General features: G+C 49.9%; 1 protein-coding gene across 1 annotated transcript; it reads right to left on the bottom strand.

Moving 5' to 3' along the window:
- Nucleotides 1-39,966: 39,966 nt before the first annotated feature.
- Nucleotides 39,967-48,628, bottom strand: LOC147710836 (uncharacterized). Its single transcript, XM_086919394.1, has 2 exons — nt 48,505-48,628; nt 39,967-40,799 (listed from the first exon to the last, which is right to left on the bottom strand). The coding sequence occupies exons 1-2, from the start codon at nt 48,626-48,628 to the stop codon at nt 39,967-39,969; spliced, it is 957 nt and encodes a 318-aa protein (XP_086775520.1).
- Nucleotides 48,629-72,089: the final 23,461 nt, after the last annotated feature.

Below are 72,089 nucleotides of genomic sequence, written 5' to 3'. Positions count from 1 at the left end.
ATTAAACCCAGATCAGTTGACTGGGGGCGGGTGTCTGATTTGCTCAAACGCTCCATCCATTATCCCCTTTGGTATCACTTTGTTCACCCTAAGTTGGCAGGGTATGCCCAGACGTGGGTCCCTTGCTCATTTTGCCACTGGATTCAAGATAGCCTGGTTGATGAGTGTTATTAACCCGAAACCGGTCCCAGGATGCTTGTTTCCGATCCAGGGAAGACATGGCTTGGCAGTTCGGCTGGACCGTTCCCATGAGGCACAGGGTCAGACTGATTTGCATATGGCCATGTCTGAACTGGGTTGGTGGAGTGAGCTAAAGAATGATGATTGATTAAACCCAGATCAGTTGACTGGGGGTGGGTTTTTAATTTGCTCAAAAGCTCCGTCCATTATCCCCTTTGGTATCCCTTTGTTCATTTTAGGGCTCAGGTATTTTAATACTGTTTAGGACTCGGGGGGGCAGGATAGTTTTTAGGGCTTTGCGATAGTTTTAAGGGATATGGGGAGGGCGGATGAAAAAGTTTCTATAGCGGGGGGGCAGTTTAAAAACTCAGACTGTGAAGTCTTAACCACGGATATGTGTTTACCATACATGTCTTAACAACACATGATTCGTTGTAAAACTATGAGTAGTAAAGGCATATTTGTTGTTAAGAATTTAGTTGTTCAGCCTGCATGGAACCCGCATGCGTGGTAAAAGCATGCATGGTTCCATCCTACAACCCTGGTGGGCCTTCAGCACTGATTGTGCCACTCACTCAGTAGCCCTTTAAACATCGCTCAGGCCTGCCATTGTAGTGCAGTTTTAAACTGCCATTTCGATCCAGGCAAGCACACACACTTGGAGGACAAAGGGTCCCTTTTTCTACATGTAAGTCACCCCTAAGGTCGGCTAAATGCAGCCCCATAGGCAGGGTGCAGTGTATTTAAAAAGGTGGGACATGTACCGGTAGGTTTTACATGTCCTAATAGTGAAATGCTGCAGGTTTTGTTTTCACTATTGCAAGGAGTATCTCTCCCATGGGGTAACATGGGGATTGCCTTTAAATATCATTTACGCATATAATCACCCGGGGTCTCTGAACTCACAATTTAAAAATAGATCTTATGGTGAACTTGTTTTTTAAATAGTGTGTTTGAAAATGTCACTTTTAGAAAGTGTCAGATGAAGGTGCCAACAAGGGATATAAATTTACATTTGTATTTAAATGAAGTTACTTATTACTTCCAAACATTAATGAGATCCAAAAAACAATAAAAACAGAACTGCAGAGTGTGAGTGCGGCTATTGCCTCTTTTAAATGTATCAACACAGACTCCATTGTGTGTTCCTTGTTCAAGGCGACAAATTTTTCAACTCAACTGCAGAAATATTTTGGTTCTCGTACCTAGGGGTCTTGGATCTACTCATGAAACATCTTGTCCTGATGATGGTCTCATAGATTTACTTCAGAAGATGCAGAAACATCAACACCCTGACCCATTTTCCTTTTAGTTTCTGTTAAGATAGAACTTGGGTGACTTTGTTCCTATATCTAGAAAGGTCTCAATACTATTTATTTTGGAAATGATCTTTTGTGCATTCATAACTAGTGAAGTGTCAAGAAACTTTTGAAGTACCGTTTTACTTTTGAACCCCTATTGTGACTTTCATTCTTTAAATAAAATATAATGAATTGGGAAATACAGCAGTTGTACTGATTTATTCTTTTTCCTTAAATTTATACAGATAAATGTGTTTTTATAGATTTTGGATGTCATTAATAGACGTCTGGGAAGTAATTATTAATTCATTTAAACACAACTATAAATATATCCCTTGTTGGCACGCACTTTTAGCTGAGGCTTATTTACCCAAGCCCACAAGTGTCTATTGCATTGCCCATTTCCACATATATACTTTTACAAGTGGACATTTTCTTGCGTAACCATTCTGTGCCTTTGCCTGTCAGTAGAATACATGTCTGGGTTGGCTCACAGTTGAGCTCTTGTGCATTCACTCTGGACCTATGGTAGTCATAGTTAGGCCCGCGGGCCGCCAGCAGTCAGGCATGCCTTCCTTGGCAGCCCACTTGCAGGCAATGTACAGGTGTTTTTTTTTTTTTTAAAAGCATGTTAGCAAATACTATGGAGGTCCGCTGAAGCATGCGCATCAAAAGATTCTATTACACGACTGGAGGCTTCAGATTATGCTTTCTCTTTCTTTACTGTAAAATTTCAGCAGCCAATTAAAACTTTCAACATATACAAACACCAACATTTCCCATAATGCCATTGTGCATATCCACCATTCACAAGCTCTTAGTCCCTATAACTAGGACCTTCCACATGACCATATCCTCTTTCTTTGCTGCTCGCACCTTTATCTTATATTTCTACCTAATGTTGTATGGTTGACCTATGTGATTCACTCGCTGAGCCTGCGTAAAGCTTTATTTATTTATTTTTGCTGTACTTATAGTTATTTTGTAGGAGTACTTTCACTGTTTGGTTGTTGACCTCTAGTTTAAGTCCCCGGACGCGAACAGCGTTGCTGAAAAGGATCGCGAGTCGGTGCCCACTCCTGCAGGTGTCATCCTTTCAAGCAGTGCAGCTCGAGCGGACGCAACCTCCTTGTACCAGCGCGAGCTGGCGTCGCCTCCGGCTGACTTTCGCACTTACTGCCAGTTAAGTGTTGAGTGCAAAGCCTTCCCTGATCGGGCCCGCGCACGGTGCGTAAATGGATAGCAAGTGCACGTAGCGCAGTAAACTACTTTTGTGCTCTTATTGGGCTACACGACGCCCTAGATAGTTTTCTCCTCCTCGTTAAGCGTTCTTTTAACTCAGAACGCATTACGGAGTGTAACTCTCCCTGTGTGGCCCTACGCCTACCTAGGCAGGGAAAATAGGTGCTAGCCCAAGCGGTGTGTAGGCGTTTGAATATATTTAGCTTTCCTGACACCCCTGGGGCTGCAATAATATTTATACAGCTGGGTTGAGGAGCGCAGGAATATTTTTGTGCAGAAAGGGTTGCTCCCCCTAATTGATTCTCAGAATTGACTAGGCCACTTCGACAAGAGATGCTTTAGATGCCCGATTCAACAGTCTGTGAATAGAGCCATCAAGTCAGCCATCCCTCAGACTGTCAACCAGGCATTGGTAGCCGCCCTCAAACCAATAACAGCGCAGTTAGAGAACTTCGATAAGCGCCATGGGTTACAGCCCCAGACGGTTCTGGGTCATTGCCGAGGTCCGCTGAGGGAACTCCGAAGTCCAAAGCCAAGTCATCTACATGGCCTCACACGCAGGTGTTAGCCAAGCTTCCCCAAATGGCTCTAGGGGATCACAAATAATCCGCCCCTTCCGTCCAAGCAGGTGCAGGACGATCGAACTAGAGGGCCACAGATACGGACACAAATACTGATACTGACTCCTCAGATCACATATCTCCAAAGAAAAAGAAGGCGCATCTCAGTCAGCCATCTCTATCGACCAACCAAATCTCTAACCCTTTCGACTTCAACCCTTAAGACATTGTGTACCCAAGGTCTTCGGACTGAGCCCCTGCCCCTGAGGTTGCAGACTATTTACACCAGAACTTATGAAAACATTTCAGAAGGGTTTATACTACTCAGATCAAGTTCCCCTGACAGACGAGGGTTAGAGAGGAGCTCCAGTGGTGGCTAGCTCACGTGGATGCCTGGAACGGCAGCACGATATTCGGGTCTCTTCCGGAGGTAGTGATGGAGTCCGATGCCAGCCGTAGGGGTTGGGGTGCCACAGTTGCGGGGAAGTATTCACAGGGGGCAGATGGTGTCTCCAGGAGTTGTCCCTTCACACCAATTGTCTGGAGCTCCTGGCAGGATCATTTGCGATTCAGATCCTCTCTGAAACTCAGTATCTTGTTGCATCCTTCTTCGATAGACAATATATCAGCAGTGCATTACATCAACAAGCTGGGGGGCATGAGATCCCCAATATTAGTAGAGATCGCAAAGGAATTCTGCCACTACTGCCTCTCACAACTGTTCTCAGTGATAGCGGAGTACTTTCCAGGTCAAACCAACATAGTAGCGGACTGGAATTCCAGTCACTTGAAAGACTTTTGGCAACTCCATCCTGCCTTGTTTCAAATGATTCACTCGATTTGGGGCCCGTGTTTGATAGACCTGTTTGCCTCCAGGCTCAATCGCCAACTAGAGATTTTCTTCAGCAGGAAGCCAGACCCTCTGGCGAAGGCCACGGATGCCTCCTCACAAGACTGGTTGGCGACCTTGACCTTGAACTATCCTCCTTTTGTTATTATTCGGAGGGTGGCAAACCAGGTCTCCCACCAGAAGGCAGAGATCCTTATGGTCACCCCCCTATGGAAAGCTCAACACTGGTTTCTCATGCTATTGGAGTTGGCATGCGATTGTCCTCTCCTTCTTCTGTGGTCTCAGGCGATGCTCCAGGGCCCTCAGGGGGAGTTGCATCCTCTAATACTACCAAGGCAGCTATCCCTGATGGCCTGGAGGCTTTCAGGCAACAATGGACATTGCCAGGAATTTCGCAGCCAGCTTCAGACTTCTTCCAACAGGCCTGGGCTCCTTCTACAAGGAATCAGTACTTGTCAGCGTGGTGAGGATAGTTGTGTTGGTGCTTGGAAAACCATGTGAATCCTGTGGAGGCAGAACTATCTCATGTGATCAATTTTCTCTCTCAAAAAGCCTCAGAAGGGTTAACATACAGGTCTGTGAACAAATTTTGATCGGCTATTTCAGCGGGACAAACACAGGTGGATGGTAGACCTGTGGGGATACATCCATTGATTTGTAAACTACTCAAAGGAATCCGGGTGGCAAAATCACCTAAGGCTTAGTATTCTGTGTGATGGGATGTTTCTAAAGTCCTACACCCGTTTGACAGATGGCTGACCAATTTACAGTTATTCTGCGTTTAAACAGTTCTATTACAAACCTGTGGGTGATATTGCATCTGTTGTTCTTGAGACGTGTTAAACTAGCATAATCCAAAGCCTCCGGTCCTATAATACAATAAAACATTAGCTAGCATTCACACCACGAATTTTCAATTCTATTAAGGACATGGAGGAGAGGATTATACCGCCCAATATGTAATGAATATGCTACTTACCAGTATGCATCTGTTCTTGGCATGTAGGGCTGCTAACATTCATATCTTAGCATTAGATCGCCACCTAGTGTTGGGTCCGGATGATCGCACATTGTTGTCCTGGAAGAGTCTTCGAAGTATCCTGAGATGGGTGGCTCCTCCCCTGGACTACAGTGCACATGGGCATCGGCTCCATCCCCAGATTGTTTTTCGCCATTGTGGCAGAGGATGGAGTGAAAAGTGTAAAGGATGTCCATGCTAATGATTGAATACAATAGTATATCTGCAGCTGCGACAGGCACCGGGGAGGAGGGTGGGCGATATGAATGTTAGCAGCCCTACATGCCAAGAACAGATGCATACTGGTAAGTAGCATATTCAGTTCGAGGCATGTGGGCTGCTAAATTCATATCTTAGCATAGAATACATAGCAGTCCCTCCATCAGCGGCGGTTGCCCGTGCCAGCTGCAGAAACCTGAAAAAGTGTCTTGAGAACAGCCTGCCCTACAGCCGCTTGCTGTTTGGAATGTACATCAACACAGTAGTGTTTTGTAAAGGTATGTGGTGTAATCCACGTGGCTGCTCTGCAAATGTCCTCTAGAGGAATGTTTCCTAGGAAAGCCATGGATGCCCCCAACTTGCGTGTGGAGTGTGCTTTTGGGGGTATTGTTAAAGTGCGCTTGGCTTTATGATAACAGATTTGAATGCACTTAACAATCCATCTGGCTATTCCAGCTTTGGAAATTGGGTTGCCTTTGTGTTGTGGTGAGAAGGCAACAAAGAGTTGTTTCGTCTTCCTAAAGTGTTGTGTCCTGTCTATGTAGTACATCAATGCCCTCCGTACGTCTAACGTATGGAGCATTCTTTCTGCCACCGTTTGTGGGTTCTGGAAGAATGCCGGCAAATCGATAGTTTGGTTGAGATGAAAATGTGACACCACCTTTGGAAGGAATTTGGGGTTAGTACGTAGCACTACCCTATTTGGATGAATCTGAATGAAAGGCTCTTGTATTGTGAGCGCTTGCAGCTCACTAACACGCCTTAGTGACGTAATAGCAATTAGGAAAGCAACTTTCCACGTTAGGAACTGCAGTTCACACGAGTGCATTGGCTCAAATGGTGGTCCCATCAGTCTGGTGAGGACCACATTGAGGTTCCACACCGGAGCTGGCGGTGTTCTTGGGGGAATGACTCGTTTCAGACCTTCAAGAAACGCTTTAATGGCAGGCACCCTGAAGACCGAGAGGTGCTGCCTATTTTGAAGGTAAGCTGCGATGGCGGATAGATGTATCCGAATAGAAGTGAACGCTAGCTTGCACTTATAAAGGTGTAACAGATAGCAAATGATGTTAGGGATAGATGCATCTAGCGGGTTTATGTCATTGTCTGCACAGTAAATGACAAAACGTTTCCATTTTGCGGCATAGCATGCCCTGGTTGACGGCTTCCTCGCCTCCTTGATGATGTTCATGCATTCAGGAGGTAGGTTGAGGTATCCAAACTCTAAGACTTCAGGAGCCAGATCGCTAGGTTGAGCTGTTGCGGATCTGGATGCTGAATTTCTCCATGGTTCTGCGTCAGAAATCTGGGCGTGAGGCGCAGTCTTTGATGCGGCACCACTGAGAGTTCGAGGAACGTGGTGTACCAGGCTTGGCGCGCCCACGTTGGAGCAACTAGGATGAGTGTCATCGAGTGTTGCCTTAGTTTTCTCGCCACCAGTGGTATCAGAGGTGTCGGGGGAAAAGCGTAAGCAAATTTGCCTGACCAGTTCATCCATATCGCATTGCCCTGCGATTGGGGGTGTGGGAACCTGGCGGCGAAGCTTTGGCATTTAGCGTTCTCCCTTGTGGCGAACAGGTCTATGTCTGGACGACCCCACCTTTGGAAGTACGGCTGGAGTACCGATGGATGTATCTCCCACTCGTGCATTTGATGACTGTATCTGCTGAGCAGATCCGCCATCTGATTGTCCTTCCCTGGGAGGTGTTCTGCCATGAGGAAGATGTTCCTCTGAATGGCCCACTTCCACATGCTCTGAGCCAGGTGAGACAGCTGTGGTGAGTGGGTGCCTCCCTGCTTTTGGATGTAGTACATCGCGGTCATGTTGTCCGTCCGGACTAACACCACCTTGTTGCACAGATGTACAATGAAGGACTTGAGTGCCATGAAGATCGCCATCAGTTCTAGATAGTTGATGTGCATCTTCTGTTGCTGCGTCGTCCATAGTCCCTGCACCGTGTAAGTGAGCAGATGAGCTCCCCATCCCTGGAGAGATGCGTCCGTTGTCAGGATAACCTGTGGCACTGGCTCCTGGAACAGTCGGCCCTTGCAAAGGTTGTGTGGAGTCCACCAATGCAGAGAGTTGTATGCCCGACTGGTAACCAACACTAGGTCTGTTAATTGTCCCTGAGCCTGTGTCCACTGATTTGCTAAGCACTCCTGGAGCGGGCGCATATGCAACCGTGCGTGAGGGACTATGAAGATGCAGGAGGCCATCATGCCTATCAACTGCATGAACACTCTTGCTGGAAGTGAGTGTCCCGGTCTGAACTTTTGGATTAAAGACTGTATGCCGTCTATCCTGACCTGGTTTGGTTGCGCCTTGGCCGTCAGGGTATTGATTGTTGCACCCAGAAACTGCCGGACATGTGCCGGCTGAAGGTGTGATTTTGGGTAATTCAACGAGAAACCCAGGTCGTGAAGGAGGTGAATGGTAGTCGACATGTCCGCGGCGCACTGCTGTTCCGACCTGGCTTGAACGAGCCAGTCGTCGAGGTAGGGGTAGACATGGATGTTCTGCCTCCTGAGGTGCGCTGCTACTGTCGCCAGACACTTGGTAAACACCCTTGGGGCAGTTGTGACTCCGAAGGGTAGGACTTTGAACTGATAATGCGTGCCCTGGATAGTGAACCTGAGGTACTTTCTGTGGGACGGATGTAGCGGAATGTGGAAATAAGCATCCTTGAGATCTAAGGTTGCTAAGAAGTCTCCTTTGTTTAACATAGGAAGAATCTGTTGCAGTGTAAGCATGTGGAAATGCTCTGACAGTATGTACAGATTGAGGGGACGGAGATCCAGAATTGGTCTGAGAGATCCGTCCTTTTTTGGAATGAGGAAGTACAGGGAATAAACCCCTGTGCCTTCCTCCCCCACTGGCACGAGCTCGATTGCCCCTTTTTGCAGCATCACCAACACTTCCTGCTGCAATAAGTGCAAGTGCTCTGCGGACATAGGTCTTTGCCTTGGTGGAATGTTGGGTGGAGTGGATTTTAACTCTAGACAATAACCGTACTGGATAAGCTGTCGCACCCACCTGTCTGTGGTGATGTTGATCCAGACGGGCAGGAACTGCTGTATTCTCCCCCCGACAGGTGTTAAGTGGTCGGGGGGCAGTGACAGAGAGTCACTGGCTGCTTGTGGCAGAGGAGCGTGAATTGTTGCCTCCTTTGCCGCGTCCTTTGTTGCTGTTTCCCCTGTAGCCCCTCTTGTTTTGTTTGGGGTACGAGGATTGTGCTCCACCTCTAGGGAACTGTGACTGTTGACCCAACTGTCCTCTGGTGACTCCACGGGCACCTGAGCGACGAAAATTATTGCCACGAAACTGCTGTGATTGTAGGGCCCCCATAGATTTAGCAGTTTCAGTGTCTTTTTTAATTTTTTCCAGGGTGGTGTCAACATCTGGACCAAACAGTCTATCCGGATTGACTGGCTGATTAAGTATGGTTGTTTGAATGTCAGGTTTGAACCCCGATATGCGGAGCCAAGCCTGTCTTCTGAGCATGACACTGGTGTTAATGGCCCTAGCGGCCGTGTCCGCGGCATCAAGTGCACACTTTATGGCCGCGTTGGAGATCAGTTGTCCTTCTTGTATAATCATTTTGGTGCCCTCTTGAAACTGCGGAGGCAGGTGTTCCACAATCTGCTCTAGTGTGTCGTAATGTGATCTATCATAACGTGCCAGTAGTGCCTGTGTATTTGCAATACGCCAGAAATTGGCGGCCTGCGCAGCCACTCTTTTGCCTCCTGCCTCTAGCACTTTGGACTCCTTATCCGGGGGAGGAGCTTCACCCGTTGTTTGGGAGTTGGCCCTTTTGCGTGCGTTTGCTACCACCAGGGAGTCAAGCGGCAACTGTCCTCGAATGTATGCAGGGTCTGCCGGCGCTGGTCTGTACTTTTTTTCAATACGTGGGTTGACCACCCTCGCCCTGGTAGGCTCTTTAAAGATGTCCGCAGCATGCTTGAGGACCCCTTTGAGCATAGGCAGTGTCTTTACAGTTCTTTCCGAAACTGAAAAGGTGTCGAATAGAAAGTCTTCCTCAACTGGGTCAGCATGCATGTCCACATCATGATTAGCAGCTGCCCTCTCAATGAGTGCATGAAAACCTGCAGAATCCTCTGTAGGGGATGCACGTGTACTGAAAGTCTGTGGGTCTTGTCCCACATCTTGGGTGCCTTGGTCCCCAATGGCATCATATGAATCTGGCTGTGCATCAGGTTCATTGACTGGGAACGTGTATTGTTCGTCTTCACCATAGCCCTCACTTTCAGAATGGTCTGGAGACGGTGTTGGGCTCCTTCCCAGAGGAGGCTGAATAGGTTCCATGAGGCCTGAGGCGTCCTGTGGAAACTTTTTCTTCTTTAGGGGGATGACATAGGATTCCACTGGCTGCGAAGTGATTTTCCTTTTGTAAAGGGTTAACTTCCCTGTGTCCGCGTCTATGAAACACTCCGAATCCTCTTCTGGGTCGAGCACCTGACCCGAAGATGCCCCTGCCGTCGAAGATTCCGACTTCTTTGGCGTCGATTTCGATGAAAAGGCCTTCGGCACCACTTTTGGCGGTAGAAGGAAGAGGAGTTTACTAGCGGGCTTGACCGGGACGTCTGCCACCTTCTGCGTCGATGGCGTTGGCGTCGACGAAGAAAAAGCCTTCTCCCTAATTCTTTGTAGTGAAGAAGCAACGAGAGATGCGTCGGTGACCGATGTCTTTGGCACCGACGAGGTGGCCTTGCCTTCGGATGCGACGTTCCGTTGGTCTTTTGGAGGGATGGACGGCGCCGACCCCGAGTCCTTGGAGCGATGCGCAGATGTCCCCGTTGGAGCCGGGGCTGTGTCGCTTGCTTTGGCTGGCTTTGCCGGCGCCGGCGCGCTTGTCTTGTGCGTGCCACCCTTTTTAGAGGATCTCTCCTCCGGCGCCGATTTTGACCCTGTGGAATCGCCGTGTTTCTTCGACTTCTGCGGACCTGAGGTCGACGGAGTCGATGAGGCTGCCGGTTTATTTGTTTTTACTGTTACGACCGCCATCTTAGGGACGATTGAGTCCTTAACTTTCGGTTTCGGGTCGGCCATTTTAGGTGCTGTCGAGACCGTTGCTTTCAGTTTCGGTTTCGAAACCCTCGGCGCAGCAAGTATGTCCGTGGCCGGGCCATCAGGCGGGGCCGTGGCTTGCGCTACAGGGTCTTGGGTAAGGCCGACAGGCGATCCCGCGACCCTCTCCTGATGTCCGTCAACTTCGGGGCATAGCTCGTCCCCTGAGCTATCTTCCGCGGCCCCATAAACCATATCGTCGTCTCCTACCTCGTCGACGTATTCAAGGCCTTGACCCACGACTCCGTCGTCGTCATATTCCGGATCAGCCTCGACCTCCGTCTCAGGCGGGGAGATTTGAAGATGATGGCTCTGGTCCTCCTCTTCTTGGTCGTCGAATATGTTTTCTGGATCCGGGGCCGCCTGTTTGGCCACAAGGCGCACCGCGCGCCGAATCGTGAGAGTCTTCTTCGACCTGAAACTCGCACAGGCCCTGCAACTTCCTTCGTCATGGTCTGGCGAAAGGCATTTATTACAGACCGGGTGCACGTCTATATGTGGGTATTTGGACCCACAGAGCGGACAAAGCTTAAACGGACCCGCTCCATGTTGGGAACTTGGTGTCGAGTCGCGATGAGAAGGCCTCGATGTCCGAAGAGTAGTAAAAACTCCGCTGATTCCGGCTCCGAGAGACGGAAGAACTCGAGACCGTACGCAAACAATACCGACGTAAAGAACCCAAAGCCTTTTGGCCGTTAAGATTGATGTTTATTCGGTTCCGACGGAGAGACGTCGAGACCGCATCCGAACCCAATGGCGGAAAAAAACAATCTGGGGATGGAGCCGATGCCCATGCGCACTGTAGTCCAGGGGAGGAGCCACCCATCTCAGGATACTTCGAAGACTCTTCCAGGACAACAATGTGCGATCATCCGGACCCAACACTAGGTGGCGATCTAATGCTAAGATATGAATTTAGCAGCCCACATGCCTCGAACTTATCATTACAATTGTAATTGACTATCCATCCTTATGTATGCGTATTTTTCCACAGTTATTATGAGTTAATTTTCTGTTTCAGGTGCAGAACAGAAAGGAGAGTGATCTTTCATCACGCTGTTGGTCTAAGTTGACACCTCGTGTCCTGGTTCACTTTTGATTTTCAGTTAAAATCAGTTTGTTTCCTGCAGAGCTGGCGAAGTTGGACGGTTGCAGATGTTACGGACATTACCGTTTGGAGGCAAAGAAAGAGGATATGGTCACGTGGAAGGTTCTAGTTATAGGGAGAGAGAGACTGATTGGTGGATATGCATCATGGCACTATGGGAAATTTATTTTTTTGTATATGTTGAACTTTTTCATTGGCTGCTGAAATTTTATAGTAAAGAATGAGAAAGCATAATCCTCGCCTCAGTGTCCTCAATAGAATTGAAAATTCTTGGTGCAAATTCTAGCACATTTTTTATTCACTACATATGCTCCAGCGGCCCTCTTCTCTGTTTACTGACAGCCTCTGTGACGTCCAACATAGCAGTGGCAGGAACAAATCACAGAGGGCCTAAGCTCGGTGGCGGATTCTATCTTTAATCTTGCAATTGCCTGCACATGACTAATGGGAATGTTCTATGTCTGAAGAGCACGTGACTATGGATTCTACAGAAAAAACAGGAATCAACGAGGTACTTTCTGCTTGTGCAACATTCATGCCTAGCGTTGCATGACTGCTTACAGTGCTAGGTCTATGCGTTTCATTGACATTATACAATTACATGTGAAGGTAATTACGCAATAACAGCCGTGTTCATATTGACAATTCGTAGGAATATCTACCTACAGTTGAATAGTTAGTAGGCTCTCAGAAAAATATTTTATTATACTTCTAGGGAAGTAGATAAATGACAAAAACTATACTGCAGTATTTCGTAAACAATTGTATAAACTGCTGCAGGCAGCTGTGAGCATTCTAGCAAGTAACTGAAGATGCACTAAATTAGTAAGCGCATCCCAATAGTAGACAGTTAAAGGGGGCACACCTCAGCCTGGCTCGGCACCAAAACCCCGCAAACCTTGTGGTTGAAGGGAGATGGGTGGGAAGAGATGAGTACTCACCAAATTATAAATATGCGTAAAACATGTCCAAATGCAGATACCTAGCATTTAGAGGCCTGGGTACCATGCATTTGGAAGCTCTCTGGCAGATGAAGGGGGGTGTGGGAATGGGGTGAGGGCGTGGAGGAAATTGTTTTGTAAAACAGCATACATTGAAATTAACAACAACCATTGAGACAAATCTATATCTGAAACCTTGCAGTTATTATATTGACACATAGGGTTAAGATATGGGAACCTTGTGTGCTCATATAATACCTGCAAGGCTACCTGTTAGCTGGTCAAATATACATTTTTCTCAATTGTTGACTTGAACTACGCACTATCTCAGTGCTCTGGTTGTGCTCTGAAGTATGCATAACAGGTGTCCTTGCAGGTATTATGTGGACACACAAGGTTACAGTACCTGTACCAGTGAACAGGGGTGCATATAGGCATTGTATGGACACACAAAGTTACAGAACCACTTTGATTTGTTTTGAAAAGATTTAGATTTTTTTCTCTCTAGCCCTGTCCCCACAGCCACAAAGCCACACAGTAATGTTGGCCCTTGAGAGAAAGTATGTGAGTACCCATGCTCTAGACAGCCACACAAAGGGAGTGGAGGTGTGCCGTGCATTTCCTGATGGGCCATCACCAGGCTGAAGGGCCTTCCTTAGCTTGAGTGGTGGGAGGAGTTGCCACTCACACAAAGCTGTCTCCTACCCCTGTTGTGGGTCTGGATTTAGGTGAGGCAAAGGCAGGGTCGTGTGCACTACAAAGACTCATTTGAAGTTTGACTACTTCAAAGGCAGAAAGGGTTTATGAGTTTTGGATCCCTGACACTTCCAGAAACAGAACACTTCTGGACTTCTGCCACTCTGCTTGTTGCTTTGTTGTGATGGCCTACTCCTTCTGTCCTTCGGAGGGACAGGACAGGTCTTAAATATTTCTGTATCCTGCTTTCAAGGCTCTCCATGGGCTTGAGTTACGCTTTCGTCCAGTTAAGAAGTCTTAGGGCCATCAAAGAATCACCTGCCAGTTTCTGGGTTTTCTGAGAGTCCAGACTTGCCAAATGGGGCCAAATCCAGTTCCTGGGCCCTTGGAGGTAGAATCTGGTGATCTTAAGGAGAAAATCCATGCATCAAACACAGCCTTTACTGCAGGCCCCAGCTTGCCATCACAGTGCGTCAGAAGAAGAAAAGTGAGAAAACAAAACAAAAAACCAAATTGCTGCAGCGTGAGTTTCAAGCACAGTGTCACAGATGTCCATGAAACCTGCCCAGACTCCGGCTTCGCACCTGTGGAATCGACATAGCGCGTCTGGATTTTTGATGCATCGACCCCGAGCAACGATTCTTCATCAACACCATACCATAGTAAGGAACTGAGGTCCCGTGTCCAGAAACAGATGCCTTACCTCCCCTGTACCTGCTTAGCTTTTGATTTTTGACACATCCAAGATACTTTGTGCTAAAGAAATGCATCCATGGATTGCTATAGATTAAAACTTGCTTAGTCTTCCAAAAGTGATATTTTGACTTGTGTATGTTGCATTTTTGTCCTTTTGGTCTTTTTTCATTCAGCTATATATTCGTTATTTTTCTAAACTGGCATGGACTACTTTTGTAGTGTTGTTATGGTTGTGTGTGTGTGTATATAAATACTTTACACATTGCTTCTGAAATATGCCTGATTGCTTGTGCCAAGCTACCAAGGGGGTGAGCAGGGGTTATCTGAGCTATGCGACTGCCTTACCCAGACTAGAGTGAGGGTCACTCTTGGATAGGGTGTAAACCCGTGTCAACTTGAGACCCCCTATCTACAAAATACCTTTCCTTTACAGAAAGAGATAGAGTAGATTTGTTATAGAGAGCCTACAATTCTCACATACAGCCTAAATGACATCTAAAACTCCCCAACAGTGGTACCATAATATTGGAACTTCGATGCCCGGACATCAAGGACTCCATTTTGGGTATAGCAACCTCCCTGAAGGAATTCCTCCAGATTTATAGAAAAAAGGTTCTCTTCTTTCCAGACTTATGTGTGAAAACGCTGCATAGGCAACAGCAACCCTAGGTGGTGGAGCAGAAGCTTGTTGATATGAGCGTTACGGTGGAGGTCTGGAACCCAGCAAAATTGAGAGTTGGGCTTAATAAAGGACATTTTTTTTTTAATATAAATATGAAGCCTGTTTTAAGGCAGACTTAAAGCCAGCACAGCTGGGTTGCCTTGCTAGCCTGGCTTACAAAAATGGTTTAGACAACTTCATTCCCCCGCAATGTCATGGTAGACAGTGACCCCTGTTTGAGGAAAGGTTGATTGAGAACTTTTACTTTGCACTGTTTGCATTGTAAATGCTAGTATTTCTCACCCTTCCTTGCTCCTTTTCCTATACACCTTTATCTTGATCTAGCCGCCCTCCCTTTTCTATTCAACCCACTTACCTTTATATAGTGGTTGTACATTTGACAGGTTTTATGGGGGGGGGGGCTTAAAATATTAAAATGACTATTGACTCAGCGGTAAAAGTATTAGGAAGAGTGATTTTAAGTAAACTCTCGGATTGGCTAAATGATAGTGGTGTATTAAAATATCTCCAAGAAGGAGGAGCCACGCTAGCAACCAAGATGGCCGCGTAGGCTCCCGGCTCCGTCGACCTCTGCCTCCCGCCGGAATATCCTGTCATTTATCCTGTCTTTGCGCCCATCCGCAATGTGTATGAACCTGCCGTGAGATTCATGGTGCTATCCCGAGATCTCTACTTGCTCGGCTGACGAAGATATGTCGAGTGGAAGTTTGCGGCCTAGATCTGCGCGGAAGCCGGGGTCTCGAGTGCTGGCCCATCCGGGTTTCAGTTAAACAACATCGGCTGTGGTGGTGTGATTGGGTCCGGTCTACCAGAGTGGAAAAAGGAAATTTCTCTTTCGCTTTTTCGGATGCATGCAGACGACGGTTGGCTGCCTTGGTGAGGGTCGGAGTTGGGGTAACAGCCCAAAGCTAGCAGTTGTGGACGGGGGCCCTACCCGGTGACCCGGTAACAGGCCTGCTGGTGTTCGCTGGGTTTGGTTCTCCGACTGCGGTGGCAACCCCAGGATATCATCGAAACAATATTTAAGTCTCCCTCTGCAGTCAACCATTTCCAGTTTGCCCGTTCCCCTCTGAGAGATCGAGCCGCTGGGGGAAGCGATCATGATCGTTACCGATCCAAGAGTGGTTGAACAGACTGTGAGTGAACCGTCGCCGCGAACTGTGTTGGCGGCCATTGGGTCACTTCATGTGCACATTGAAGACCGCATTCAGATGACGATGGAGCGCTTGGTTGAGATGTTACGAATCGGACCGGACCCTACTCCATTACAAGAAACAGCGACAACACAGACACCCAATATGGCCACTCTGATGAAGGAAGTAGACCCCCCATTGTGTGAGGTATCGGAGCCTTTGACCAGTGTTTTGGAAGATGAGCACAAGTTCAATGCCACCAATGAATTGTTAAGCATACGATCGTTGCCGACTATGGAAGGACTAATTGATGTTCCCACTCCAGAAACTTTTGATGAGAATTGTTATTGGAATGACACTGCTTCACTTCCCTATGTATCGGAGCCGCTAAGATGGCGGACTAATCAACGCTGGGAGTTCACAACGGGGAAGGAAGTCTCTGGACCTGATGACGTTCACAGCACTTTCGTTCTAATACTTTGTCTTGCATTGAGTTCTATTATATTTTCCTCGCACTCGCTGAAGAGGTGGTTTATCAGGAGGGGACTCATGTGTCTGATCGGAAGGGGCAAGGATGAGATCGAAAGACTGGGTTTGACTCAAGTATCGATGGGCACGGGATTTGCTAAACTTATGCTATAGTAAGGCTGGGCGGTGTTTGAAGATTCCCTTGTCAAGACACATATTTGCTGTCCGATTGAATTTTTGACTTCAATTTGGGGGTCCTTGGTTCTGGCGGGGGGGGGGGGCGAACGGGAGCCTGTACGAATATGCCCTTCTCCACTTCTGTTCTCTACTTCTGTAGATTTCTTCTTTTAGAACTTAGTTGGGGCGACAGGCACGCTGCTACTGGGGGTTAGGCGATAGCCGTTTGCAGGGGTGCAGGATGGAGGGATGGGTTTATTGTTTTCTTTCTGTTATCGCCCATTTGGTTTTTTCTCTTTTTCAATTTTTTCTCAGTCTTTCCTTTACTCGTAATATTTTCAAAATATCCTGACGTTGATCCTTAACCTCTGGTATCTGGTTGCCATGATTCTCCTGCAGTTTTGATTTTATGGGTGGGAAGGTTTTGAGGGTCCGCAACTAAACGTTAACCGGTTATACTGATGCAATTTTATTTTGTGCTTAATAGTGCGAGCCTCTCGAATATCCTTGCTGTTCCACGACTATCCTGTTTTTATGTACCAAGTCATTATTGGATGTATGTATGGCACCAGATATGTCTGTTTATTTTTTGCTTTAAACAATAAAAAGATTTATATAAAAAAAATACATCTCCAATATGGTTTTAGAAAAGGTAGGAGCACACTAGACCGGTGTTTAAATGTGCACTTACTAGCTGGGAAATATACTGTGGCCAAGGCAGGGACATTACAGTTAGCCTTCATGGATTTATCCTCTGCATTTGATCTAGTAAATAGATTAAAGCTATGGGCAATATTGATTGATATGGGAATGGATCACTGCTTAGTTTATTTCCTGGCTGATCTACATTGGGATCTTTTTTGCGAGGTTGAGAGTTAGTCAAGATGTAAATTGCACAAACACTTTAGCATTGGTACAGGCATCCGAAAGGGCTGCATTTTAGCTCCCATGCTTTTTACCCTTTATATAAACAACCGAGGGCACCTCCCTATGCTCTGCTAGCCCAGACATTCCACATGTAGGGCACAGGGCTATCCCTGCTCTCCTATACGCAGATGACGCAGTATTGTTGACTCGTACAGCTGTAGGGCTACAGAGGCTTTTAGATTCTTTTGGGCCCTTCATGCACGCTTTAAATCTAATTGTCAACATAGCCAAACTGCACATGATGATTATAGGCCAAAGACCAAAAAAACGTAAAATTTTATTGCGAAGGTACAGAGCTTTCTAGGGTGACCTCTTTTACTTATTTGGTGGTCTTTTTCGATGAGAGGGGTACGTGGGTTCCCCAACAGAAAGCAAAAAAAATATGCCATGGCAAGTGGAGTGCAAATAAACGATGGATTTGGGCCCAGATCTTTGGACTGGAGTGAAGGTGTGACACTGATCCACATTCGGTCCATCACCTGTTTTATTTGCATGGCAAGATCCACAGCAGCCGTCCATGGTTTTGCACAACGACTTGAGGCCAAGCCAATCGAAGCCATGCTTAATATCTTTAGGTCCAAATGCATTGCTATAGCGAGGTATGGGTCTGCTATTGGGGGATACAGATTGGCTGAGGGGATTCAGATAGTTGAAAACAAGTTTTTAAGGCTTCTCTTGTCATTTTCAAAGCACATTTTAGTCAGTTAATTGTGACGAAAGACACTGTTTTTACAGAGGTGTGTGAGGCAGGTACAGTCTTGCGCCCTCCTGCGTTGGGATCTATCCCGATATTCAGTGCTGAGGTACTCGCCCTGAGACCCGCCCTGCAGCAAATCAACACCCGGCTGTCCCTACGTGTCAACGAAGCAGAAGCCCCCTCACAGCCTGCCTGGCGGCGATATGTCCTCACACACATTCAGAGACCTCAAAATTGTAAAAGAATACTGGGAACCAGGGCTCTCACGGACACTGGCTCTGCACCACCCACACTAGCTATGCACCCAGCACTACACCAGACATCCACACACACCAGCTGTGCACCCAGCACTACACTAGACACCCGCACACACACCAGCTATGCACCCAGCACTACACCAGACACCCACACACCAGCTGTGCACCCAGCACTACACCGGACACCCACACCAGTTGTGCACCCAGCCTCTCATACAAGCAGCACTACACCAGATACCAGTCCGCCTCCCCCGCTGTGCACCCAGCTTGCACTACACTAAACACCTGCCAAACAAGACTGCCTACACCAGACCAACTCACCCACCCTCCCCAACCCTGCATGTCACTGGCTCTACATCAGACTCACACCCACCCCGGGTCAGCCGTGCAGTCTGTGTGTCATACAGCCTGCTGTACACCAGACACCCACCCAAGGTGTGCACCCAACCTCTCCTTCAAAAGTCTCTACACTAGACACACACACCCCACAGACACGACCCCAGCTTTGGGTCTAGCATTTCACTGGTTCTACACCAGGCACACACACACACACACACACACAGTCACACCCCAGGTTAGCTGTGATTCAAGCAGCCTGCTGTACACAAGACGCCCACTCACTTCAGCTGTGCACCAGTGTGCCAGGCTGTTTTATGGCAGACACCAACCCATCCCAGCTGTGCACCAGTGTGTCAGGCAGCCTGCTGTACACCAGACACCCACGTGCAGCAGGTATTCCCTAGTCCCCAGGCCAGCTTTACGGTGGGCACAAAGTGTCTCAGACACGCACCCCAGCTCTAAGCCGCCACCCGCTACAGCAGCAAGTGTAACAGGTTGGAATCCCAATGCATCCGACTCCTAGAATATCACCCCACAGATCCTGCCCCTCTGACTCTCCTCCCGCAGCTGCCCACCGTTCTCAGTCACCTGCCTCTCCAACCACAACCCGACTCCTCCCCTCACAGACTCCCTCTCTTCCGAGCTTGTCCCTCCATCACAACCCAGCTCCGTCACATGGTAATTGCTTTGCTCTTCTGCCATCACCTCTCCTAACCACTGCTTCGAGTTGCTCTGAACATGTTACCCATTACCTCTGCCATACTAACCGCAACACCTGACCTCTTCCCCTACCATTCCTACTAACCCCCCTTCGATCCTCTCCCGCATCCCACCACCTCTTGTCCAATCTGTATCCCTGCTCCAAAACCACAGCTCCCATTTTCCACTAAAGCGGCTCTCGTCATCTCCTACCTCCGCGTCTCCCCACCACCGAACCCCAAGTTCTACCCTCACCCTCCCAACCTCTCCCGCCACTGCTTCCAACCAACCTACCCACGACCAGCACAGCCACCTCAACAGCACCACAGTCTCCCTTACTGCCCACCTCCTCCCTTCCCCCTCGGAGCCTCTACGCACCTCAACTTGCACCCTCCCCACCAACAGCCCGCAACCAGTGCCATTTCATGCAATACTTATGATGATTTATAAAAAGTCTCAAATTAACGACACGGCCTTTCACCGACCCCATCAAAAGGGCCTCCCCCACCTTCTCCACAGACTCTTATCACGCTCCAGACCGCCCAACATAGCGGCAGCCTAGAAGGTTAAATCAGGCCCCTGCGGCGCGGGATGGGGCCGGCTGAGGAAGGGGCAAACATTAAGAGCCCCCCAACGCATCACACGGCCAATAAATATTGTGAGAAATTGAACATTCAGGGGCCCCTCATCATAGTCAGCAATGGTTGCAACATTTGCTTTACGCCACAGCCCCTCTTAATACCACCAAAATATCTCTCACCACTGCCCCAGTCTTTGTCACCATCTCCACAGCCTCACTCGTCCTAACCCCATCCCCACCCCACTGTGTCTCAGGGTCAATTTTAAAAGCCTTTGTTCCATTTGGAATTTTGAAGAGCGAAACATACACACACGTCCAGAATCTGACCTCTTGGCGCTATGGACCCCAAATAAGAAACAGGGGGGCCAGCGTCGCAGAAATAAGGGTTTAAGTTTGTTCGGAAATCTGAGTTTACACTTTCCTTCTTAAATTTAGACAAATCCCGACAGCCCCTCCCAGTCTGTGGCTACTTTCAGCCACATTCGCCATTTACCGTACTGCTGCTCAGCTTCAGAGTCAGACAAACTCCGACTCCCGCCGTCCTGACTTTCCCAATTCCTGCATCGTCATCAGTAAAGGTAGCCTCTCTCTCCTCCGCCAATCACAACGATGCAATGGCAGCATTGTGATTGGTGAGCCGTATCGGAGAGGGCCCCACAGCTGGGCCATTTTCTCTACAGAAAAAGGGAGAGTGGGCGGTCCTGGCCGACCAAACAGTCAGTATGCACAACAGTGGGCAAGCCACTCCCCCCCTAAATCTAAGACTTTTCTGTAATATATTTGTCTTTTTCCTGCAGCTAAAGTACCTATGCCTACCTCTTAAATACGCCTATAGGCATCCCAAACAATCCCATTCTTACCCTGATCCTCTAAAAAATTCCTTAGTTTCTCCTTTAAAGTCTCAATCGTCTCAGACTCACATAGGATCGTGTGATCCAGCCTCCATCTCTAACTAGTCGTTCCCTCCCCTACCCTCACACATAACTGGATGGCTGAATGATCTGAAAGGTATTCCACAATATGTTTAACCTCTACAACATCATCCTTAATAACACGGTCCACAAGACAATAATCTATCCGAGACTTATGCTTATATTTTTTATTATAATATGTGAAACCCTTTTACATCTCTATATATCACACAAACCCCACTGCACCATCAATAAACACACTAAATCCAACATCTTGGGGTTAACTGCCGCTCTGCTACTTCGAGATCTATCTAATTTATGGTCCAAAACTGTATTAAAGTCGCCTGCCAAAATGATCTGGCCAGTAAAACCCAAAAGTTCATTAGCTAGTTCATCCAAAGGGCCAGTATCATCCTGGTTAGGACCATAATAGCCAACCAATATACTATTCTGCCCATGAATTTTTAACTTAACAATTAACCATCTTCCTGCAGTACTTAAGGCATTACCTTCTAACAAAATACTTGTACTGTGATTTACTAATACTGCTACACCCTTAGTAACTGCAATCTGCCTCGTATAAATTGCATGTGTGACCCACCACTGTGCCTTAAACATCTCCCTACTCTCCTCCTCCGTCAAATGGGTCTCTTGTAAAATAATAATTTGTGCCGAACAATCCTTCAAATACTGCATTATTCTATCTCTCCTTCTCTTCACCCGACGCCCATTCACAGTCCATGACAAAACTTCCAACTCATTATTACTGTTCCCTGTCATCCTCTAAACACCCAGACACAACACCCCCACACTCTGAAAACAAGCCTGTGAAAACAAGACATCTGAGGTAAGTTTTATGTATTTTTTCCCCACACCCCCTCCCTGAGCAACCTGCTCGCCACCCACCCACCCCTGGAAAACTCTTACCATCTTCCCATGGCAATAAGCCCTATGAGTAACCCCTCGGTGTGCGGCTATCAAAGAGAAACAAAACTATATACCCTTAGTACACAATGAACCATAAATTAAACCACCTCTTATCCTAAACTTTTAGGAAAATAGCTCTAAAGCAGAAAAACCAACCATCCACCCTCCTTCCTCGGGCATAATCGCTTACTCATTCCCCGACTCAACCTGCTCAATAAACTTGTCCACTTCCTCGACAAAGCAAAAAGAATGCATCTTATTGTTTAGCATCACTTTGAAAAGAGCTGGAAACTTTTAATTGAACCGAAGCACCTAAATTTCTTAATGACTCCATTATTTTGCCTAGCTCCTATTGCCTATTAGAAGTTACCACCAACAATTCAGATCTTACTTCAATCCTTACACCGTCTACTTCAAGAGGTTTTTTCTTCAGAGCTTAGGCTAAAATCTTCTCTTTCAGAGTATAAGTAAGAAAATGTACTAGAATTCTCCTAGGTTTGGTTCGATTCATGTTTAACCTAAAAGGGTACCTATGTATCCTCTGAATGTTCCAGGCTATTTCTTCTTCCGTTTATTCCAGCTTGAGCTCTCTTAGCATCTGGACCAAGTATACACACACACACAGTTCTCTAACCTTTCAACTCTGTCTTCCTGCTCTCTCTCCTTAGCCCTAAGCCCCTCAATCTCTTTCCTGTTAACCTGCACTTCTTCTCTTAGATCTCTAACTTCTGCTTCAAGTGCGAGTGTTCCCCCACTCAAATCTCTTAAACTACAGGTCCGCATCGAGACACGCGGCTGATATAGCTAACCTCCTACTCACTAATGAACCAGACATTCTAATGCTGACGGAAACATGGCTAAAGGATTCATCTACACCTATCCTCGACATACTAGTAACCCCTAACTACGACATTACTAGACTGGACAGAAATGATAGGCCGGGTGGAGGGATCGCTTGCATATATCAGAGTAATCTAACAGTGACCAACGCCAATGCCCCCGCACCATCCTCCTGTGAATACCTTTGCTTAAACATCTCTAGTAACTATAAACAAATATCTTCACTACGCACATTCTACCACCCGCCAGGCGATAGCATCACATTCATAGAACAACTCATGGACATTTTAGCTACCAATCGCGGCCAACAAAATATGCAAATATTTCTGGGTGACTTCAACCTGCATTGGGGCGACCAGAACGACTCTTGAGGTCAACAGCCTCAAAGCCTTCCTCTCAGACCTTAATCTTAGCCAAATCTGTAACAGTCCCACACAGGATAAAGGCGCAACCTTCGACTTAGTAATCTCCAAGGCTGACGCCACTCAGCTCGACTCGATCCTCCCCTGTGGTTGGTCTGACCATCACATCATTACATTCCAAGTCTTGGTATCAATTAAAAGACTTTCGACACAACCTTTGAGTACAAAGATCTTTAAGAGAAATCTGAAAAATGTTGGCACCAACCTACTAGCATCCTCTAATCCAAACATCCTAAGTTCCCCGGGAGAACTAGGCGATGTTCAAGGTCTGACCAACCACTACTTCCACTCCATGAATAGCCTACTAGACAAAATAGACCCTCTACAATGGAAAAGAACCACCTTAACAGTCTCAAAACCCAGGTATAATGGTAGTTTAAATGAAGACAGACGCTCACTTAGAGTAATTGAACGACGTTGGAGATCTGCACCCTCAGTTGACCACCTCAAGCTATTAAGAACTACCAGAAACTCCTACTTCAGAAAGATCAAAAGGTCCAAAACTGATTTCTTCAGGAATCAACTAGACCAAGCCAAAAACCGTCCCAAGAAACTATTCGATCTAATCAAAGCCCAAACCAAGGGGTCCATTAGGATGTCGGGCGGTGGCACCACCGCGGTGGTGGCGGGGTGGAAAAACAGCTTTTTCCGCTAGCGAGCAGCGGAACTCACGTCCACCACATTAGGACAGGTAAACATAGGTCATTTCCCGTCCGCCGCAAATCTATGCGCACCGTCATCAAAGTGCACCCGCCACTCGAGACTCACCGCCGTGCCGAATGACGTCTGCCCCGCTCGACAAATTAGAATGGCCCAAACAAGCAGACGCACCGCAGCGAAGACACCGTCCCGCCTGAGCAGGCGGAAACTCGACAGCGGAGCAAGATAGCCGATACCCGGTCCTGACCGCCCTCCATATGCGTCCGGTGATGTTCCTCCTACAACACTATCGCCAGATGGGCCGCTGCGGACGCCGCTGCAGGTACGCTAATACACATATGCAACACACAACACACAGGCCCACACAGGGTTCATTCACCACACAGACACCCTGCTGGGGGACCAACACATCCACGCGGGCGACCACACATCACCCACCTCATAACAAGGCACCCCTCAGCATCCGGAACACACATCGACCGCCAACCAGCAGCAACGTCCCGGTCCCGGTCACGTCACCGCCGCGGTCAACACATGCGCACTATGCAGAAGGCAGGGCCACTCCAAGGCATGGGCAGGGCACAAACACCACAGGAACACACAGCACCCAACCACACAGCAACACACTCCATCAACCCACAGGCCAGCTGCCCATCTCGTGCACTCCCATGCACACCAACGAGCACTGCAACAACAAGCACAATACACACTCCCTGCACCACACAACACACAACCAGGGAGACAGCCACTGCATGAGTGGCGGACAAGAAACACACAACACCACTGCCACACACTCAAGGCTCACAATCCTTGCCAGCACACACACACACACACACAAACAAACATACACCCTGGGTGTAGCCACAAACACAACACACACACAGGGATGCCTCAACCGATGCCTGCACAAGAACAACACACAAACATTACAGGAACACATACTGAACTCCAACAGAAACACACATACCCTGTCAGCCAAACTGGGGAAAATCAATGGGAGAACAGACACAACAGGAGAACACAACAACATCACTCAGGAACAAAGCACACACACCATAACACAAATCACACAAGAAGTGCATCTGGACCAACACACACAGCCACATCAAACCCATCACAGATGCACATGAAACCTCAATCAACAAACACCACAAGACATCAGGGGATGCACATCAGGCAATGCCAAGGCCACAAACACACAGCACCGCATGCACGACAAGCATTGTCTGCATAACAGGCATGATTGACACAACTGCATCACACACCACAAATCAGCACTGCACAAATACAAAACCACACCCAGGAACTGAAGCAATACCACACCCTACATCCACACATCCAACACAACAACTACACATGCACCACTCTGGGATACAAGAGCACAGCCACCTCCACCAGAGCACTGACCAGCACACACAGCTGAAGTGTACATGACCACTACAAAATTATCAATAGCACAAGGACAGCACACATAAACCATTGGGGCAATGTCCAGAGTGGAACAACACTTATGGCTCAAGAACTGCACCACAAAGCACAACCCACATATGAAGTGATGGGGAGGCACACACACATGGAAACCAAGGGGAAAGCTGACATCTAAGTTAAACAGCCTGCATGTCAGTAGCACACATGTAAGGGGTGTCCCACACACAACTAGAGGGACGGAACACCCACAATGGCCAGGCACAAGTGGCACACATAGGCGATGGCCTAAAACCACACACACCATGCCATACAGGAGTGCAAAAACCACCATGTGCCTGCAATGCATGACAATTACAAACACAATGCCAGTGTGGAGCAGCAGGGCCACACAGTTCACACAAAAACACCCAAGACACATTGAGGATCAATCAAACACAACACTGATGTGCAACTCACATACTTTGTACACTCCAAACTGACAAACACAACAAGGAGCAGTCACACACAACAACATGGACACACCAACACACACCACAGTGCACAACAAACAGCTCACACAAGTGCATACAATCCTCTACCCAGGGCAAGACAAAACAAACAACAGGGATTCAACTCCTGGGTGACACATGTGTGTCTCACACAATACAGGGGCACACACACATCCACTACAAACTGACACCCTTCACACTGCACACCTCTGCTACACCCAATAACACGCATCTCATGTAGGCCATGGCACCAGGACCAAGGCCCAGCACAAGATGACCATACACATACAAGGCTGGGCACACAGAAAGCAATCCACAAACATACTTCATTACATATCCCAGCCAGCTTTGATACATTTGCACAGCATAACACCCTCTGCTGGCAGTGTCCCCCAACCAGATATGTGAACAGTGTAGGCAACAACTGCAAATCAAGAACAAGATGACTGCATGCCAGGTAAAATAGCCATCATAGATCCCACAATTTTGCAGGCTCAGAATGTTAATGTTATGGAGATTTATATAGCGCACGGCTGCCCCAGCCATGGGGCGTCCCGGCGCTGCGAGCAGACAAAATGCAGAGAGAAGGTAGCACAGATAAATGACAGATTATTGAAAAATATGAGTTTTGACGGCCTTTCTAAAGGCTAAGAGGTCTTGAATCCCCCGGATGGCTTCGGGCAGACTGTTCCATAACTTTGCAGCCAAGAAACTGAAGGATCGGCCGCCTACTCTCGCCAGTCTAGTGCGAGGGATGGTCGCAAGATGTTGCCCCTCTGAGCGGAGCGATCTTCTAGGTGTGTACTCAGACAGGAGGGGGCTCAGCATGGGGGGAGAGGCGGTTTTAAGGATTTTGAAGGCTAAACATAAAGCCTTAAACTGGATCCTTTTGCCCACCGGGAGCCAATGCAATTTTTTCAAGGCTCCAGATACGGAAGAATGGCGAGGGAGACCAACCAGAGCCGTGGCTGCCGCATTCTGGACTCTCTGCAATCTGGTGGTTTCAGCCAGATTCGCTCCCAATAGGAGAGAGCTGGCATAGTCCAGTCTAGAAAGGATCGTCGCCTGAACAATGAGCTGGCGGGTGCGGCAGTCAAAGAACTTCAGAATGGGCCTGATGTTACGTAAAATGCCAAAGCACGTGGCAGCCACTTTCTTAGTGTGGATGGTGAACTTTAAAGCCGAGTCCACCCATACTCCCAGATTTTTGACGCAATCCTTTGGCTTGGGGGGTGGGCCTAAGATGTCAGGCCACCAGTTGTCTCCCCAGGACAAGGTGTTTTTCCCCAGGAGCAGAATCTCAGTTTTTCCGGCGTTTAATTGGAGGAAATTCGCCGTCATCCAGTTGGTGATGTCAGTGAGTGTCTGTTTAAAGTGATGGGCTTCCAGACCACTGTTGTTATTCAGAGCCACCACCAACTAGGTATCGTCTGCATAGGATACCAGTGCAAGTCCATTCCTTCTAGCCACCTCCGCCAAAGGGCGAACATAGACATTGAACAGGGTGGGGCTAAGGGAAGAGCCCTGCGGCACTCCCTGTCCAATGCTATGCTCCTTCGAGATGTAAGGAGGGGTAGAGACTCTAAAGGACCTGTTAGACAGGAAGTCTCTGAACCATCCCAAGGCTACCCCTGTAACTCCAATTTCCTCCAATCTCGTCAAGAGGACCTCGTGTGACACCGTATCGAAGGCAGCACTGAGGTCCAACAGGACCAGTGCTGCTGTACCGCCGGTGTCAAGAATGGAACGGAGGTCCTCAGAGACACTGAGCAAGGCTGTCTCGGTGCTGTGACCAGCTCTAAACCCGTGTTGGGAGTCATCCAGAATGTTGTTGGTAAGGAGGAAGTCGGACAGGATGTTGTTGACGTGTGCCTCGATGATTTTGGCAGGCCAGGGGAGCAAGGAGATGGGCCTGAAGTTCTCCGGAAGTGAAGGGTCTAAGGTGGGTTTTTTTAAGATGGGGGAAACCCAGGCCTGCTTCCATTTGGAAGGAACACTGGCGGTGGAGAGTGACAGATTGATGATGTCTCGGAGGTGTTCTGTGATAAGTTCGTGGGCTTCACAGAAAGTGTCCGGTTTTAAGGGGTCTGCCGGAGATCCAGATTTAATCTTTCTGCAGATTTTTAAAAAACTCTCTCGCTCAAGTGTAGGAAGGGAGGTGAGAGAGGGCCTGGTAGGATCAATGATGACCGATGACTGTGGGCATTTTGGGAAGGTGTCATATATTTTCTTGATCTTATCAGTGAAGAAATTAGCCATGTTATTGCAAAGGTCGGGCGAAGTGATAGTAGTATTGACGTTTTTTTTTGCAGTGAGGTCTTTCAGAACTTTAAATACAGATTTCGAAGTATTGGAGCTATTGCTGATTTCACTGGCATAATATGCTGCTCTTGTTCTGCAGACCTTACGGTGATAAGTTTTTTGGAGCAGGACATAATCCTGTTTAAGGTTGGCGTCATAGTTTTTCCTCCAACACCTCTCTGCCTTTTTACATTCCTTTTTCAGAGTAGCTAGTTCAGAGTTATACCAAGGACTAGCTGTGTGGGTGCGGGCCTTGGTCCATCTGGCAGGAATTAGGATGTCAAGTGCCTGGGTGATCCAGAGGCAGAACTGATCAAAGCCTACATCCAGGTCTTCACTCGGGAGTAGGGGATTTAGTATCAGGAGATCATGTAAGTCTTCAAGGTGAAGTTTTCTCCATGGCCGTTTCTGAACTAGTGGAGTAGGCGCTGCTGCAGGGCTCGAGTTACAGGAGATAGACAGAATTACTAAATGGTGATCTGTCCAGGTCATGGGGATAGGCAGGTCTGGGGGATAGGCAGGTCTGTGGATCCACTGGTGATGTTGGAGAAAATGGGATCAAGAAGGTGTCCTGCTCTATGGGTAGGGCCACTAACAAGTTGATTGAGTTCGAAAGCCGCAAGATCCGCTAAAAAAGTTGCCACTTTAGGCTCAGTGTCCCTATCGAGATGTAAATTAAGATCGCCTATGATCGTGAAGTTAGCCGTTTTGATAACATTAGTGTCCAGATATTGTAGAAGTGAATTAGTGAAGGGGACGTCTGCACCAGGAGGTCTATAAATCAGAAGGCCAGTTGCGCAGAACTGTGGATTAACTTTAATCGAAAAGCGAGCACTTTCGCTGCCTCTAATATCCACTTTGATGAATTGACAATCAAAGTGAGATTTAATTATGAGCGCTAACCCCCCCCCCTCTCGTGCTCCTGTTCACGGTGTGGATAGAATAACCTGTGGGAGTTACCAGGTTGCAGACCGAGTCCATATCGTCAAGGAGCCACGTCTCAGTCATGAACAGGGCATCAAGAGAGTGGTCAGTTATGAGATCGTGGATTTCAGAGTGATGTTTGTACATAGATCTGACGTTAAGGTGACCTAGCCTGAAAGTATGGGCTTGGGGGGCTTTGGATTTACTTTTAATAGTGGAGCACAGTTGGGAAGGGTTTGCGAGGGGATGGCGTATATGGGCAGGGTTGCGTCTAGCGCAAGAGCATGAAGAATGCTGAAGGCCCAACAGCTCAGCTTTAGAGTAGCACATCTTACCGCCTTAGTAGCAGAGTGAGGAGCAGAATGCCTGGCTCCTGGCGCTACCTTAGCGCGGACGGGCGCAGACGGGCAGCTCTTTGGCGGGTCTTCGGTGGGGCTGCGTGCGAACGCTGCGCGCTCGAAATACTGCGAGGGCTAAGTAGCCACAGGAAGTTGGACACTAGAGCGCTCACCGCTCTGCGTGCAGGCCGACCGGAAGTGTCCCAACGAAGAAATGCAGGGAGACGGCTCCAGCAATCAGTTATGGCGTGTGGTGCAGGGGGAAGTGAGTTTTAATAAAAGCACAATTTAGTAAGCACACATTACAATTCCAACAGGATTAAAATGAAGTTTTTAAAATCAAAGCTCTATCTTGCTTACACTGCCCAGGTCAGATCGCAAAGCGGGTCGGGGATACTGCCACTGTCTCCTTCCCGCAATGCGCTGCAGCCCCTGCTCCGCCTAAGTAGCCACAGGAAGTTGGACACTAGAGCGCTAACCGCTCTGCGTGCAGGCCGACCGGAAGTGTCCCAACGAAGAAATGCAGGGAGACGGCTCCAGCAATCAGTTATGGCGTGTGGTGCAGGGGGAAGTGAGTTTTAATAAAAGCACAATTTAGTAAGCACACATTACAATTCCAACAGGATTAAAATGACGTTTTTAAAATCAAAGCGCTATCTTGCTTACACTGCCCAGGTCAGATCGCAAAGCGGGTCGGGGACACTGCCACTGTCTCCTTCCCGCAATGCGCTGCAGCCCCTGCTCCGCCTAAGTAGCCACAGGAAGTTGGACACTAGAGCGCTAACCGCTCTGCGTGCAGGCCGACCGGAAGTGTCGCAACGAAGAAATGCAGGGAGACGGCTCCAGCAATCAGTTATGGCGTGTGGTGCAGGGGGAAGTGAGTTTTAATAAAAGCACAATTTAGTAAGCACACATTACAATTCCAACAGGATTAAAATGAAGTTTTTAAAATCAAAGCGCTATCTTGCTTACACTGCCCAGGTCAGATCGCAAAGCGGGTCGGGGACACTGCCACTGTCTCCTTCCCGCAATGCGCTGCAGCCCCTGCTCCGCCTAAGTAGCCACAGGAAGTTGGACACTAGAGCGCTAACCGCTCTGCGTGCAGGCCGACCGGAAGTGTCCCAACGAAGAAATGCAAGGAGACGGCTCCAGCAATCAGTTATGGCGTGTGGTGCAGGGGGAAGTGAGTTTTAATAAAAGCACAATTTAGTAAGCACACATTACAATTCCAACAGGATTAAAATGAAGTTTTTAAAATCAAAGCGCTATCTTGCTTACACTGCCCAGGTCAGATCGCAAAGCGGGTCGGGGACACTGCCACTGTCTCCTTCCCGCTTAAGACCCTGTCACCCCTGCCCAAAATTATGATGGCTGCAAAGAGCCTTGCAATGTTGAAGTGATACATGGAGCATGGTTCACAGGCAATCAAATGCGAACAGAAACAGAACTTAAATCAGCAAGTACACCGACAAAACACACACCAAAAGTATTTATTCACATATTGCACAGATGCAGCGGTACAACAATAGTAGACAACAGCAAGGCTCAAAATGATGCAAAAATGCTATATAACATGCACAGGTGAAACACAAATATGAAGGTTAGTGTCCATAGCACAGGGGAGAGGCCAACACAGCAGAGCAACAGGGCCCGTGTCAAAGCACAGGTTAGAGCACGACATAGCAGAGCAACATGCCCAGTGTCCAAGGCAGGTGAGCCAGCAAGTACATGAGAGGCTGCACAGGGGAGAGTACAGCACAGCAGAGCAACAGGGCCAGTGTCCAAGGCACAGGTGAGAGCACGACACAGCAGAGCAACAGGCCCAGTGTCCATGGCAGGTGAGCCAGCAAGTACATGAGAGGCCGCACAGGGGAGAGTACAGCACAGCAGAGCAACAGGGCCAGTGTTCAAGGCACAGGTGAGAGGACAACACAGCAGAGTAACAGGCCCAGTGTACATGGCAGGTGAGCCAGCAAGTACATGAGAGGCTGCACAGGGGAGAGTACAGCACAGCAGAACAACAGGGCCAGTGTCCATGGCAGGTGAGCCAGCAAGTACATGAGAGGCTGCATAGGGGAGAGTACAGCACAGCAGAGCAACAGGGCCAGTGTCCATGGCAGGTGAGCCAGCAAGTACATGAGAGGCTGCACAAGGGAGAGCACAGCACAGCAGAGCAACAGGGCCAGTGTCCATGGCAGGTGAGCCAGCAAGTACATGAGAGGCTGCACAGCGGAGAGTACAGCACAGCAGAGCAACAGGGCCAGTGTCCAAGGCACAGGTGAGAGCACGACACAGCAGAGCAACAGGCCCAGTGTCCATGCTACTAAATAATGGTCAGGACTAGCACACCTGTATGAGGCACAGGCGCATGAGGGGGATGTCAACTCACCCCTGGAAGTCATGCAGACTTGGACCTGGCTGTGTGTCGGTGACAGCAGGCACACTTAACTGGGGTGACAGACCCCCAAGTGATGTGGGACTAACCATGGATTGGCAAGCTGGAGGGCTGGGTGGACCAGGTGGCATAGTGGCACGTGGAGGTGGAGTCATGCCGACTTCTGACACATTGTAGGTGGGAGAAGTTGGAGGGGTGTCCTTCCACTTTTTGGGAATATGAATTGGCTTCCCAGTCTTGGGGTTGATGGGAAGTGTTGTTGACCCAACAGGCACACACATCAATTGTCCCACATCAGGTGCAGACACTGGCACTACCTCTGGTGATGTGCTGGATCCTGTGGAACGCTTGGTCTGGCTACGCCTCAGGACCTCCTTCCCCTCTTTGCCTGGTGTACCCCCTACAGTGCCCTGCCTTCCCTTTGTGCCAGGGGTGGTGTCGACAGTGCCCCGCTTTGCTTTTGCCCCAGGGGCGGTGTCTACAGTGCCCTGCTTTGCCTTTTTGCCAGGGGTGGTCTCTACAGTGCCCTGCTTTGCCTTTTTGCCAGGGGTGGTGTCTACAGTGCCGCCCTGCTTTGCCTTTGTGCCAGGGGTGGTCTCTACAGTGCCCTGCTTTGACTTTTTGCCAGGGGTGGTGTCTACAGTGCCCTGCTTTGCCTTTTTGCCAGGGGTGGTCTCTACAGTGCCCTCCTCCACCTGCTTCAATGTACTCAGAATTGGGGTAGATGTGGTGGGTCGATGTGTCCCTGTGCTCTTCCTAGGTGTACCCCTGATATGCAACACCTCCTCAATGGACAAAGACACTGCATGTGTAGGTCTGTGTGAAGTTTCAGTGACAGGAGAGTCTTTTGCCAGAGATGCCTCTGCTGCATGTGAACCTGATGTCTACATCATTGATCGCCTGGCCATGATCTTCCCTGACTGGCTCTTGTCTGTGCATTGTGGGGTGGCCTTGCTCTTCAGTGGGGATGGTGTCTGTGGGCGGGAGTGCCTGGGTTGTGTCTGTTTTGTGCTCCTTGTGCTGTATCTTTCTGGTGACGCAGTCGAACCGTGGTCACTGTCACCTGATGTGGCCACTGACTGGGGGGTGGACAAAGGCACCTGATCAGAAATGGGTGCATGTGCCTGTTGAAGGGCTGACGTCACTGTGGATGACAACACCTGGACTGTACGGTGTAGCCCACCCACATCAGAGTGTATGCCCTCCATGTATGCAACCACCTGGCCTAATTTCTTGTCATGGTCACTGAAGGCATTGAGCAGGGCAGTCTGGCCCACACAGAGCTGGCACAGGAGCTCTACACACTCTGCAGTGAGGGCAGCAGGGGGGACAGGTGCAGGGGCATCGGTGCCAGGTGTGAATGTGACCCGTCCCCTCTTAGTGACACGGATTCGGGCAGCACCAGAATAAGTGGATGGGAGGCTGGGCACTGGCCGCTGGGTGATAGATGATGATGCAGACTCCCCATCCCCTGTGCCTGCCAGCATGGATGCATCCCCGCTGGCATCAGATGAAGTGGTACTCTGTGTCTCAGCCACGGATTCCTCCTGCATACTTCTGTCTCCCTCAGATTCGCTGGTGGGCTCTGTATCACTGGCCTCCGCTGCAGCTGTAGTGCTACTCTCGGCACCACTGGGTTCGGGCTCATGTTCCTCCGTGGTCTCTTGCAAATCTGAATGAGAGAGAGAAACAGGGTTGTGTAAGTGTCATCATCTGGTCACACGAATTCAAGACCATGCACTACAGGAGAGGCCCACATAACCACCACCCCCTGCAATCACTGTGCAGCAACACACAACATACACCACAACAGTGCCTGCAACGCTGAATATCTGCCATGAGTGAGCCATGTTGATGCCAACAGCACTACACCCTGCCCGTATATGAAGTGTACCACACCCACACCTTGGGACATGATGAGGGTACAACACTTGTTACCACTAACAGACCTTCAGGGAACAGGAGGGGACAACATACACACCTATTAGGACATCACAGTCCCCAATGCCACGTAGGCCATAGCAAGCACCATGTGGTAATCTGGGGCACATGATTTGCAGATGTTGGGGCACCAACGATCATGGTGCAGGCAAAGTAGGCATACATAAATTCACACACAGCAAGTGGACACTGCTGTTCACCCCATAATAGATCAACCACACCATCCCAACGCTGAACGACCATGTGGAGCCCAACACATCTAGCAATGGGAGAGTACAGCAGGGAGGAACTGCTCAGTAAGGCAAGGGTGGCACAATACCTGATACAAGCACATATCACAGCAGCCACTCACATGACACAGCACAGCACAGCAACACACGCACATCGCATGGCTCACCTCTCCCACAGGCCCTGTACACATGCATCCACTCCAAGCCAAAGTCACGCTCCCCAGATACTCACCAGCCCTGCCTTGCTTGCCATGCTCCTTCAGACGTGCATCTAGGTCTGGATGAGTCACTGCTAAGATGCGTGCTATCACTGGAGTCATGCTGCGCCGTGCCAAACGCCCTGTGCGTGGTTGCATCCCCAATGTCATCTCAGCCACAGTTTTTGCAAGCCGACTGATGTCGTCCCACCTCTTGTGGCAGTGTGTGCGTTGGCGGTTGGATACCCCCAGGGCTCGCACCTTTGCCGCAATGGCCCTCCACACGGCCTTACGCTGGTTTACCTTGAGCTGCATGTATGAGAGAAAAAAAGGGTTAATGACCAGTTCCACAATGTCAGGTACCAACATCAATCAGTACAGTAGCAAGACCCAGACTCAGGACCTATTGTAACCTCCCTCCCTCCAAAACGGGGGGACCCCTCACAAGGGCACTTAGCCTGGCTCACACAGATGTGATTGCATGCACACATTGGGGCGTAGAGGGTCCAGGATAATCTCACAAATGCAAGATGCATTAACATAATATGCATCGACAGAAGTGTGTAAGTCTGCAATTACACAGGGCACAGATGTGGCATATGTAATATTCAGTGGGAAGGAACTGGTGCAAAGAACATGTAAGTCTGGTGGTGTTTTTCGTTTGTGTGGGCAGCCACTGGTCCGACTCCCTGGGTCACACGGAGTCAGACAACAGGGGCACACAGAAATACTCACACAAGCAATTACTGTCCTATCACCGACATGGCAAACATTTGGTGGCTCTGTATAGCTGACAATGTGACACTCCCCATTCACACATACAGGAGCAGGCATGGCAAAGAGTGACATTGTGACACGCACACTCCCTCGCCCTAGACACAGCTTGTCTGTCAGTGTTTGACACAACCCCACACCCTCAGGCATATACTGCAGCAGCACAACTACACGCCTGACACCCCCTGCCCAATATCTACCTTCATGGTGACATACCATGACATTGGGACCACCAAACAGCCTTGGGTACTGTGCCGGTACAAAAGGGGGTGGTGATGGACGGAGCATCTGAATCAACCAAACACGCACACCCAGTCAAAAGATCTGGGTTTAATCCATCACCGTTCTTTAGCCCACTCTGCCATCCCAGTTCAGTCATGGCTATATGCAAATCAGTCTGACCCTGTGCCTCATGGGAACAGTCCAGCCCGAACTGCCAAGCCATGTCTTCCCTGGACCGGAAACAAGCTTCCGAGAACCGGTTTCTGGCATTCCACCCGTCTTCAGTCCGGCTTGCTTGAATCCAGTGGCAAAGTGAGCAAGGGACTCACATCTGAGCATACCCTGCCACACTTATGGCGGCCAAAAGCGGTACAAAAGGGGGTGGTGATGGACGGAGCATCTGAATCAATCAAACACTCACACCCAGTCAAAAGATCTGGGTTTAATCCATCACCGTTCTTTAGCCCACTCTGCCACCCCAGTTCAGACATGGCTATATGCAAATCAGTCTGATCCTGTGCCTCATGGGAACAGTCCAGCCCGAACTGCCAAGCCATGTCTTCCCTGGACCAGAAACAAGCTTCCGAGGACCGGTTTCTGGCATTCCAGCCGTCTTCAGAACGGCTTGCTTGAATCCAGTGGCAAAGTGAGCAAGGGACTCACGTCTGAGCATACCCTGCCACACTTATGGCGGCCGAAAGCGGTACAAAAGGGGGTGGTGATGGACGGAGCATCTGAATCAATCAAACACTCACACCCAGTCAAATGATATGGGTTTAATCCATCACCGTTCTTTAGCCCACTCTGCCACCCCAGTTCAGACATGGCTATATGCAAATCAGTCTGACCCTGTGCCTAGGTCTAGGAAAGACATGGCTTGGTAGTTCGGGCTGGACTGTTCCCATGAGGCACAGGGCCAAGGCTGATTTGCATATAGCCATTGTCTGACCTAGGGTGGTGTGGAGTGCAAAAAAACGATGGATTTAGGCCCAGTTCTTTGTACTGGGGTGAATGTAAGACATTGTTCTGCATTCTGTCCATCAACTGTGTTTTGTGCAATTTTCACCCAGAGTGGGTTGAGTATGCTCAGACGTGAGTCCCAGGCTCTCCACATCACTGGAGTCAAGCTATCCAGGCTGAAGAAGGCTGATAGCCAGAAACCGGTCCTTGTATGCTTAATTCCGGTCTAGGAAAGACATGGCTTGGTAGTTCGGGCTGGACTGTTCACATGAGGCACAGGGTCAAGGCTGATTTGCATATAGCCATTGTCTGACCTAGGGTGTTGTGGAGTGCAAAAAAACAATGGATTTAGGCCCAGTTCTTTGTACTGGGGTGAATGTAAGACATTGTTCTGCATTCTGTCCATCAACTGTGTTTTTTGCAATTTTCACCCCGAGTGGGCTGGGTATGCTCAGACGTGAGTCCCAGGCTATCCAGATCACTGGAGTCAAGCTATCCAGGCTGAAGAAGGCTGATAGCCAGAAACTGGTCCTTGGATGCTTAATTCCGGTCTAGGAAAGACATGGCTTGGTAGTTCGGGCTGGACTGTTCCCATGAGGCACAGGGTCAAGGCTGATTTGCATATAGCCATTGTCTGACCTAGGGTGGTGTGGAGTGCAAAAAACGATGGATTTAGGCCCAGATCTTTGTACTGGAGTGAATGTAAGACATTGTTCTGCATTCTGTCCATCAACTGTGTTTTTTGGGTACTGTGCCAGCACCTCATCCACAAGGACCTCTAGCTCCTCGCTGGTGGACATGGAACACCTGTGGCGGAAGTGAGTGGCGAGGGGTCCCAGGCAGCAGGCTCAGGAGGCAGCAGCAGTAGAGGGTCCCAGGCAGCAGGCTCAGGATGCAGCAGCAGGAGAGGGTCCCAGGCAGCAGGCTCTGTGAGCAGTGGAAATGTGAGGCTCACTCCCACACACGTATAGCCCCCTGGGGTCGTCTGTAAGCTGCTAAGCAGCACCAATTGGTTGTCCTGGTCTGCCTCTTTCAAAATCCTCCAATGACCACCTACGCGCTGGCAGAGCACACCTTCCGCGTTTTTCAAATGTGCATCATGCCACCGCGATCATCGCTCCCATTGGCTGTAGGCAATGCTCCATGGCGGTGATGCACCGCGGAGGCCCGGGGTGCGCTACCGCGATGGTGCATCATTCAAAATCATCCAATGACCGCCTACGAGCTGGCGGAGCACACCTTCCGCGTTTTTCAAATGTGCATCATGCCACCGCCATCATCGCTCCCATTGGCTGTAGGCAATGCTCCATGGCGGTGATGCACCGCGGGGGCCCGGGGTGCGCTACTGCGATGGTGCATCATTCAAAATCATCCAATGACCGCCTACGCGCTGGCGGAGCATGCCCACCGCCATGTACACATGTCCATATGCCAATGGCTTCCGCACTTGTGAAGGGGGTGGTGCTGGTGTCACACCGCCGGGGACAGGCGGTAGGTACCGCGATTCATCCGGCAGAGCATACCCACCGCCATGTACACCTGTCCATATGCCAATGGCTTCCGCACTTGTGAAGGGGGTGGTGCTGGTGTCACACCGCCGGGGACAGGCGGTAGGTACCGCGATTCATGCGGCGGAGCATGCCCACGCCATGTACACATGTCCATTTGCAAATGGCTTCCGCACTTGTGAATGGGATGGTGCTGGTGTCACACCGCCGGGGACAGGCGGTTGGTACCGCTATTTTCATGATCATTAATGGCTATGTCAATCCGGAACACTGTATCTGTACACAGCAGCAACATGGTTAAGGGCACATCATTGTACACACAATGCCAAACTTCCATGTCATCCAAAGGTGGATGCACGTTCAAGGTGACACACTTTGGTCTGTGGTCCCTGCCATGTTACTTATGCATTTCATGGCTGATGATGCTTGACACTCTTGAGCTGGTGTTCATGATGTGGTACAAATCCATTTGTTGTGGGTCAGTGATCACCTTGACAAGGCTTGTGTCACTGCATTTTATCGTATCAGACTAGTGCATTCACAACAGCTCATGCACACAACTGAATGTTTTCCTGATACTGTGATCATTGTGTTGATGGATGTGTGCAGAGTTTAGATGATGCATTGAGGTGTGACAGGTACAGCAGATGGGTGTGATACAGACATGGTAATTTCCATAACATTGGCCGATGTTGCTGCACCTTGCCTGCACATGTGAATTGTGATCTCCAGTATGTGTGCTTTCACATTCTCTGATGTGCTTGTGGCACTTGTGTATTGATAGTGGAGAGGTGTGCCCTCTGTGTGTATCAAAAGGCCAGCCATGTAACCTGGTGTGCCATGCATCTCTCAGGCAGTCGCTGTTTTTCCTTTCCATCATTGATGGTATGTGCTGTGGCCATCTCATGATGGTTGTCACTGACATTTTCAATTTTACTTCTCAACTAGGAGGAGGCCAAATCTCCTACGTCACCTGACAGTGCTGGAGGACATGGCGAATATTGCAATAATTAGGAAATTCGGCCTGGACAGACATACACTGAAGATCCTGTGTGATCTATTGGAGCCCCACCTGCAGCCTCGCCGTCCCTATCCTACGGCATTCACACCCACATACAAGGTGATGGTAGCACTCCACTTTTTTGCAGCAGGTTCCCTCCAGGAGACCATGGCTAGCGCTGGAGGGATGTCACAGCCCATGTTCAGCATGGTGCTGAGGGATGTTCTAGCTGCCATGATGCTGTATCGGAATCGCTACATCCATTTCCCTAGGGGAGGAGAATTGGCTGCCGTGAAGGGTGACTTCTATCCCCTTGGGCGCATCCCACATGTTGTTGGTGCCATCGATTGCACCCATGTAGGTCTGGTGGCACCACAGGCGGCGGAGCACATATATAGGAACCGCAAACATTATCATTCCATCAATGTGCAGGTGGTGTGCCTTGCAGACATGACCATTTCTCATGTGTGTGCGAAGTATCCTGGCTCGGCGCATGATTCGTATGTCATGAGGAACAGAATGGTGCCCCGGATGATGGAGAATCTTCATCCCGATCGTGCTTGGATTGTGGGTGAGTATGTCTACTGATATGGTGTGCTGTGTGTTACCTGCTGCACTCTGGCTGTGCAACATTGCAATGGGTGTTTGTCATTCACAGGTGACTCTGCATATCCCAGTAGGCCATGGCTGTTGAGCCCCCTCAGGAATCCCAGGACCCCGCCTGACATCCGCTACAATGACGCCCATGGCAGGACCCGACAGGTAAACAAACAGACTTTTGGCCTGCTGAAGTCTAGATTCCGCTGCCTTGACAGGACAGGAGGTGCACTGGCATACTCGCCTGTGAAGGTATGCAAGATCGTTTTGGCATGCTGTTTGCTGCACAACCTGGCCATCCACAAGGGGATCCCCCTGCTCCTGGACGATGGTGAGGAACCAAGGCCACCACCTGCTCAAGGACCTGAGTCTAGTGATGAGGACAGTGGAGAGGATGAAGGAGTAGACCTGCGCCAGCAGCTCATCGAACGCTACTTCACTTGAAGGTGGGTGACGAGGTACAACGTGTACATTGTGTGGTGTGGTTGCTGTTGTTGTGAAGGGCTATGCGCGGATGTAACAGACAGGCACACGTTCAGTCACCTGTGTGTGGTACAAGTGACATTGACATTCCATACGTGAACGTATGCAGGACCCTATTTGGTCACACCTGCAGTCCATTGTCTAGTATGCCTGTAGTGTCTTGTGTATGTTTTGTGTAGTGTTCTGCCTGTGATGCCACATTGAGACCAGTGACTGTTGTTCTGTTGTGTCTCCCTAGGTGCTACAGACGAATCCTGCACTACATACTGTACATCATTTGGACACATCATGGACATTGTCTACATTGTAAATATTGCACTAAAAACGATACAGCACAAAATCTGATGCATCAGGTATTTAATTTTGACAGTGGACATGTGATTTGTGCGGGAATATTTACATGACAGTGGGGAATGAGCAGTGAGTTGACAGTCCTTTTCGCTGAGATGCAACAGTAGAGTCCACATGGATGTGGTGACCCAGTCCAACAGACAGGTGACATTGGCAAGGAAATGTGGGTAAAGACAGTCCAAACAGTCAATGCAGTAGGGAAGAGGGTTGTCATCATGGCTGGCTCCGTGACTGGCGTGTGGCAGGTGCTTTGCCTCCGGAGACTCCCAGACTCTTCTTCGGACGCCCCCTAGGTCTTTTTGGCAGTGGGGGGCCTGCTGAATGGCCAGCGGCGTGAGAGGACTCGTCCCTCTCTGTTGCCGCAGGGGAGGATGGTGCACTGTCATCCTGCGGCACCACAGGAGGGGACGGAGGTGGTGGTTGGGACACAGGCCTGTCCCTCTTCAATGCCACTTGCTGGCCCATGAGGTCCACCATCTGTCCAAGGCGGTTGTCGATGGACCTCATCAGCAGGATGAGCTCCCTTAAAAGTTCATCCGACCGGCCACTTTGTCCCTGGATCTCTTGGTATGCCTCCACTACTCTGGTGAAGTGGTCCAAGGATGGTGTCCACTCCTCCCGAGGTCTGGTGGTGACCCTGGCCCTCCCACCTGCTCTTCTGCCTCTGACCTCTTGCTTCACCACTGTCGGTCCACGCACTTTCTCTCTGGCCTCCACAGTAGTTGCTGTGGGCTGGTCATACCCTGGGACAGGGAGGGTACTGCAGGTGGTACTGGTGGTACTAGTGGTAGTGGCGGTGGCGGTGATGGCTTCGGTGGAGGCAGAGGCCGTGACAGCAGGGGTCTGCTGCGCTGTTGTTGCATTAGACGTGGTGGTGGGGAGGATGGGGGCCTGGGACCTCTGGGTCTGTGGCACACCAGATGGGCCGAGCTGGAGCTCATCGTCCAAACTGTCCTGGGAGTCCACATCTGAGAGTCCATGTGCCGGGGGTGGAGACTGGCTCTGCTGGTCGTTGGTGTGGTCCTCAGCAGTGAGTTTTTCATCACCTGTGGAGTAGATGGGGAATGGTCAGTGTTGGGCACAGTGCAAGTATTGTGTCAGCTGCACATAAATGACTGTCTGTACACAAATATGAAGTCAGCAGTAGTACAATTCATGGCAACACTGTGTGTAATTTCATAGTGCTGAGGAACATCATTTACTCATACATGTTGGATGTCAATGCATTGCATGCAATTGTTGCTGCGTTTCGGGATGCAGGTCTCCCACACACACATCAGGAAGAGTTAAGAAAGCTACCTACCGGTTAAGTGAGGGAGAACAGTGCAATGGCTGCCACTTGCTCCTAGGTAGGGAGGCCTCCATTCTGCTGGAGTGTGGGCCACGGGGCATGCTGGGAGTGGTGAATCAGGGCCTCCCACCCCCAAACTGTGCTCCAATACAAGACAGATACCGACCTGTACGTCTGTTTGTTGTACTGTGCAATGACTGACACATGCTCCTGGGTGGGGAGGCCTCCATGCTGCTGAAGTGTGGGCCAGTGGGCTTGCTAGGAGTGGTGAATCAGGGCCTCCCACCCCCAAACAGTGCTCCAATACAAGATGGATACCGACCTGTAAGTCTGTTTATTGAACTGTGCAATGGCTGACACATGCTCCTGGGTGGGGAGGCCTCCATGCTGCTGGAGTGTGGGCCAGGGGGCTTGCTGGGAGTGGTGAATCAGGGCCTCCCACTCCCAAACTGTACTCCAATACAAGATGGATACCGACCTGAAAGTCTGTTTGTTGAACTGTGCAATGACTGACACATGCTCCTGGGTGGGGAGGCCTCCATGCTGCTGGAGTATGGGCAGGGAATCAGGGCCTCCCACTCCCAAACTGTGCTCCAATACAAGATTGATACCAACCTTTAAGTCTGTTTGTTGAACTGTGCAATGGCTGACACATGCTCCTGGGTGGAGGAGGTCTCTGTGCTGCTGGGGTGTGGGACAGGGGCATACTGGTAGTGGCAGTGCAGGCCTCCCACCCCCAAACATGTCTCCCAGTGAGGATGGCTGCCTACCTGTTAGGTGAGGGTGGACAGTGCAAATGCTGACACATGCTCCTGGGTGGGGGAGGCCTGTATCCTGCTCAGCTGTGGGACAGGGGGCATGTTGGGAGTGGTAGTGCAGCCTCCCTCCCCCATGCAGGCCTCCTAAGCAAGATGGCTAGATACCTGTTGTGTGAGGGTGGACAGTGTGATGGTGTTTTGGTATTGCAAGGAAGTAGTTCTCAGTGTGTTGCTTGGCATTTGTTTGTACTTACCAGCCTCCGCTCCCCCGGCTACTCCTGTGAGACTCTCAGGAAGCAGTATGGCAAGCACCTTCTCCTCCCATGGTGCGAATGTTTTCTGTGGGAGGGGTCGGCCACTGCCAGTCACGTTCACCAGCGTCCAGTTCTTACTCCTCCTCTCCTTGACAACCCTTTTGAGATCATGCCACCGCTTCACGATCTCCTTCTTTGATCTTAGTGTGGTCCCTACTGCATTCACTCTTTGGACTATCCTTTCCCACATTTGTGTCCTCATGGCTAATGGTGTCTGTTGGACCAGGCTACCAAACAGTTGTGGCTCTACTCTTACAATCTCATTGACCATGACTGTCAACTCACTCTCTGTCAATTTGGGCATTTTTTGTGTTGTCATGGTGTGTGGTGGTTGAGGTGTTTGTGGGTGCAGGGGTGTGGGTGCAGGGGTATGGTGTTGAGGTGTGAGGTGTGTTGTGTGCTGTGGGATTATTTGTGCTGGTGTAAAGGTGGTGGTGAAGGTGGTGGTGGATGTGGATGTGTGTGTGTGCTGTGCTCTTTTGCCTCTCCTGTTAGATGTGGTGTATGGCCTTCTATTCTGGAGTGTTGCAAAGGATTGTGGTTTGTGAAGGGGGTGGCTTTATACTCAGCTGTGTGGGTGTGTCCAAGTGGATTTTGGGAGTCAGGTGTGTTGTGGGAGTTGTCCAGGGTTTTTATTTTAATTTTTGCTTTATTTGTTGTATTTGTATGTGTGTTATGTATTTGGGGGGCATGGCTGATTTTCTTTGTTAACTGTTTGGCATCACTGCGGTGTTTTGGCATTGTCCGCCATGTTTTTCATGTCCCGTCCGCTGCGGTGTCTATGCTGCAGCTCTTCCGCTATTTTTCCCATTCTCTCCTGTATGCGACCGTGGCGGTCGGTAACAGCGGTTCCGATCGCGACACCCTCTGGGTTATCATAATTTCCCGTGCGGTGTGTCCGCTGTCCTTGCGGCGGCTTGTAGCTTTTCCGCAGGTTTTCCGACCGCAGCGGTCGGTTTTTGGCCGTCACCACCCGCGTCGGACGGCTTAGCTTGGCCCGCTACCGCTGCGGACGGTCTTTAGTGGCGGTTGATCCTAATGTGACCGCCGGTGTATCCGCGGTGCAGGCGGGCGGTTGGTTTCCGCCTCCATGGCGGTCGGGGTGGTTTTCCGCCCTCCATCCTAATGACCCCCAAGTGTGCACCTAACCACTCCAAGAATATACCTGTCAATCTACCCAATTGTGAGGAATTTGCCTCCTTTTTCACAACAAAATCAGAATCCATAAAGACGGACTTTCACAATGACCTTTTGTCCCTTACGGACATGCAAAAGAATGCCACACTGCCCTTGACAGGTGTCCCAGGTAAATGCTCCACAAAACTAAACCTTACAATCAAGGCAACCTGGCCATACTTCAACATTTACAGTGAAGATACTATACTAAAAACGCTAACCGCCCTGAACCCCTCCAACCACTCCACAGATCGCTCCCCGCTAATTACTTAAAAGACTTCATTTCATTAATACTACTTCTCTGGACCAAAATTATAAATAGCTCCCTCCTTCAAGGAATCATCCCAGAAAGCTTGAAAACAGGGCAGGTATCACCTATCCTAAAGAAACCTACGGCTGACCCAGCAGACTTAACAACTATCGCTTTTCATGGAACCACTCGCCGAAGTTCTCAGTCTCTCCGGGATACATTTCCATATGTACGCAGACGACACCCAACTCTACATCAAGATCCATTCACTTGAGGACATCAAGTCTCCCAACACAACGCTACAAAAAACTCAAACATAGCTGGCTGAAAACCATTTGAAACTAAATTCCCTCAAAACGGAGTTCCTCCTAATCGCCCCCCCCCTAACAGCACTCAAAGGGCAACATCTCTTGTGGAATCAGCAAAATCATTAGGTGTGACACTGGACAGAAACCTAAACATGCAGAAGCATATCAGCATCTCCACAAAAGGAGCACATTTCCACATGAACACCCTGCGAAAACTAAAACCCTTTCTACCAGCTAATGACTTCAAAAAAGCTGTTCAAGCCCTAGTAATCCCAAGAGTGGAATATGGGGAGTAGCCCTAGTCGGCCTCCCCAGGGCAACGACTGCTCCTCTAAAAGCAGCGATCAACTCCGCTGCGCGACTCATCACAGGTTCAAAAAAAACATCTCATATCTCTCCTGACCTTAGAGCACTCAACTGCTACCGTTTGCAGCTAGAATACTCCTGAAGATCGCTTGTATGACGCACAATGCAGTACACTACAATTCCCGAGCTATCTAGCTCAGAAATTGGTACTCTCGGCTGGGAATAGAGCCTCCAGAAGTTCCAAGAATCTTCTGCTGAAACCACAACGTTTTTCCAAGAAAAAAACATACAACCTGTCCTTCTCTGGAAGGGCTCCCAGGATCTGGAATGCTTTGCCTACAGAAACAAGACTGAACCTTTCCACTGCTTCCTTCAAAAAAGAAGTGAAAGCGATTCTCATGGCGAAATTCACGTGAATTATTTACCTATGACTGGACATTGATCACAAGTAGATATTAGTGAGCACTGTATTTAATTACTAGTTTGTAGTATGGAGCACCCTATGTCTGGATAACCTACAATTGTACTTCTTTCTATGCTTATACTTATTGTCCAACATATGACATGTACAGCGCTCTGATACTCGCAAGAGTCTTGTTCGCACTATATAAAACCTTCAAATAAATAATCTTTTTCTCATCCACTTCTCATGCAGACCGAATGTCCTTCTGGTTCAATTCTGATGTCTCAAACCTATCTCGCATTTCTCGAGTAAGGGTGGTAAGGGCCATAAACAGCATACCTATAGAAGGGGCCTCACTCTCAGTGTCTACACCCTGATCTGCCTTAATATGCACCTCAATCTGCTCCTCTTCGCCGAAAAGCCTTCAGCTTGGCAGTAAGTCTTACCGTTACGTAGCTAGAGCTTCTGATGCACATCCTTTGTTTGCATTAATTAAAGTGCAGTGTACGCCATTTTAAAGGTCTCCTTCGCGGTTTCAGTCACTACGTTTCCTGTGGGTTTCTGCAGTGCGACTTTCTATTTCACCACCAGTTCACCTCGAGTCAATGCTTGTGAAATTTGCACATTGCAGGCCGTTATTTTCTGGTTTCTATTTTCTAAGTTTTTCAGCATTTTGTTCAACAACCTCAACAATCATATGTCATTGTTATTTCTTTCTGTATTACAGTGGCCCCTGAAGAACGCATGTAGGTGTCCCGAAATGTATAGGGCATTGTACCACCAAGTGGAACTGACATTAAGATGATGTGGTGTGTAATATACTTTGCACGTGTAATGCTTTGTGTACATCTCTCATCAAAATTTTTTTTCATAAAATAGCTTTTCATGCAATGGAACGTAACTACTGTTTTTGTTAACATGAGTTAATCTTGAAAACTAAAGAATATTTTCAAAACGACACAGTGCTGAATTATTGTTTGTGTTACTTTGATATTGTGTTCAACTGTGTTAGTTTTGGTTTATATCTGATAAAGATAGAATAATATTTCCTCCAGTAGTGCACCTGAATTATGCAAGCTAACAGCTTGTCAGTCAGTCAGTCAAATTTGGCTTTATTTTGATATAAGGCATATCTTTAAAAGCAATACACAAACACAGTAAAAAGATAAAAGAGCCAATCCATATAAAATACAATCGTACAATATGGAGTACGAATGGCAACAATAAATTACATAAAATTGTCAAACATAGAGACTAAAGATTAAGCAATATACATAAGCCTTTTTGATCTGATTAGCCACACCCAGCTTAAAAACTTCGCCATACCATAGACAAATAGGAGCCGTGTATCAGATTTCAGTATTCGCAAAGCTTCACTATAGTGTCTGGTACCCAGCTCTTTACACAAAGGTTTAAGCCACCTATGACAAGGAGCTTTATAGGCAGGGCATTCAAATAAAAAATGGGGGACTGACTCAGTCCTATTTATTTATTTAGTTATTCATTTTTTTATATAGTGCAGGATTCGATCCCCAAGGGGATATCTCCGCGCTTGCGCCTGGGTGCAAATGCTAGACTGATAGTAGAGATGTAAAGCTGCCAGTGAACTTATTGGGTCGAATAAAGGTAGGTTTTAAGTCCCTTCCTAAAGGATTGAAAATTGAAATTATTTTTTAAGGCAAGTGGAAGTGAATTCCAAAAAATGGGGCCTTTGTAGGAGAGGGCACGTCCTCCCTGTCTCACTCTCTTAATCCTGGGGACCTGAAGCAGTTGCAGATTGCTAGAGCGGAGAGAGCGTCCGGGACTATATGGGATGAACTTGTCTGTTAAATATTTGGGGCCTATACCAAAGAGGCATTTATGGATGGTGCAGCAGATTTTATGTTTAAACCGCTGCCGAACCAGCAGCCAATCAAGGCTATCCAGAAGCGGACAGGAAAAGGTTCTGGGCTGGGCATTGAGTACCAGTCTAGGTGCGGTGTTTTGACCACATGCAGACGATTAAGTTGCTCCTCGTTGGCCGAGATGAGCAGGCCATTGCAGTAGTCCAATCTACTGATCACCAACGTCTGGACCAAGGTCTTACGATGGTGGTCAGGCAAGAGTGGAAAAACACGACGCAGAAGTCCGATGGTGTGGAAGCATAGACCGGCAACTTGATTGACATGCTCTTTGAGCACCAGTGCCTGATCCAAACGCACTCCAAGATTTTTAGCGGTAAGTTTAGGGCTTGGCACTGGCCCGAGATCTAGAGGCTACCATTCTGGGGACCACAGAAGCGGGGCCTCTCCAAATAACATCACCTCTGTTTTGCCTACATTGCATTGAAGGCAGTTTGCAGCCATCCAGTTAGAAACCGCCCTCATACCATCCGCAAAGGATTTCTTTATTGCAGGAGTAAGAGAATGGAAAGGAAACAAGAGCTGGGTGTTATCAGCGTAAGACACCGGGGTGAACCCATATTCTCTCACAATGTCAGCCAGGGGTGCCACACACACATTACATAGTGTTGGGCTTAGGCATGAGCCTTGTGGCACTCCCTTGGTGAGCTCCTAGAGATGGATTGATGGGAGCCCAGTCTGACACCTTGCGAGCGGCCTGTGAGAAAACTCTCTACCCAGGACAGTGCCACACCCCCTATACCCATCTCCCGCAGGTGGCCGAGAAGAATCTCACGTGACACCGTGTCGAAGGCCGCGGAAAAAATCTAACAGCACCAGAATCATTGAAACACAGAAAGGACAAAACTTAGTGGTCTGTGCCGGGATCTTCCAGCGAGCGGTCAATTCACCCATGGGAAGCACTCCTATTCTGAATTTAAAATATAGGGCTCTATCTCTAGGTTTTGGAATAGCATCGACATAAGGTTCACATAGGGTTACTTCCTTTACTATTAAAAATTCTATGGTGGTTCTATACAGGTTAGGTTTAGTATTTCTTTTGTTCGTTACCCACTTCCAATAAGCTTTTTTTAAGACTGCCTTAGGGGGTGCGGACATAGACTACCAAGCCTCGTCAAATCCCAATTCTCCAAGAAGATGCTTAACATCCCTTAGCCATCCTATTTTACACCAACCGGACATCGATAAGACCTCCTTTAACCCTTCCGCGTAGCTGGCAAGTTCAGGAACTCTCCATAGGCGAGCCCAAAAAAGAAGGGGTCGTAATCTGGCCTGGTCTTTAATAGGGCGGCAACCCATGTCTAAGAGCAAGGGAAAAGTGGGGGTATTATACGAAAAACCAATTAAGTCCTTCAGGAACTTGTTCTCTGAGCAAGATAACTGGTCCACATTCTGTGCTCCCCAAAGCTCTGCTCCATAAAGCGCCGCACTAACACCTCTCGCCATGTAGATGTCTAGCACCGGGGCGATGGGTTTAAGAGTAGATAGCCGCTGTTCTTTGAGTAGGGCCCCCACCACCCTCTTATGGCTCAATAACATCTTTTGGAGATGGCAGTTCCACTTCATGGTATCAGACAGGCGAATCCCTAGATAATCAAACACCTTGACTCTTTCCAGGGACACCATATTCAGTAAAGGTGGCCGACCATACTTTTTCGGGGGACCTGAAGAACAGTAGTCCCAGCTAGCCCATCCTCCCTAATTCTAGAGTGGAGTTTAATTAGGAATTTTAGGGAGAAAAAGTTGTCAAAGGTGGCCTGCTCAAATCTGTCCAACCGCTCCGTCAGCCCCTTTACTCTCTCTAGGACTGGGAGGAGCAGGGATTTCATTAGATGTTCATTCTGAACAATCGATGGAATCTCAGGGTAGGGGCCTGCAACAGGAGCAGATGTCAAGTCTTCACTCGTCTTCTCACCTGAGACACCAGCAGCGGCTCCCCCTACCAGCTTTTGGAAATGTTTGGCTCCTGCCCCCGAACCCTTGGGGATCAGGCCCCCCCTATTGCCATTCCTCCTCGGTTTCTTGTGAGGTTTAAAATAGCTACCTTTTCGAGGACTAGCAATACGTTTCCTTTTTGTGGGGGCTACTCCATCTACTATCAACGGTGGTGTCACAAGATGAGGAATAAGATCCTCATGACGAGGAGGCGTGGCTTGGCCGTTGGACATGGTGGTTGTGTAGAGCCTGTGCACCGACCAGCCTAATAGTATCCTGCTATTATATCCTTGCCCTGGGCTTCCGCGGGGCTCCTGGACGCAGATCCCTGCTGCTGGACCGGTGTGCTACACTCGGTAGCGGAATCGGCCGAATTGAGGCACTGTAGACGCTGACACTGATCCGGACACGCCGCCGGCCCTGAACGAGCTGGAGGGGCCTACGCAGCTGGGGCCTCGATTTTGGCGACGCCTGGTCCGGGCGCTGCCGTGGGCGGCGCCGCTGAGTGGAGCCGTGTGCCGGAACGCGACCGGAGGTCGGGCTGTCTCCGGGGGGCTCCCATGTGCCAGGTGGAGAGTGTGCTGCTGGCCCCTGAGGCGGAGCCTGGTCCTAAACTTGTTGGACACACATCGGAGGCGCTATCCCTGAGGCGCTGCTGCCATCTTGGGCCGACTGGCGGGTGGTGGAGCCCTCAGCCGGGTGACGGCCGGCGGGGCCTGGCCGTGGTCGATGAGAGCTGGAGGACGCCACTTGGACCTCGTATTGAGGGGACCCTGGACGCTGAGACACTGGACCGGGCCTGCCTGAAGGAGGAGCCGCGTGGTCGCTGGGAGCCGTTATGAGGCGGTGAGTGTGCTTGCATGGGGTCCTGGTGCCTCGGGGGCTAGATCGGGCACCGGTGGAGAGGTCAGGAGGGACCCGGCGCGACTGGGGGCTGCGGGTGCTGGACCCCCTGAGGTGACCCGGAGGTGTCCGCCATTGGCCTGCTGGGAGCGTGCCCCGACATCCACCTGGCGCACACGGCCGGTTGGGGCCGAGCGCCTGTCGTGGCAGCGGTGGAGAGCCTCGGTGGAGAGGGAGGTACCCGCTGATTCCCCGCCGGTGGCCGCCTGAGAGTGGGGATCGGTGGAACCGTGTGTGACTAAGGCCTGGCCCCAGCGGTGAGGGGTGCATGAGCGAAGAGCCCCGGGGCGCCCGACCACATGGCTGGCAGTGGGCTAGGTGTACAACTGACGGTGGTCTTCGGCCCCGTGCCAGTCTGCCGCGGGGTCCTCCGATCTCCTGACCCTGATCTGAAGCGAACAATTGAACCATCAGTGGGACCTATAACCGGTGCGGCACCGCCAGCGAGCCATGACACGAGGAGGAGCCGGTGGTGGGCAAGGTAAGCAGAGGCCTATGGACAAATTTACGAAGGCGGCCGGATCTGGTGGTCCTCGACACCCGCACCCGCACTGGACGCCAAGATAGGGGCTGTCGGGGCGGATGTCACCCTTCTTCGACAGGATCTGAGGAATGTGGTGGAGCGCATAACCAGCGCGGAGACCCGAATATCCGGCGCTGAGGACGATGTATCTGCCCTTAAACGGAAGGTCGCAGCGATGGAAAAGGTACAGAAGGGCCTGGTCCTAAGGGTGGAGGATGCGGAAGGACGGGCCCGGCGCAACAACCTGCGCTTTGTTGGCTTCCCGGAGGGGTGCGAGAAGGGCAGCGCGGAAGCCTTCCTGACGCAGTGGTTGGCAGGTTGGATTCCGGCGGAGACTCTGTCCGGGTGCTTCGTGGTGGAGAGGGCACACCGGACACTGACGCAGAAACCTCCGGTGGGAGAGTGCCCGAGACCGATGATCGCCAAATTCTTGAATTATGCAGATCGGGACACAATTCTGCGCCAGGCGAGACTGAAGGGCACTCTTATGTACGATAACTCTACCATCATGATTTTCCCGGTCTATACGAGACTGGTACAGCAGCAGCGCCAATCCTTCCACGCGGCCAAGGCCAGTCTACGGGACCTGAAGCTTCAGTATGCGCTACTCTTCCCGGCGCGGCTGCGAGTCCTCTATAAGTCCCGCTCCTTGTTCTTTGACACGCCGGAGGAAGTGTTTCAGTGGACAGACGAAACGGTCAAAATTCGGATGAACACTGCCAGGGAGGGGGAGTCGGACTCCTCCTCGAGTGGATTTGCCATGGAGGGCTTACGGAGCCAGCGTCAATGCTATAGAGGATCGCGATCAAGAAGGGGCTCACGCACGGGCTCGGCCAACCCGACACAAGACCAGCAACCTGATGTGCCTTGATGATAAGGGGCAATACTGCTGCTAAATGACTATGGTGTTAGCAGGAACCCAGGTGCACAGTAACTATAGGCTGGAGGCCCGTCCTATTCAACCTGGTAGGGTGGGAGTGATGGCCTAGTTCTTATTGGTAATTGCTTGGGGATCCATTGGAGGATGCGGCGCTTGCTCCCCAGTTGGGAGCCTGGCCGCCATCCGTCCGCGACAGGTACGTCCATGTTTGGGAGGTGTGGGGTGGGGGGAGGTTGGGGGGGAGGGGGAGTTGTGGGAAGTTGGGGAGGGGGTCCTTGCTTGCGTGCGCTATGTTGCCTAATGATTGCCATGTACCATGCCGACTGGATGCTGGTATTGCTAGTCCTAAAATTGTAGTATGGCTCAGATGTCTATTGGTAGGGAGGCGGGGTGGGTAGGCCCTGGGTCACTGCGGGTCATGAGCTGGAATGTGAGAGGAATGCTGGACAAAATCAAGCGGGCGCTATATTCCAGTATGCCGGGAGGGTGGGGGTGGATGTTCTCCTGTTACAGGAAACTCATTTGCTCGGCACCAAAACACTATGTTTGCAGCGCTCAGGCTATACACAGGCATTTCACTCCGGCTTCACGAGGGGCTCTAGGGGGGTCGCGGTCCTTATACACCGCAGAGTGCCATACACTCATACACGCACCTGGACGGACACGCAGGGTAGATACGTGGTGGTGCAGGGGGAGATAAGCGGGGACAGGGTGACTCTTGGGAGTGTGTATGCCCCTCCGCCACTCCAGTGGCCGCTTGTTGAAAGGCTCATGTCCTTATGGGGTGAAATTCCTGACTCCCTGTCCATTGTAGGGGGGGATTGGAACGATGTAGTGGACAGAAGTTTGGACAGGTGGCGGAGTGGGGCGGTTGGCCAGGTTCTGGGAAGTTAGGGCGCTGCTACCAAGCTATCTGCATTGATCACTGGGCTGGACTGGTTGGACACTTGGCGGTACAAACACGGCGCGCGTAGGGAATACACTTATTTCTCGGCGGCACAAGACTCATTCTCCCGGCTGGATTATGTGCTTATCCCCAGGGGGTCAGCTTCTCTTATAGCCTCAGCTGAAATCTTACCGCGTGCCCTGTCAGACCACTCGCCGGTGTTGGTTGTGCTGCGTGTGGGCCAGGCTAAACAGCCGTTCCGGTGGCGGATGTCGACTTGGCACCTGCACCAAGGCAAATATGCAGCGCACCTTACAGTAGAGATCGACCACTATTTGTCTGCAAATAGGGGGTCCGTTGAATCGCCATCCACTCTCTGGGAGGCCTTGAAGCCTACGGTGAGAGGAATAGACATCTCCTGGGGCGCGGCGGAAAAGGAGAAACGTCGGGACTTGGTGCAACGGGAGGCGGACCTGGTAGCCCTGGAACGTAGAGCCCAGGAGGAAGGCGGCGGGCTGGCGCGACGACAGCTGGCCCTGCTGAAGCAGCAGCACGAGTCAGCCTTGCTAGATGAGGCGCGGCAGGCCCGGTTGGCGACCCATAGTCGAGTGTACCAGTGGGGAGATAAGTCCTGCAAAATGCTGCATCGCCTCTGCCAAGGCATCATGCATGCCCAGCCATTGCCCCGGATAACTACCCTGGCAGGGGAACTGATGCTGGACCCTGTGGAGATTGCGGAGTTTCGCCGGATACTACGAGGCCCTCTACGCCCCCAGGGAATGCTTAGAGGCAGACACAGTCCAGCGGTTCATAGATGATCTCCCACCCAAAACGGTCTCAGATGAGTTTTGAGACCTGCTAGATCAGCCCCTGACAGATATAGAACTGGATGCTGCTCTGGGCGAATTGAGCCCGGGCAAGGCGCCGGGTCCGAACGGATTCCCGAGTGAATTCTTTCGAAAATTCTCGACTCAGCTGGGCCCGCTTCTTCGGCCAGTGGTTGAGGAGTCGCGCGAGAGCGGGTCGCTTTCCCCGGATTGGCGCCATGCTGAGGTGGTGGTGTTCCTGAAACCCGGGAGGCCCCCGGAGAGCCACGCGTCCTACCGCCCGATATCGCTCCTAAACACTGAAATCAAAATTCTGGCGAAGGCTCTGCCCACCAGACTCAGGCCGCACGTATCGGATCTGATACATCCGGATCAGGCTGGGTTCATGCCGCAGTGGGCCACCCGCCATAACATCAGACGGGCTCCGGTGTCGGCCTGGAGGGACTTGGGAGAGCCGGCCGCACTGTTCTTGGCTGACATGGACAGGGCCTTTGGACAGGGCCTTTGATTCCCTCAGCTGGACGTACCTCTTCGCCCTGCTGGGCCGCTTAAAACTGGGGCCCGCAATTTCTGGCGTACGTACCCCTGCTAAACACGGGTCTCACGGCTTCGGTGCGTGTTGGGGGCACGACATCTCGCTCGTTCTTGGTCCGGAGGGGAACCCGACAGGGCTGCCCCCTCTCTCCATACCTGTTTGCGCTCGCCATGGAGCCCCTGGCAGCGTGGGTGCGCATAGATGCTCAACTTAGGGGTTTCCGGTGGGCGCCGGGGCTCACTGATAAAATAGCCCTGTACGCTGACGATGTTCTGTTCTTTCTTACCGCTCTGGATCGCTCGGACCCATGACTACTGCGCATCCTACAGATTTTTGGCGAGACCTCTGGCCTATACATGAACCCAGATTACAAGTAACAGGGTCAAACCCAATAAAGTCTAAGGGACCTGGGTAGATATCGTTATAAAGAGAAGGGGTCCCTGACAGAAACACAGATTGTCACATATACTTAGAACATCTGATGAATTCAAAATACAAAATTAATGAATGCAAAAAAAGGGTTTATTCAGATTTGCATGAATACCTATTACTGGTTGAAATTCATATTATACTCAATTTAACACATTTCAAATGGATATTAAATACACGTGCCCACATACACAACGGGGAGGGGGGGGAAAAAAGTGAAGGAAATGTGAAGGGTAGGGTCAAAGGGTATTACAATTCATTCTGTGACAAGTTTAAATCACAATTTCGGAAAGCGAGTAAACGTGGTCCCTATAACCAAAGGGCCACAGTCTGAGGCTCTAATAAAGAGTCCAAAAATTTCCACACCGAACCAAAACTCCGCTTCAGCCGATAGGGTCTTGTTGGGGTAGGAGATTGGTCGTAGTTATATTGTCTTGTCGACGTTTCGACCCGAACTGTGTGTAGGGAAATTGTCCTTACGGGGCGGGTCTTCTTCAGGACAGAAGGGTTGTGGGTGGGCCACCTCCTAGAAGTAATGCGGTCCCTCAAAATTTCTGATAAGTTGATAAAGGTTCGTCTTGATGGTTCATCCCGACACTACTATGCTGTAAGCACCAATATTCATTATTTGAAACTCTTCCATGGGTTGGTTTGAAAACGACCAAGTAAATGGGCGCCCTAGTATGCAGTCATCCTGCAGACCGACTGGAATCGGTTATTTTAATTTGTAGCAAATTCGTATTTTACCACCATTCCTCTGTAATTTTACCAGGGAGCGCGTCAGTCTGATTCGAGCGTCTGCAGTAGGAGGACACGGGAGTATGTCAGTCTGACTCGAGCGCCTTAAATGAGTCCCGTGAAAGGACGAGGGAAATCCTTGGGGAAATGCGTGCAACTCCCAGCGTTGTTGCCGCGTTCACTCCATACTAAGCGATGTGGGGCGCCTGACAGGGAATACAGCAAACGGGACGGAGGAGATCCGTGTGTACACGAGTGCAGCTCAATGCAGTGTCACCCGGTTTACTTCCTGCTCGATACTACGGGGGCGGAGCTCCAGTCGAGTTTGCCATTTAAGGCGCTCGAGTCAGACTGACATACTCCCGTGTCCTCCTACTGCAGACGCTCGAATCAGACTGACGCGCTCCCTGGTAAAATTACAGAGGACTGGTGGTAAAATACGAATTTGCTACAAATTAAAATAACCGATTCCAGTCGGTCTGCAGGATGACTGCATACTAGGGCGCCCATTTACTTGGTCGTTTTCAAACCAACCCATGGAAGAGTTTCAAATAATGAATATTGGTGCTTACAGCATAGTGGTGTCGGGATGAACCATCAAGACGAACCTTTATCAACTTATCAGAAATTTTGAGGGACCGCATTACTTCTAGGAGGTGGCCCACCCACAACCCTTCTGTCCTGAAGAAGACCCGCCCCGTAAGGACAATTTCCCTACACACAGTTCGGGTCGAAACGTCGACAAGACAATATAACTACGACCAATCTCCTACCCCAACAAGACCCTATCGGCTGAAGTGGAGTTTTGGTTCGGTGTGGAAATTTTTGGACTCTTTATTAGAGCCTCAGACTGTGGCCCTTTGGTTATAGGGACCACGTTTACTCGCTTTCCGAAATTGTGATTTAAACTTGTCACAGAATGAATTGTAATACCCTTTGACCCTACCCTTCACATTTCCTTCACTTTTTTCCCCCCCCTCCCCGTTGTGTATGTGGGCACGTGTATTTAATATCCATTTGAAATGTGTTAAATTGAGTATAATATGAATTTCAACCAGTAATAGGTATTCATGCAAATCTGAATAAACCCTTTTTTTGCATTCATTAATTTTGTATTTTGAATTCATCAGATGTTCTAAGTATATGTGACAATCTGTGTTTCTGTCAGGGACCCCTTCTCTTTATAACTATACATGAACCCAGGCAAGTCCACGCTTTGGGTGCTGGGCGACCAGCGGAGCGTTGGAGACTGGGCGTTGGGGCTCTGGCTGGTGACGGATGGTATGAAATACCTGGGAGTCTTTCTATCGGAAGATGCGGATCTGTCCCGGAAGCGCAACATCACCCCGGTGTGGGATCGGGTGCGTGAGGACCTGAAGGTCTGGGTGCGGATGCCGCTGTCTATACATGGACGGTCTGCAATTTTTAAAATGGTGGCACTCCCACGCCTAGTGTACCAACTTCAGAACCACCCACATGTAATTTCCCCTCGCTGGTTTCGGCAGCTTAACTCAGCTCTGAGCGGCTTCCTGTGGGAGGGGGGTGTGGCTCGTGTGGCTCTACGGACGTGCTTTCTGTCAACATACACAGGTGGCCTGGCTACATCAGATGTACTCTTGTACTATCAGGCGGCGCATCTCTTGGTGCTGCACGACTGGTGGTACGGCGACCGGGGGGACCCGGCCTACACCGTCGAACGACACCTAATGGGCTCGGCGTCCGTGCATACGCTGCTGTATGCGGCACCCCTCCGGAGGTCCCTTCCGTCGGCCACGCAAGTGGTCTTCCAGGTGTGGAGGCAGGCGCTGAGGAGGACCGGATGGTGGAACGTCCTTACACGGGAGACGCCCCTTTGGCGAAATGGGCGGCTTCCGCAGTTGGACGCACTGATGGGGTTTAGGGGCTGGGACGCCATCGGCATTTCCACCCTGGGTGACGTGCTGTCCGGCGACACCCTCAAATCCTTTGCGAACTTACAGGAGGACTTTGGGATGCCGCACACCCAATTTTATCAATACCTACAATTCCGCCACGCTCTGGCGCCTTCCTTGGCCGGCCTGGAACAGATTCCCGACAGTCCAATAGAAGCAAAAAATTTTATGGGGGAGCTGCAAGATAAAAAGCTATCGCATATCTACCAGACGTTGGTGCGCCATTGTTCCACAGATCTGAGTGGCCAGGAGCCCACTGGGAACAAGACGTCGGAGAATTGGACGAGGAGGATTGGGTTGAGGCTCTTGAGAGTCCCAGGGGGGCAGCCATATCCACGCGCCTGCGCCTCATTCAGTTTAGATACTTGCACCGCACATACTTCACTAGGCAGTCGCTGTGGAGGGCGGGCATGGTGGTATCTCCCGACTGCCTTTGCTGTGGGTCAGAGGTGGGTACACTATTACACACGGTGTGGGACTGTGTATCGTTGCAGAGGTTTTGGAATGGGGTCCACCGATGCCTGGCTGAAACCTTGGCCTGGAGACTACAGAGGGACCCCAAATTGGCGTTGCTGCATGTAATGGCGGGGTCGCGGGAAACAGGTATAAACGCCACTTGCTGCTGTTGGGATTCACGCTGGCGAAGCGTGATATTGCAAAAGCGTGGAAGGCCCCCCAGGCTCCATCACTTAGAGCTTGGAAGAATGGAATGGACTACTGCATGGGCCTGGAACAGCCGGTATTTCTAGCGAGGGGCTGCCCCCAGAAGCATTTCAAAATTTGGAAACGCTGGGCGGACTATCGGGGTCTGGACCTAGATCCACTGCCCGAGGAGGACTCCCTCCTGATGATCTGAGGTCATGGACTATGGACAGTGGCAATTGGTATGGACTACTCATGGCATACAATGGTTGGTTACCTTATACGTCAGATGGGCGGACTAGCACGCAGGAGGGGCATGGGAGGGGGGATGGGGGGTACACGTTGATTATATTCTGTTGCTCAATCCCAGCGGGGGGGGGGGGTGGGAATTGTTCTAAACTCTTATTTTCTACATGTGACCATAGAACGTTGGTGGTGCATTGATGGTGGCATTTGTCTCTGGATGTCAGGGCGATGCATAACATGTGAGTTCACACAATAATATTTGTTTAAAAAAAAAAAAAGATCCTCATGACGAGGTGAAGTAGGTGGGGAAACTCGGGGAGCAAGAGACTCAGCAGGTCGTGAATCTGGCAAGGAGGTCCCATCCCCACATGACGCTGTAACAGACAGCCTCTCTAACCTATCCAGGCTAGCCCTAATGGCAACTACTCGTGGGTGATCAGTACTAGGAGAGACATTAACCACAGGGTCAACAGGGTGTACTGGAGAGGGAACTAATGCCAAAGGGCCAAAAGATGAACGTTTGTTGGCAAGTGATTCCCGAGAAAGACGACGTTCGGTAATGGCAATTTCTTTCTCAATGACCGAAACAACACGGGTAATAAATTGGTCCATGGTACCACTTACAGAGCTGCCTCCCACCTTAAGCTCTAACCTGAGCGTGTTGACATTGGCATAAGTAATCCCACAAAATAGCAAAGGGCTGATTACTGAACCTAAAAGGACTGTGTAAATGAAAGATACAGCAGTATCTAATACGCATGCTCACCGAGAACTAGACCTCAGGGGGGTGGCCCAGCACGGCCTCTCTTGGCCCCGGATGGCCACAGGCGGCCCGCCCTTTGCCCGGGCTTAGCCCGGCGCACTCCTGCGCGCTCCCGCGTCGCGGGGATGTAAGTGAGTTAAATGGATTACACAAGGGTCAGTGGGCGGGGCAGAGCACGAACGCTGACCAGGTGTTACGGGTCACGCAGGGACTCCTGGTAGATGGAGTCCCTGCAGCGTTCCAACGGACCGCACCGAGTCCTGCACACCACACAACACACCAGCGCCCCCCCCGATGACAGCACCTCCCTCGATGCTCGAAGCGGCACCCGTGGAGCGGGTGCGGCAAGGCGTGATGATAAGGTTCCAGAGTCCTCGCTCCTCCTTGGATAGGCAAACAACAGGTAGGCAAACTCCTCCACCAGCGTCAGCAATAACAGGTATCCCAGGGAAGGAAGCAAAGGTGGGCGATTTAACAGTCTATGGCGGCCGGTGGGCGGGGCAGAGCACGAACGCTGACCAGGTGTTACGGGTCACGCAGGGACTCCTGGTAGATGGAGTTCCTGCAGCGTTCCAACGGCCCGCACCGAGTCCTGCATGCCACACACCAGCGGCCCCACCGATGACAGCACCTCCCTCGATGCTCAAATCGGCAACCACGGAGCGGGTGCGGCAAGGCATGATGATAAGTTTCCAGGGTCCTCGCTCCTCCTTGGATAGGCAAACAACGGGTAGGCAAACTCCTCCACCAGCGTCAGCAATAACAGGTATCCCACTTGTCGTTTTTTATTGTTATGTTGCATATAGGACAGGCAGCCCATAAGTACCGGATAGCACACAATTAGCAGTTTTACCTTGAGAACTTTCTCTTGTAGATATAGTTTCAATATTGTGTATTTTCATTTTATATTCAAGGTGTACAGTACTTACACTTCCTGTTTTTTGACCAATATAAACCTTCTGCCAGGCTTAAACTTTCCTTTCTAATACTTATAAGTCACCCGTAAGGTAGACCCTAAAGAGTTAGAGGGCAGGGTCCATGGTATTTAAAAAGCAGGACATGTGTGTTTATGTTTTACATGTACTAACAGGTACATCTAGAGCCATTTTTCACTATTTCAAGGCCTATCTCTCCCATAGGCCAAAACTGGGTTACCTTTTTTCCATTAATGAGTGCGAACTTCAGATGTGGAGCCAGTAGAGAAATAATGTTTACACTCAAATGTACTATAATTTAAAATCGTCTTTAGTGAGAAACCCGGATTTTAACTTACTACTCTGAAAACACCACTTTTGGTTAGCATCCTCCTGCTCAACATTTCTAAGTTTACAACTGACAGGGGCTGTTAATGTTTCCTCCCATCAAGCATGTGTGTTGGGCCCAGACAGTGAACAACAAGAACTGGGTATAGCTGGGATTCGGTCTTCTTGGCAGGATGACTGAGGATGAGTTGTGCCATCCCCTAATTAAATTTTAAAGGACCTTGCTCACAGCCCACACAAAGGAAAATGATGCCAGGTCTGTCCTTGCCTTTGTCATCATAAACAGTTTGGAGTCAGGACCGGAGGGGGAGGGAGGTGACTGACCAGAACTAGTTTTGGGGGTATGTCGGGAGGATGGGTCCCCACACAAAGGCTGGAATCAGGTATACAAAAGAGACCTTCAGATGCACTTCTCAAAACACTCCTGGAACAGTGGAACATTTAGGACTGCCCAGCTGCTAGAAGAAATGACCTGCTTTTTGACAGACAGCCCTGCTGTCTAAAAAAGGAAGATTGGACCTGTGTGTCTTGATTCCAGGCTACTCAGAGTGACTCCAAGGGTCGGTTGACTGACCTCCTCTTGAGTTACAGGGACACAACAAGCTTCCAGAGGCCTGCCCTGCAACTGTCCAGCATCAACTGGATACACCTGAACCATGCTGCTGGCCCCTGCAGGAGTGAGCCCTAAACCCCAAGAGGTGCTCCCGGGGTCCTGACCTCTTGGCTGGCAGAGAACATTCTTCCCTGCCATGATGAAGGTTCCATCAGATCCGTCCCGTAGCAACTTAGGGAACAGAATAGCTGTGCAGCTCTGAAACAATGGCTTTGCCGGATCCGACGAGGAGTAATGTGAAGCCTCGTAGAGCCATGCTCTGGAGAGTTTGCACAAAAGTGACACCGGATCCAATGCAGAGCTACGCCGAGCCCTGCAGAGCCGTACAGTTCCTACTGAAGTCTTCATCATATCATCCTCGGCCCCCAGCTGAAAGCTCCATTGGAACAAAAAAAGATCGCCGAAAGGCCAGGCAGATTTCACATCAAGGTTGTAAGGTACAATTCCTAGCGGGCTGGGACACCATGTAGCCTCGCATCAGAGGATACAAGTACGATTCCCAGCAGGACAAACTCGGTCCTTAACCCAGCCTGCTCTCCCTTGTGATCAGCCTGAAGTTGTGATTGTATTCTGGTCCCGGGGAACCTGATAACTGCAGCTGGCGCTTTGTGCTTCTTGGTACAATTTTTACCTAAAACTTTAAAAGCTCATACCTCTGATTCTACTGATTGGATTTTTATCTTCCTGGAATCATGTTATTAATTACAATGTACTACATTTTGCTAAGTTGTTGGAATTTTTCTTGGGTTGGTTTTTGCCTTATTACTGTTTGAGTGATGCATAAATACTTTACAGATTGCCTCTAAATTAAGTATTGCTGCTTAATGTCAAGCTACCTGATGAGTCATCACATGTTAACTTGGTAAATTTTGTGGTTCACCCTGAAAAGGATTGTTATGATGCTGGAGTGAGCCTTCCTCCCATCTCAACCAACAACCCAATTTCTTACATAGGAGAATTAAGAGTGTTTTTACTCCTCTGGTCCATTATAACATTTTTCAAGCTTTATGACTTGATGACCCTAGTAAAATTTCAACAAACATGCTAAAATACAATCACAGGTAACAGCCAAGCAACATCTCCATTTAACATAATGAGTTGATAACAAGGTGGCTTATCAACCTGATGGATACCACAATTCTGGTGAATTGCAGAGCAGATTTAAGGATTGAAATATAAAAAGCTTCCCCACGACCATGTCTCCTGTAATATTGCAAACGATTACAAAAAAACAACATGCTATAACAAGAGTATGGCATTTGATAGGCTCACATTACCTCAATGCTGTTTTCTCTTATAAAACATCATTGTTAGTAATCATTATACCCACTTGTGATTTTTGTTGCTTTTCTTAAACAGCAATTTTTGTTAAGACAGGAGTAAGAGTACAAAAATCATTTGAGATTCATCAAAACAAATTATATTTTAACAACTGAACTCAATCATCGTGATCAGACTTTACTATAGCAGGGGAGAAATCAATGGAAGGACTTCTCATGCAAGAAGGGCAGCTTCGAGCAACAATAAGATTTTTTTACTGATTCTGTGTGGACAAATAATGTAATTATTTGATGCCCTTCCTTGAAATGGAAGAAGCCAACTAATTTGCTTAACTCCACAAATTGTACTTTGATTTGACAGCATTCGTGCGCAATCTGTCAGCATGCGAAGGAAATGTATACTGTTGGGTGTATAATTCTAAAATAAAAACAAGATTAAAAATAAAAAAAACGACATAAGAGACAAAGGAGATCACAACTGAGCAAACAATTTATTCTCACATAAACACTTCATTCATTCCCCATACCCTTCAGAAGTAAAGTCTGTGATCAATCCTTGCAGTAACAGCCTAACCTAATACATCATGACCAGTCCGGTTTCATGCCCAAAAGGTTAATAAGATTAAATCTATGCTGAATACATAATTGGCTAGAAGTAGCATGTAACAGAACCGACCCGCACTTAATACTGACGTTGGATGCTGCAAAAGCCTTTGATACGGTACACTGGCTCTTCCTGAAAACACCTCTCCAGAAATTCGGACTCGGCTACATATTCCGGAACTGGATAGCACTCTTGTATGAAAAGCCAGTCGCCTGTGTGCGAGTGAATGGGGTGGTCTCAAGAGAGTTCCCTATTGGTCGTGGCCCTAGACTTGGGGCCCCCTATCCCCACTGCTCTTACCATAGTATTCGAGCCTCTGGTGTGTATACTTTGGACACACCCAGGCATATCTGGCTTTCGAGACAGCAGCGAATATCACTTTATGTGAATTATGTTCTCCTCTACATCACTAACCCTAGAGATACCCACCCATGTATCTTCGAAATATTTGAACTTCATGGAGAGCATGCAGGTTATAAAATTAATTAGGAAAAATCCAGTCTGTACCCAGCAAATCGAAGTTTTAAAACATGTGCAGCTCTCTGGCATCTCAAGGTGGAAAAAGAAGGGGTAAAATACTTGGGTATGTATGTCTCAGCAAACAAATCAGAGAGCCTTTGCCGTAGCATATACAGAGCCATTACAGAATTTAACGCAGATGTCGAGAGATAGAAAACCCTGATCTTAACACTCCCCGAGAAGGCTGCAATGTATAAAATTATAACATTGCCGAAATTATCTTATATGTCCTTCAAAACACAAACCATCCCCTCCCCAAGGAGGTTTTCTCTAGGATTGATGGGACACTAACGGCCAGATTCATCAAGCTTAATTGCGCTCGCAAAGGGCCAGATTCTGAGAATCTGGCCCTTTGCGAGTGCAATTTTTGCATTTGGGATTCATCATCCCAAATGCAAAAATCGCTATTAAAGAATTCGCACATTTGCGAGGAATTGCATTTAAGGAATCTCTATTTGAGATTCCTTAAATGCAATTCATGAACCATTTTAAAATTGCGAAATCGCAATTTTGGGCAGCTATTTACGCGAGGTCAAACCTCGTGGTAAATAGCGAAAACTTAGAAAAATGCATTTAAATGCATTTTTCTAAGTTGCATGTTACACACACACATGTCCTTTGGACATGTGTGTGCGCAACACCAATGTAGATTACATTTCAGGGGTGCTACAGGGTGTCCTTTGGACACCCCTGGCACCCTTGAAATCGCTTCCTTATTTGCGATTAGCTAATTGCTAATCGCAAATAAGGAAGAACTCCAATCGCAAATAAGGAATGACTCCCCATTCATTCCTAGGGGAGTTCTTCCTTATTTGCGATTAGCAATTAGCTAATCGCAAATAAGGAATCAGTGGGAATCGCAAATTCAATTGCGATTCCTACATGAATTCCGTTTTGCGAGTCCTTAATAGCGAATCCTTAAAATTCGCTATTAAGGACTCGCAATTCCTTACCTTGATGAATCTGGCCGTAAGAACGTTCCTATGGAAATGCAGTACTCCTAAGGTGACACTCGAAACCCTGCAGCAAAACCAATATAATGGGGGCATATAACTTGCGGACATTAGGACGTACTAATTGGCAACACATTTAATTGTCATCAATGAGCGGGAACATATGCCGGGAGATCACCCCACATACGTGCTTGAACAAAACAAATTTGAGACATGTCCACAACCCACTACCTATATGGAAGTAATGGCTTTAAACAACAGCCTGCAGCCATACAAGTCACAATAAATGCATGGAAAAGGGCAGAAAGGCGGATGAAATGGAACAACCAAGTAACAAAATAAACACCGCTATGGGAAGGGGCGAGATTTGCTAGAAATTGCTAAATTAAAGGGTTTCAAAAAGTGGAATATGCTGGGCTTCCCAAAAACAGTGGGTATATTAGATGGTAAGTAACTTCCCACCTTCACGACTCAAGCTGCACCAGAACCAACAATACAAATACATAAAAGTGGCACACGCCCAAGGAGTAGATACAGAGAATATCCCATACTATGCTCCACAAGAAGGAAGATTGTTCATGGAGGAAATTTGTGAAAAAGCTGTCTTGTGGACCTATACAACTCTCAGAAATAACAAGCAAGACAATCTCATAAAATTGAGGGCAATGTGGGAAGCAAAGGTGGGAACCATGGGTGACCTTGATTGATGGACAGCACTGATGCATCTATGCGAGGTTGCCATAAAGTCTCGCCTCCGCCTTATATAATTTAAAATACTAGAACGTGTTATGACAGGGCCCGTCTACATAAAATGGGATGGGCTGACACACCTGAAAGCCACAGATGCAAATATGATGAGGGTACCTTTATGTATACACTTTGGGAATGCTCAGAGATACAAGAATATTGGAATACTATAACAAAACAGCGTAGCAAAATACTGGGTAAAACGGTACTCATGGACCCAAAGTTCGTGATACTGGGAATACCCACAGAAATAGACCTCGCCAGAGCCAAGTTACTGCTAGCTAATCTAGGTCGAGTAGTGGCCAAACGAGACGTGGCACGCCACTGGGGGAAGAATGCAAAACCCACACAACATGAATGTAGAGGAGGGATGGACCTATATATGGCGGGGAGAAAAACATATACAAACCCCGTGGATGCCCCAAGAGGTTTAAAAAAATATTGGGTCCCTGGATTCGACACTATGGGCTCCCAGAGGGAGAGATACAAGGGGCAACTCAAACTGAAATGTAAGACACTACAGAGTGGATAGAGGGGTTGGACAGAGTAGGGGAAAATGAGTGGCACCTACATCAATATGCTGCACAAATGAAGAAAATGTAACAATGCCTTCTGTTGAATGCTTTTATGATACATTCACATACAAAGTCAAATGTGTATGCTGTACCTGTAAATAAAATAATAAAAACAGTGTAAAAATGTATCCTTGGGGGCGTGGCCGAGACAGCGATGTGACCTGACGTGTCTCGAGCGAGCTCCGTCGCCCCGCTGCACTAATTAGCCTGTTCCAGCGTAGTTCTTGGGGGGCATCCGCTCCTGGGGACCCCCTGTGCAGTGCTGACCCTACTGGTGCCCTTTCTGGCGGCGATCCGCGGCTACGAGTGCACCCGCGGTCCCTGCTCCGAGCTCCGGGGCTCCTGTGTTCGACTGTTGGCCGCCATCTTGCAGCGGGGCCTTCTGCCGAGCCGCCTGGCCTGCCCGCCACGAGAGGGATCACCGCTGCAGATCGGGTGAGGCTCCGGATCGCCCCTGCCCCTCCGGCGGCTGCGCCCCATGAGCGGAGCCTGACTGACGCCGGCGGAGACGCGCCGGAGCTGCCGGGGTCGGGCAGCCGCCAGCGGGACCCACAACAGCGGCCTGGGCGCCGCGCCTACGCGAGCCCCCGGCTTTGGCGGCGACAACAGGCCCCGACCGGAGGGGTCGCCGGAGACCCCCCTGCCCGCGAGCCTGGACCACGGCTCCCCCGCCCATCGCTGGACACACCCGGTGAGCTGAGGTGCGCCGTCCCCCCTCCCCTGCCGTCTCTCTGAGGGGCCCGGCGACGGCGGGGCCCGACCACTGATCTGCCCGCCATTTTGCCCTTCTGGTGGGGGGCCGGCTCCCGCGCTTTGACGGCCCCTGCTTGAGTGCTCCCTGCTGCCTGGGGCGCGCGGGCGGAGGTCTGGGGAGAGGGCCCGAAGCTGCGTGTGGGTCGGACTAGCACCTTGGAGGGCCCTGACTCTACTGGACTCATCCCCTGGCCACCCCGCCGCTACAGCCCGGTCCTGGTGCGCTGCAGCCTTGACGATACGGCTGAGCGCTCACAAGGACACTGGGGGTCCCCGCCATCTGCCTCCCCTGGCCCTGGGCCCTTCGCTGCTGGACGCCCCGGGGGGGCCCTCCTGGACACGGCCACCTGGACGTCGCGCTGGGGGTGGGTCCTAGCCCAGGCGGGACCGAGAGACTGTGCCAAGCCGCGACTCTTCGGGGGCCCTTCGCCTGTGGAGCCTGAACCCGACCTGCCGTGGAGCACCTGCGGCAATCACCTCCTTGACGCCTCCCCGGCCTACGCGCCACCTTGTCCTCCAGGCTGAGCCGCCTGCCTCCGCTCCAGTGGCCCCATCACGGCCTGGATTACTGCTGGACTACTATTGCTTGAACGCGCCCCGTGCTCTGTCGGCGGGCGCACCGCCAACCCCTGCCCGGTGGTCTTGTGCTCCTGACCGTGGGACCCGGGCTAGATCGCCGAGGTGCCAGCACACCCTCCCCCGGACTATCCTACGCCGCCGACCAGGAGTTGTGCGCAGTGACCGACACAGCCTCCCGCTGCCCTTCGACGCCCTGAGTGGACCATGACTCGCGGCAAGGGGAACAAGCCGGAGCCCCCGCCCACGACGACCAGGGGAACATCGGTGGCCTCCATGTGGGGCGAGGCGGGCTCGCCATCATCCTCCGGGGGCCCCCCATCGACATCCGGGGGGAAACCCCCACCACAGGCTGACTCTCCACCGGTGACGCAGGCCTTCATGTCCTCCTTCATGGCTGATCTGAAAACTGAGATTGGGTCCCTCAGGACGGAGGTCCATACATGCGTCAAAGAACTACGCAGGGAAGTCACCGACCTTGGCGACCGGGTCGACGGCCTGGAAAAAACGGTAGACTCCCGCACCGAGGACCTAGAGCAGATCTGGCAGAGAGTGGCGACCCTTGAAGAGCAGCACATCCAGCTCCAGATCAAGCAGGAGGACTTGGAAAACAGGGGACGCCGCAACAACCTCCGCATTCGGGGTGTGCCACTCGGGGAAGAGGGGACTAATACCATGGCCTACGTGGCCCTACTCCTGCAAGCGGTATGGGGCGAGGAAGACGCCCCCCGCCGCGCCTTGACCGCGCTCACCGAGTCTTTGGAGCGGGAGGGAAAGCGGGCCTCCTTCCCGACATCGTCACCAGACTACATTACTTTACTGAGAAGGAGGCCATTTTGAAGGCGGCTAGAGACAACCCGGATTTGCGGTATGAGGGTCACAAGATCCAGATTTTCCAGGATTTAGCCCCCACCACACTCCACAGGCGGAGGGTCTTCCGTCCGGTCACAGAGAAGCTCCGGACCCTGAACATCTCATACCAGTGGGGCCATCCCTTCGCGCTCATCTTCAGGTGGGAGGGCAAGCGCAGGGCCCTTCGGTCCTACCGAGAAGCGGCACAACTACTAGGCATGCCGGAATCCCCGGACCACAGTCCGACTCGCCCTCCCCGCTCAGAGAAGGCACCTCCACATCCGGAATGGTCCACTGTGCGCAGACGTCGACGATCTCCTCCGGTGGACGCACTCTCTGTCTCGCAGACCAAGCAGGACATCATCGCCCACATCCGCTCCCTTGAGGGCGACCGCGAGGAGCAGACCTCCCAGCCCATCGCCTCCGGCTCGGAGGGTGGGGATCGCCCCTCGACCCCGGACGGCTGCTGACCATTACCGCTGTGACTCAAGCTGCCCTGCATGCACGCTAGCCCTCTGGGCACTTCGAACCGTCCCAATGCACCATGGTGACTCGCCCCACTGTTCTCGGGGATGGGGTCCCCCCCTCTCTCATTGGTGGGGGTCAGAGGGACTGGACAACACCCTTTGCCTCTGCCAGGCCATGTGCCGCATCGCGGAGCCCCAGCGCCATACAGACACTTGCATGGACTAAGTGGACCCCACAGATCGACACACCCCCGGACTACCTGGAGGCAGAGGGGTGTGCGAGCTCCGAGACAACCTGATTCCATTCCTCCTACCCGACTCTCTGCTCCCTCCCTTTGTCCCGTAGGAAGTGACATTCCTGAGTCCATCCAAACCCTCGGGTAGAGGATGTCCGGTACCTGGAACATTGTGCACCGGCCCTGTTGGCCTGTTTTGGTTTTGTTTCTTCTCTGCTCCTCTTCTCTTTTTCCTCTCTTTCCTCTTCCTCCTTCTCTCTCACGCTCTCCTCTCTACCTACTCCCTCCCTGCGCTTGCGGAGGGGTGGCATGGTGGGCCCGGCGGGGATTGGCGCGCCGGCGGCTAGACGAGGCTACCACTGTCCTCCCTGCGGGGGGGTCTGCTGCGCTGGGTGTTGCGCGACTCCCGTCCCCCTTAGTGCTATGACAGCGAACATCCCTACGCCCCTGAAGGTCCTCTCCCTCAACGTCAAAGGGCTCAACTCCCCTAACAAGCGGAGGCAAGTATGGCGCTACCTCCTACATCACTCCCCTGACATTATCTTCCTCCAGGAGACGCACCTTCTCAGGGGGGACACCACACGCATGGCACACCCTAGATACCCCACACAATACTGGGCATCCTCTGACACCAAGACAGCGGGGGTGGCAATCCTTTGCAGGGCTGGCATTAGGCGGGGATCCGTGAAACCCTTCAAGAGTGCGGACGGGCGATTCCTCCGAGCCACGGTACAGATGGGCAGTACACAGTTCACTCTAGGATGTGTGTCTGTCTCCTTCCAAAGTCACAATTGATGGCATTGGAAATTAACCAGTGTTTAAATACACGTTGAGTCTTCTTCCTCCAAGTTAGCATGCTGGAAAGGTGGGCAGGGCTACTCCTTAGCAGGCGTCCAATCAGCAGTGGGCTGAAATGTAAAAGTAGCAATTTGCCCAAACAAGCACCACCCAAATCCCCAACACACATTCAGGCGAACAATACTGCTTGCAGAGAGGAGGAAAAGTGCACAATACTGCAGTCTCCTTCAAGAGTCACAACACATGGCATTGGAAATTAACCTGCTTAAAATATATGTCGGTCCAGGAAAGACATGGCTTGGCAGTTTGGGCTGGACTGTTCCCATGAGGCACAGGGTCAAGGCTGATTTGCATATGGCCATGTCTGAACTGGGGTGGTGTGGAGTGCAAAAAACGATGGATTTAGGCCCAGATCTCTGTACTGGGGTGAATGTAGGATATTGTTCTGCATTCTGTCCATCAATTGTTGTTTTTGCATTTAAAATATATGTTGAGGCCGGTAAGTTAAAATAAGCGAAATATTAATGCAGTAGTACTGTTTCTTCTCCAGATAATTATGTTGCAGCGCACTCTGACAGTAAGTGTTAGCTAAAGGCATACAAGTATAGAGACAGACCGGGACAGCAAGCACATTGACAAAACTTTTACAAGACATGCAAGAACACACACAAACAGAGTGTATGTTCAGACACATGATACACAACAGAAAAACGTGCACAAGAGAAAGTTACAGAAGACATACTAGCAGAACAAATTGCTAAACATATCGATGTAAAATGACCAGGCAAGTTGATGCACTATCCGAAGATGTAAGAAGATATATCAGGTCTGCTGACATACAATTGAAAACTAGTAGAAGAGTTAAAAATATATAAAAGTCAACATTGGGACTGCACTGACTTACAAATTCCCCTCACCCAAGAGTAAATTGATGTGGCTATTCAGGCCATGAACTCTGGGAAAGCCGTGGGCCCAGGTGGATTTGCGGTGGAATACCATTGCTGCTTCCAGACCTTAGCCCGTCGCGTCCTGGAGATGTGCCAGGAAGCAATCAACACAGCACAGTTAACCCAGAATTGGACTTGGCAACCATCGTGGTCTTACCTAAAGCCAACCATCGCTTTGACCGTTGTGCGTTCTACAGACCGCAGACCCCACCGAACTCAAAAACTACCGCCCCATCTCGCTCCTTCCATTCCCGGCTAAAGTCATCGAGAAAGCTGTTAACAACCAACTCGCCGCCTTCCTGGAAACCAACAAATCCCTCTACTCCTCACAGTCCGGCTTCCGAGCCAAACACAGCACAGAGACCGCCCTCATCGCAGCTACAGATGACATTCGAACTCTACTGGACAATGGAGACACAGTCGCCCTCATCCTCCTCGACCTCTCCGCAGCCTTCGACACAGTCTGTCATAGCACCCTGATACAACGCCTCAGAAACATCGGAATCCAGGGAAAAGCACTGGATTGGATCACCTCGTTCCTTGCCGGAAGAACCCAGAGAGTCCGCCTCCCACCATTCAAGTCAGAGGCCACTGAAGTCATTTGCGGCGTCCCACAAGGATCCTCACTCAGCCCCACCCTCTTCAACGTATACATGAGCCCCCTCGCAGCCATCGCACACCAACACAACCTCAACATCATCTCCTATGCTGATGACACTCAACTTATCCTCTCACTCACCAAAGACCCCAACACCGCCAAAACCAATCTACATGAAGGAATGAAAGAAGTAGCCGAGTGGATGAAGCACAGCCGTCTGAAACTGAATTCCGACAAAACAGAAGTCCTTATCTTAGGTACCTCCCCCTCTGCCTGGGACGACTCTTGGTGGCCAGAGTCCCTTGGAAAAGCACCCGTCCCGACAGACCACGCACGGAACCTGGGCGTCATTCTGGACTCCTCACTCTCGATGACCAGACAAGTCAACGCCATTTCTTCATCTTGCTTCAACATTCTTCGCATGCTTAAAAAAACATTTCGCTGGATCCCCAACGAAACTAGAAAAACGGTCACCCGCGCACTGGTTACAAGCCGCCTGGACTACGGAAACACCCTATACGCTGGCACCACCACAAAACTTCAGAAAAAACTCCAACGCATCCAGAACGCATCAGCCAGACTCATACTTGACATCCGCGTAACGACCACATATCTGATCACCTGAAAAACCTCCATTGGCTCCCCGTCAATAAGAGGATAACATTCCGCCTCCTAACCCACGCACACAAAGCACTCTACAAACTTGGACCCGATTGCCTCAACACACGACTTTCCTTCTACACCCCCTCCCGCCAGCTGCGCTCCTCCAACCAAGCCCTTGCTGCTGTACCTCGCATCAACAAAACCACCATGGGAGGAAGATCTTGCTCCTACCTGGCGACTAAAACCTGGAACTCACTTCGCATTCACCTTCGCCTCACTCAGAGCCACCCAGCATTCAGAAAGCAACTTAAAACTTGGATATTCAACAAGTAATCCCCCACCCTTCTCCAAGCGCCTTGAGACCCTCCGGGTATGTAGCGCGCTATATAAATCAATTGAATTGAATTGAATTGAATTTCCCTCATCAACACGGATGTTCAAATTTACCCGAAAGTCCTGGCCAACAGACTAATACCACGCTGCCTCAACTGTTTCTCCCAGACAAGTGTGGGTTTATGCCCCACCAGAGTACTAGACACTGCATTCACAGAGTTTAAGTGGCACTGGCACGCCTTGTTGAGCTAAAATATCCTTGGTTTCTCCTACTCAGATTTTGAGAAGGCGTTTGACTCCATCAGCTTGGCCTTTCTTGATGAAGTGCTGGTGAAAATAGGCATCAGACCTCAATTCCATTCATATGTCAGGATGCAGTATACCAGTTCACAGGCCCAAGGGTGCATCAATAATGCTCTTCCCTCTCTCTTTCCAATAGGATGTGGTACCCAGCTAGGGTTCCCATTGCCCCCCACACTCTTTGCCTTGGCCTTAGAGCCCCTGGTTGTTTGGATCAGATAGGATGCACAAATATGGGACTTTAACTGGAGGGTGGCAATAGATGACTAAGTTGCGCTCTATGAAGAGCATGTCCTTCTGTTTCTCTCCCAACCTTCCCTCATGGGCGCTCGCTTACTTCAAATGCTGAGCCTTTACAGTGAGGCATCTCTCCTGCAAGTTAACTGATCCAAATTGTTGCTGGCTTCACTGGGGTGTGGCGGAGGGGCAACAGATTAGCAATCGTGACTGCCAATCTGCAGGCTTATTATACATTAGCTGGGCATACATTAGCTGGGCATTCATATAGCGCTGGAGCCTAAGCTAACTTGGACCTTCAATCTCAAACACTTGACAGACAAGCTCACTGCAGATCTCCAAAGGTGGGCAAAACTCACTCTCAATATTCTTGGAAGGGTAGCCCTTTGTGCAATGAATACACAGCCCAGACTAGGGTATGACCTTCAAACTGTCCCCCTCCCAATACCGCACCTCTGGTTACCGCACACAATCACTAGGATACTATCGTTCCCCTGGCTTAACTGCCTTCTTGTATTGCCTGTGGTAAATGTGTTTGCTCATCCTACAATGGAAGGATGGGCATGGCGGATATACGCCTATATTACTGGACAGTGAAATTAGGTTATAGTATCTTCGTGCACTCACTCATTGATTGTGGTTCAATTGGTTCGAGCGCGTTACCTTGTCGCACTATGCCTGGTAGTGCCTTAAGTCATATATGCAAAATGTGATAAGGGAATCACTGCAAGGCGCGCAATTTCACATGGAAATAAATCAGCTAAATCCCAGAATCAAATTCACGTATACCATCCAGAAAGAAACCATTGCTTTTTTAGATGTACAGATCACAATCATCAACCAAGAATTACACACTCAAGTGTACAAAAAACCCACTGACCGGAATTCGAGTTTGTTGTACCAAAGCTTTCATCCTGAAACTTTGAGAAAGCATTTACCGACTTCCCAATTCATTCGTCTCAAAAGGATCACCTCGGACCCTCACAGATTGGAAGAAACTCTCACTGATCAGTTACAACAATACCAAAAACGTGGATATCCTAAAGATGTGTTGGATGAATCCATCAAAAAAGTCACTAATCTCTCAAGAGATCAATTATTAACATCAAAGCCTCAATTAAAAGACAACAAGACAGTG

The sequence above is a fragment of the Lissotriton vulgaris genome, chromosome 5, assembly GCF_964263255.1.
Source record: "Lissotriton vulgaris chromosome 5, aLisVul1.2, whole genome shotgun sequence".
In the NCBI taxonomy this organism is placed as follows: Eukaryota; Metazoa; Chordata; class Amphibia; order Caudata; family Salamandridae; genus Lissotriton; species Lissotriton vulgaris.
The sequence above is the reverse complement of the archived record's forward strand: the minus strand, read 5'-3'. Positions and strand labels throughout refer to the sequence as shown.

What these genes read in the sequence shown, in the direction of transcription:
- LOC147710836 (XM_086919394.1), bottom strand. Translation starts at nt 48,628, where the DNA reads ATGTCCAACGGCCAAGCCACGCCTCCTCGTCATGAGGATCTTATTCCT. An exon ending in TATTGCTAGTCCTCGAAAAG is followed by an intron (nt 40,800 to 48,504) that starts GTAGCTATTTTA and finishes TCTACTCCACAG; the next exon opens with GTGATGAAAAACTCACTGCT.